General features: G+C 33.9%; 1 protein-coding gene across 1 annotated transcript; it reads right to left on the reverse strand.

Moving 5' to 3' along the window:
• Positions 1–11,832: 11,832 nt before the first annotated feature.
• Positions 11,833–56,030, reverse strand: LOC106109508 (homeobox protein caupolican). The gene is made up of 5 exons (XM_013291029.1): positions 55,745–56,030; positions 34,577–34,921; positions 30,652–30,761; positions 13,488–13,786; positions 11,833–13,410 (listed from the first exon to the last, which is right to left on the reverse strand). The coding sequence occupies exons 1-5, from the start codon at positions 55,784–55,786 to the stop codon at positions 12,899–12,901; spliced, it is 1,308 nt and encodes a 435-aa protein (XP_013146483.1). The 5' UTR covers positions 55,787–56,030; the 3' UTR covers positions 11,833–12,898.
• Between the last annotated feature and the right edge of the window lie 16,059 nt (positions 56,031–72,089).

The following is a 72,089-nucleotide window of genomic DNA, read 5'->3' on the forward strand; positions in this document are numbered from 1 at the left end:
TTCCACGAAGCATAAGGTAATTCTGAAATAATATTAAAACAAAACCCACAACTTAACGTCCTGTCAATAAGTTTTTTCAGAAAATTTTAACAACTAATTAAATTTTATCGTAGACGTAATAATAAAACATATAGACTTTTATACATCCGAGAGACATCTTATAGGTGGATATTAATATGAACATCCCAAGTCATCCCAATAGTAATAAGACATTAATTTTGTGTATTTTTGCATAAATTTTTATAAAAAAAGACAAAATAATGGCAACATTTTTCAATTCCCAACCTTAAATATCGTTCGATTATTGATTTATACGTATTGCTGCAATAGTGAAGAAAGTTACGTAGCGAAACCAAAAATCATCGAGGCATTAAAACAAACAAGTGAGGTTCGTTAGCGCGAAACCCTACATGAAACAATATAAGTTGGAAATTTTAATTGTCCAAGCATCGGCCTTACGTAATGCTAGTTACACACGAAGGCAACACAGTGGAGCCATGCAGGACAGGGCAGTGTTCTACTGAATACACTTAGTATTAAAACTGTACAGCTTTCATAGAAAGAGTCGCATTCGATTCAAGATTCCATAGTACAACCGTGAAATGTGTCAAAATATATACGTGCTTAACGTATTTAATGTTATTTTCACTTGCATAATAGGTTGTTCAGTCCTGGCGTAATCCTTCAATCACTGGCTCATCGTTCTGCCTTCGTGTGAAACTAGCGTAAGTTAAACAATCGCTGGTTCGAATTCAGCCGGGAGACGAGAGGGAACAACAAGAGCGGAGCCATCAATTCCAATAACTCGAAACGATATTCGAAACCGCACTGCGCCGCGGTGTGACTGATTTCTGAAATATTTCAACACTAGCCTTCCACCTTCGACACTCATTTATATTCATTCTGAATCGATTTAGTGTTCTTTTTACCCGACTGAGTGAGGGAGAGTAATGTTTATCGCGTATTTTGTATGTGAATGGGTTTGTTTGTATGTCAATTAATTTGTGACCTCTTATAGCTTAAAGTGTTGAACGGATTTTGATGAGTGATGCGTGAGTCATTTGACCATTTGATTTTAAAAAATCTTTTGTGTAAAGGCAGTGGTAATAATTTTAATATTTCGATAAATACAGCTTAATTGGGTTCGCTAATAGCACAATTGAAGTGTGTGAGATTTAATTTATAATATTTTGAAGTACTACCAAAGTACGCATTCTACGTCTACGTCTAGGCAGCGAAAACCCACGGTTATATAAATCTATGTTTACGTAACAACTTCAAAATAACAATTAAATTATATTCATAAGAGAACAACAAACGAACTCAATGAATATAGAAGGCGGTAATGCTAGTTTCACACTAGGGTAGAAAAGTACGACAGAGCAGTAAACAGTGCAGTACTGCTATTATTTGCAAGGCGAGGCAGAATAGTACCGTTTTAACAGTAAGTATTCTGCCCTTGTGGGAAACTAACTTAAGAGATTAGCTCCTGCCACCTGTCCGTTCACACCGAAGCTTCGCAATTTTTCGGTATTGCCGATGCAAAGTTTCTCGTTAATATGTAAATTAAGAGTTATCTGGTCCGAGGATGCGGCGATTTAGGGTCACTTTCGTATAACGGTGCGTTTTCATTGGTTGAAAGTATGTTTGTTCATACGGTTTTATTGAAACCGTGCGAAGGGGATTAGCGCTAACTGGAAATGATATGTTTTATGCTATTTGCGTCATCATACTCGTTTTCAATTTGGTTTTCGTTTTCAATTAAGAATTAATTTCGTAAATATGAATAAAATAAAATTTACTAAGTATAGTTTTATCACGGTAACATCTATGGAATGACTAAGAATGCTATTTTAAATTATGGCTGTCTTCTTTAACTTCTCGTTTTTGATTAGAGCGTGCGCATAACTGGAACAAAACTATCGCACTACTGTTGTGCGATTGTCGATTGTTTTGCAGCCAATTCAACTGTTTGGTAGCACTAATCGAATAGTCTGCCCACCTCTTTAATCTCATAGGTATCAAAGCGAGATTAAACAGTTGTGCGATAGTTTAGTTTCAGGTGTGCGTCTTAGTAGTCAATAATTCTTGTTCGGGATGACTTCAAGACACATTTTTTTTTTTGTAATAATTTGTAATTAATACTCGATTGACATAAATTATTTGACACTTTTAGTGGTATCGTAGTAAGTGTAGTGTGTACAACTTTGTTGAAATACTAGCTTTCGCCCGCGACTCTGTTCGCGTGGAATTAAAAAAAACAAAAGTGAGTAGTCTATGTGTCCTACCAGACTATCCTCTACATCCATACCAAATTTCATCAAAATCCGTTCAGCCTTTTAGGCTAAAAACTCTAACAAACATCCATCTAAACTTTCGCATTTATAATATTAGTAAGAAGTAATATTGAGAAATACATGTAAAGTTATATGTTAAGTAGTGACAATGTGTATTCGTTCTGAGAATACCGCAACGTTGCTCCGGCTGCACGGGAATTAGACTTCACGCTCTGATTCTAGTCAGACCAGTTTAGCGATTTAGCATAATTATTATATTTTATTATTGTTCTGTTTGTTTAACGCGATACACATACATTAACATACGATTATATGTGAAATTCGTTGCCCGTACAGAAGTTAAATTCTTTAATACTATCAAACCATTTAATGTATTTAAGTAGACTGTAAATTACAGCATTAAGTTCTTTAAAAATATTAATAGGACAAAAGTTGTAACAGCGGTGGAACCCGCTTTAACATCTTCGCACGCATAGGTCGGCTCGCCGGTGACATACCACGACAACACAGAAGACAGTCGTAAAATGGGAGCAATTCCTCGTTTCGTCTGATGAGTGTGGCGCCAGAAGCCCAATTTTGGTCCCTTTCCCTTCCCCCTTTTACTTATAAAAAAAGGATGGGAAGGGATCGTGGATTTCACAGTGGAGGAGAGTATAGGAAAGGAAAACATCATCTTTATGTGCGTCTCCTCCGTCGATTAACGGTAGGCAATGCATCCTCTCTTGCAGATGTCTATAGGCAGCCGTCTCTTCGTCATTTTGGATTCAGGTGGCCGTTTGCTCGTTTGCCATCTTATGATATAAAAAAAGTTATTTTAATAGGTCCTCGGATACCGAAGCTTACTTTAATCATACAGGATATCATAATATTTTATACTATCTGTATGTTATTTAATTAAAACAGTATTCATTGTTAGATGTTCTACTGTTGTAGTTATTGTGGGAAACTATCTATATGCGTTGTTAATTTTACTATTCTATGAAGATTATTAAATTTAAGAGCTGCTGAAATATTTTAACAATGCAACCATTCGGTGTTAAATACGTATCTAATTAACAGACTACAAATATTTAAGGTTTCATTAGTGGGTTTTTCTTACTTTTGATTTTTTTATTACCGCAGTGTATGTGTGAATGGTCTGACATTAAACTCTGGTACGTTGGTTTGTTTCCAGTTGCTTGTAATAAATTGTTGATTCTCAATTTTATCTGACGTATTAGAAGGGGTTGGATATAAAAGTACAAATTAGATAACGTATTAGACAATAACATTTACTTATATTTAAGATTATATGTTTATAAATAATTCTGTTATGTTTGTTAGGATCACGTGTATAGTACGCAGAAAAGCCTTATCATTTTATTTATATAGAGGAGCTGTCGACCGCAAACTTCGTTAGCGCAAATTTGGACCACTCGTTACGCCATTTTAACATTCGGAATAAAAAAAGTAGCCTATAATAAGCCCGCCTATGTCAGCTACCCTTAAGTGAAAGTCCGGTCGAAAACGGCCCAGCCGTTTTGGAGGTTCACCGACCACAAATGCGGCTTGCGGACAGAAAGACATGTAAACAGACAAAAAAAATGGGATTATAGTTATCAGCAATGCAAATACATCATCTTCTCGATATGTGGATTTTTTCTTTTGATATTACAAACAGACACTCCGATTTTATTACATGTATAGAATAGCTTAAAGGGTACACTGTTCTGTAGGACTGAGAACAATTACCGCTTGACCACAAGGCCCAATTAATATCCATGCGTGCTGAAGGAGATTTGTCACAGACACTTATGAGGATTCTCGTACGACTCGAGCGTGACATGTGCGGACTACGTCTACGACTCCTGCACTTTATTAAGCAAAAATGATAGTACAGATAAACGTACGAATATACTATTAAGCTGGTAATCTCTTTAAGTACTATAAATAACTCGCTGTTCCGTGCAGCTTCATCCGGATGCAATTATAAAAACTTTATTTTATTGTTTACATTTGTCAAATTATCAATAACAAATGTCAAAATTACATGACATGACAAAACTTGGCAATCTTGCTTCTCTGATGTTCGCAGCAACTTATGGTCTCTTTCCCACATTAGGGTTTTTATCCAAAATACCCCCTTAGTTTAATGGCGAGAAAATATATAGCCTAAAGCGTGACGTAAGTGTAGGGCATTACATTAAAGAAAGAATTATTCAAAAATTTGCTGTGATTGCTGACATCTTAGGCAACAAAGAAGTGTGTGTTTACGCTTTATTATAATAGTATACATAGATAATAAATAATAGATATAGTATAGATTATCAATTGGATTATGATGTAACAATAGACCAGACTTAGTAACTGTCTTAGAAAGTAGTTTATATTATTAATATTATAAATCAATGTTTGTATGTTTTAAAAATATCATTAAAATGTGTAACAAGACATGAATGAAGTGAATGAATTTAGCGATCGTCTTCTAATTGTTTTAATTATTTATGTACAAATTAAGACGTATCTGAAGGTTGATCGCGAAGAAAACATAATACTGTGGTTTTAATTCATGAGCGACTGAATCAACCATTGGGAACATCATCAGCGCTGATTGAAGTCCCGCATTAATTATATTACAAATGAATATAACAAAAAAATGTCCAACAATTGTTTATTTGAAATTCCAATAAAATAACATTTAGTCGGTATGACAAAACAAACTCTGAGCAGGATTGTTGACGGAATACTAATATGGCTTAAAGAAGAAATAAAGAATCGCATAATGTTGTGTCGTATTTGTAATATGGACATCGATAAATCATAGGGAATCGACCACAATCGTTCCGATGACATGGTATGCCCACAAAAAATAATACAAGCCATCATTCAGATGCCCCGTAGAATTGGGTGGGAGCTTAGCTCAGCTGTAGGGTTGTAATTTAAAATTATATTCACGTAATCATTATTTGTTTAAATCTCGATTTTGTAATCAATTACTATTCTCTTGCACTAAAAATATTACTTACCATTGGCAAAATAACGTAATAATTTTTTTTATTATTTTTATAGCAAATTAAAAATATAATGAGTCATTTAATAAATATCTCGATGATTAAAAACAAATCTATTTCAAATGAGAATTTGGTATTATACAAAGATCTTCACTGTTTAATTAAGATGTAAATGAACATCGCAGGTAATGAAAGCATATAAAATTTGCAATTGTTTGCTTTATGAAGTGTCAAAGGTTACGAATTAAAGAAGCTGACAATTCATCCATACATGATTTTGCCAACCATAACCGATCACGATTCGGACTCTAACAAAACGCGAATTTATATCGAATGTTTATATGAATTTCGTCCCTAATTTATTTATCTATTGTCATCAAATTTCTGTCTAAAGATCCGATGTTATCTAAACAAGAGATATAGTTTTAATAATTCTATGGAATCCAATCAATGTTGTGGACTCTTTTAATTATTTTATGAATACTTCTACTAAATCACCGACATTAACTATTTTAGGATTCAACGTGTCAATTTGCATGACAATTAGTTTTGCGATTTATTTAGCATAATTTTTCTTTTAATTTGAACTATCAAAGGCGACTAAAATTTGGTACACATATTATAATAGCCACGTGGGAGAATAGTTTAATGTATTTAAAAATATGCATACATTCCCTGACGGCCCCGACTCATTGTTTGTCTCCAAAGCAAGAGCAAAACAGCAACCAAGATGGAGATGTCCAATATTTTAGATGGCATAGCAGTCGCCGCTACGAAATCGGAATTCCATCCTCAAGGATTCTCGACATCAGCAGATTGAAAAATCATCTGTAAATCGATATAACCAAAGCTGCAATTTCTCTGTTCGATCTGTCGCACGGTGAGACTGTATCGCAGACTCTCGTACAACGCTTTAGTAACCAGGTATGCAATAGATAACAATGTTTTATGCTAATCCTATAAACAGAAACATAACTTACAAATTTTCGAGAGCCTTCGTGACGTGATGTTGGATGACAAAGCTAGAGTTTACATGCCGATGTCTGTGCATACGAAATTATAAGCAATCAACTACATGATTGTAATATTGACTTTTGCCCGTCATCGGCTATTAAGATTTCTTTGTTATAGAAACATGTTGGACTATTTACACAACACGTTGCTCAGAAAGGCTTTGTAAAAATAACTTGGAGTTTTTTCCTTTTCGGTGTCGGTCAGCATATATCGCTCTCACGGGTGTTGAATGAAATCCTCAAGTCACTTAGTGCGATGCGACGTTAGAATTTGCTTTTATACATGAAGCGTCTCGATAGCTTTATTATGATGTGAACGGCGTTATAGATTGGGAAGATGCAACAATGTGAGCGTCTCGAGGTGACAATGACGCGTAATTGCCGGCCGAGGGTTTGTAATTGAAATGTGTATTTGAGTACCTCCGACTTAGTCATCGTCTAAAAATGTTGATTGCCCTTACTGCACTCGATGGGTATTTTATAACAATGTCATCAGTTGATAACGGATCTGTATACAAATATTGGATATCGACATGAGTCTTAAGGATTTTGATTTAATTTTTTTTTGTTTTGTTTATATATCTTTAAGGTATTTTAAACAAGCAATGGTCGATGTTATATACTGGTACGTAAGTAATAAAGATCAGCGGTTACAATGGCGCACAATCTCGACCTTTTCATCGTATTCTGCAATCCTTTAGTAAATGTCTGAAATTCTTAAACGACAAAGAAACATTATGGTTACAAGATGTAACTAAAGTATGTAAAGGCTTCCAAGGCTAATTCGATTGTGTTAAGAAAGAGTTGAACATACGATACGACGAATAAGATTTTTGTTTCGTGATTTTTTTCTTTCTTTAAATTAATCTGTACAATGTAACTTGTTTAATTTGAATATAAATTGTTTTTCTATTTAGACACACGTGTCGGGATGTTTATCGAAATTATAAACAGTAGTGATTAAAATGTTGCACTGTATACACATTTAAGGTGTTCATAAACAAATTTAAATTGCCATACTTAAGTGATAATGGGTATATTACACATTTCTTAGAATGGAGAACTAAACGGTCACTATGAGAATAGTTCCACGTATAGATGAAGACAAAATAATGAGATGAGACGACCTATTAAAAATTGCGTCTTGCATGCCTAAAGGAAAGTCCCTCTCCTGCCCTTTTGCTGTAATTACTAGAAGACATACGGCAAGAAAATTGTGTTTAAATTTAATTTGATGATGAATTAAATATAAATATGATGATTGACTATTCAAATTGTGTACCTACGCTTGCCAAGAACTGTCTATTTCTATTCCACAATTTTAACGTAAAGTTTATTCAGCCGTAAACACAAGGTGCTTTTAAGAATGAATATCGTCTATTTAGTCCAGTCGATGAAAATCACAAATCACTCATTGGCCGACGTAACTATGTTATAACAGGACGGATGAAAGTAATTGAGTATTTCTCATGAATTCCAATATAATACCATCGTGCGTCCTTTCGACGCTGTCTCAGCCTGCTTCACACGATTTGTTTATTTATATTGTAGTCGCCTTTCATCTAGTATACGTGAGTAAATAATAAATGTACGATATATCACGGCCCGGTGTGCTGACCTCACACCGGACACGGTCACATCAAAGTGTTCACTGTCAATGATTTATGTGTATTTGTTAGACTTTGGCCCAATTACGGCGATGAAAATTTTGTGCATTCCCATTATATGGAGTTTGCGGCTAAGCTCCCTTTGATGTCTAATTAGCTGTTTGTGATGAGCTGGATATACGCAGGTTCGCTATTGATTGATTTATTTGACCGTACACAAGTGGGAGAGGTTGAATGCGTCCAATAATGTCGTAATTAACGTCGACTAGCGCTGCAAGCATTTGCAACTTGTTTCTTGTTAGAAAGCATATATTTCTAGAATTCTAAACCACAATCATTTCATATTTCTGGGTATAGTGGAGTAATGCGCACGAGATGAGGCAAGCTTTAACTAAGAATGGACAGGGATGGACTAGTGATTCATAGACACAGGAAGAGAATTTCGATAACGACTGATATAGATAAATAGATCTGAAGGATGTAGAACCGGTGGATAAAGCTATGCCGGTGATGATTTCTACTTTTTATAATAAGGTGGGCAAACGAGCAAATAAGTACCTAAATTCGCTGTGATAGTAAAAAGAGACTACTGTCAATATTCGACAAAACAGATACGTTGTATCTCTAATCGACTTAGGATGTGACACAATATAAGAGGATAATAAGTATGTCTCTTCCTCTGTCAAGAAGTTTTAGTCAATTTTTATTTTTAGTTTGTTCAATTGGATTGTTCAATGTATTCCATTTAGAGAGTTCGTGAGACGATGTCAAAGGTTAAATAGCAATTAATAAACGTCGGCGTCAATGCGTCAAACAATGCGAATTGTTCCAATCACGACAGTAACTAAATATAACATTACAACTTCACTGCGCTTACACATGTAATAACAAATATTCTCATCCTTTTTATTCTGTTAGAGAAATCAGAGCACCAGAAGAGGTAGACCTAGTGACATGATCAAGAAGGGAGTGACGACTAAGATCACGAATGTTAGAGTTATTTGGAGGACGAAAACCCAGTACGCCGACCCTACGGGAGTAGAAAAGTAGGAGGTAGGATGATGGTAATGAAATCAGAGAGTACATTATATAATACACGTGTGACGGCAGTGAAAGCGCACGATGTTGATGTATTATTTTGTTGAGAGTATCATTATAATTGCGCCATCTACATACAATATGTACCAATATTTATGAACGTAGTCGAGATAGATACGAGACGATTGGGTGGTCCGACCAAAGGGCATATTCCATGAACTATCATTCTTTACTTCGTTTATAAAGTTCTAATTAGTAGTTACACAACAATTTCCATGTTACAAATGTCGTGGCATATGTTAGTTAAGCATTCTGAAGATACCAATGTAATATTTAGGTCGCAGAATGGAACTTTCAAAATGTTAGTTGCTAGCTGTCGCCAGCGACTTCCTCTGCGCTTACCCTACATCTGTGGCAAATTTCATCGAGATTCGTTCGGCAGTCTAGGCTACAAGCTCTTACAAATATCCATCCAAATTTGAAAAAAGGTGAGATTTCGGAAGAATGTTTGGATTCCTATCTCACTTTTTAGTAGCTTAGTAATAGTTTAAAAAAAATTCAAAAACATTTAACATCAACATATTGTAAATTTTAATTAACGATTCCAAAAATAAAATTTCCAAAACGTGAATTAATGACTTTATTTCAATTTGCTATCTGACTTCGTAAATATTAATTTTGGTTGATTTTGCATAAATATGTTGCTCTTTAAACATTTTTTAACAATATAGCACCCAATAAATATTATTTTTTTTTGAAACACTATTATGTATGGGTCTTTAAGTCTATTACAATGATAATTGTTATGGATTTTGTTTAAGAATTTGTCAAAATTTGGTATTTCTTGAATACCTATATAACATGTGTTTTAAATCTGTATATTAGCGTATACAGGATAACTTACGTTTGTTTAAAATTTGTTTTTATGCATTGTAATTAGATACGGAACCAAGTTATCCCTGCCTATTTCTTCTTATTTCAATAAAGTTTAACTAAGTTTTGGATGACTAGTCACTAAAATAATATACCCACGAAGACCACAAGCAGCATTCTGATTGAAACAATTCCTGCCGCCGAGTTCCGTCATCCGACGACACGACAGACCACCAGGTATTCCACACTACCTGAAAAGCTGGCAATTATTAAGCCAAGCCAAGCCACAGGTGACGTAGTTGTACGATGACAAGTATGTAGCTATGACAACTAAGTGTTTTTAACTTTTAAAGGTATGGGGAGTAAATAAAAGTAATTATTAATTTCTGTATTAAATTTTATTGCATCTATTCACACACCTTCCATGAGAACGGTTAAAAGACGTCTGAAGCCAACAAATACAATTATCAAAACAAGGCTTTACTAATTAAGTAACTTCGAATGTAAACCTACGGATTGTATCCATCAGCAAAGTATCGAGACGACACAAACAAGGACGTCTACGAGCGTATGTAACAATTAAAAATGAACATTTCGTCTATCAGTAATGATTATACCTAACACACGGTGCTACTTTGTTTTAAATCCTTTTAAATCGATTAAATAAAGAATTAGCTAAAACTCCGCTTCGACATCGATTGTTTTTGAGTTCATTCGTTGTTTACATTGTCAATACGGATTTTAACATCTTTGATCCATTATATAATTATTTATTTACATGAAATTGTTTCTCTAATACAGAAAACTTATTGCGTTTACTTCTCTTAAATATTTATCGTTAAATGTATTTTACTTACAACAGTGAAGTATGTATTTACAAAACTATAGACTCAATTTTGGACTTTCAGTCTCTACAATATGGGTAAAATATTTTACATTGATTTTAAAACATATGAAGTCCAATAACTATAAGTACATATAATTATTTAATACAAGTATACAAGGCCATTGAACCTCTTTGCAGAAATACGTAACTAAATAAGTTCTCTTCAAACTATGTGCAGACGGCCCGCTCTGATATTTGATCGAATTAAGATATTATTTTGTTAATATACAGACAGATGTGTTTTTTCTTATATTTTATATGTTATAATTTTTATATCTAAATAACATTATAAACTAATTTTGTCTATATCATGACGTGAGATCAGCAAGCGCAAATGAAACTTTATTAGCAATGCATATGTCACATATTCCCTTTCTCCTGTTAGAGCATGTTAATAAACGTACAATATTTGCCATTCTACAAAAAACGCCACATTCATTTATGATTAAAATATTTTTAAAATAAATTTTCATTTGAATCTTTTTAGAATTTGAGAGTAAATAAAAAAAATGAGTCACCATGAAATTAAAACATCGTTTTATTTTTATTAAAATTAAAATTAAAATATGGTTGATTTTAAAATCTTAATTCAAACAAAGTATTTAACTAAAAAGGACGATATTTTGCATTAAAATGTGTGTATTATTAAAATCTTATGAGTTTAAATTTTGAGTATTTGTTATAGGCAATTCGTCGTTGCAAGTGACCTAGTTCATGGAATATTTTTTCTTAATTACTTAGGTAATTATATGAACGTTATTGTTTTGTTTTTGCGTAAAATGCACATTATAATAGCTGCTAATTAGTTTACGTCACTTCGTATTATATAAATATGGAATTTTCATCCGTTAACAATCAAAGATCATGTTTTAAAAGTTCTGCTAGCGTGGACCAATAGTTATTTTGTTCTACATTAAATATAGATATTGAAAAAAAAAACGCAGAAAATTAAGATAAAAGTATAATAACTAAAAAAATCCGTGCCCAGGAAATACCGAGTTACTTTTTTTAAATAAATATTACGATATAACGAGATTATCATCAGGTAATTTTGTTATAATTTATCACATCCCATAGTATTTTAAATAGAAAAAAAAAACTATTGCTTTTTTCGTTATTTATTTATGGATAAAAACCTTTTAATTTTGACTTGGAAATTAATGAAACTATATCTTTTATTTAGTAAAACTTTACTTACTAAAACGTCACGTACGTTACGTACTAAAACTAACGTCATATTTTAAAGGAATACTAAATAAGGAACGTAATTAATGGTTTTTTGGTTTATTTAAAAAGAAGATCTCTAAGATACTTAATATATCTAATTATTCCATTACTGGAGTATATTTTTTTTAAATTCACTCATACATTTAATATACTACTTTTACTGTACTTAATATCTGTGATTACAAATGCGATAGCAATAATTAGGTATATTGTTTTGTAAATTTATTTCAAAGAAACTTGTAGAGACTGATGGCCGTCTGACTGTCTTGACAAATTCCCAGACAAATGTGTACATACAAAATTTCTTGCTAGTTCAAAATAATGCTTTACATTATAGGTAATGTTTAAATTAGACAATCATAGTCTTTTGACTAGAAATTAATCAAACAGATATTCAACTTCAAGATAGAATCTGGTGAGTGGCGGTATGTTACAATTTAAACATAAAATTATTTATTATTATTACTGACCTCGTATCAATAAATATTATAATTCGAAGGTTATATATTTTAATAGAACAATAGAAAAAAAATGGACGTAATTAGGCACTAAATATAAAGGAGAACATTTCGAAAATAATTTACACTCTACATAATTACCAAATTAATAGTCTAGAACGTTACCGTTCGCCTAAAGAAACATAACACATATTAATACCTATTTTTCACTTTCATTTAACCACCTCCAATAATAACTAGAGCAACATGTCGCAAGGTCCAACTTGTATTAGCACCTAATATTGTCGGTCGGTCGGCGCGGCACGGCGCGGCGCGGCGCCGACGTCGGTTGCGAGTTGTCAACCTCACGCTTGTGTCCACTATCACAAATCTAAGCTTCTCTACCGGTGCATAAATTAATTATTATCACGTATATATACGTATGTATACATATTTATATAATCATTATTTACAGAGGATGGCCCTCGCAATTATTGTCGGTGCGCCAGCGGCGGGCGAAGGGCTGGCGGTCAGGCGCGGGACGGGGGCGGCGGCTCGGCTAGCGAGGAAGTGGACGAGGAGGACGGGGAGGGAGCGGGGGGCGCGGGGGCCGGAGCCGCCATCGCCAGCGAGCGCGAGTACTCCAGCAGCGCCACGTCTGTAGGATGTGCGGGGGGATATAGACCTCGGTACAGTTCAGGCCTACTGTAAGGATGAGCGAGGCGAGCGGCGGCTGCCGCGGCGGATTGATAGAATACCGATGCCGACGGCGGTGGCGCTGGAGTCTCCCCATCCTTACTCGCCATATCAGCGAGAGACCAAATTCTCGGCTTAGCTGAAGCTGAAGTGCTGCCGGGTGGAGCGCGTGAAGGTAAATGTTGGTAAGCGGGATGAATAGGCCTTTCATATGGCTCTGGTGACTCTGGCCCGCTATCAGCACGTGATTCTGACCATTCTGATTCTGTTCGCTGTCCTAATAAGTCCAACCTCTGTTGCGGCCTCTCCCCGTCTTCACTAGAGCCGGTGCCTGAGTCTTTACCATCTAGAACAAAGTAAAATACAGATAAGTAAATACGTGATGAAAGAATTTAGACAATTAATTACTGTTCTAGTACGTACCTAGTGCATCTTTTCCGTCGTTACTCTTGTGGTCATCATCATCATTGTTGTTATCATCATCATCGACCCTGTTCCTGGGCTCCCAGGTCATTTTGTTTTCTTTCTTGAGGCGACGACGCGCGTTCGCGAACCACGTGGACACTTGTGTGAGCGTCATCTTTGTTATAATCGCCAGCATTATCTTCTCACCCTTGGTTGGGTACGGGTTCTTCTTGTGCTCATTAAGCCAGGCTTTCAACGTACTTGTCGTTTCACGGGTTGCATTTTTTCTCCTCGCACCATTTAGATCCATTCCGTACCTGGTAAAGAAATAAATGATTAGAAACAATCAAATTCGTTTCACCTACTTTGTTAAGAGTTCATTGATAATGAAAACAACATGAATCGTAATGTAATATGCATGGTTTTGTTTTATTACACGATTCAATTATGCGTAACTTCGAATTGAAAATTTATGATGACTAATACAATTACGAAAAGTGGAATTGTCTGCACAATGATGCAACTAAAGTATACTGTTAGCATTTAGAGATGGACACAACAAAGCGTAAAGTAAAGTGTGATTTGGGAGAGATTTCAGATAAAGTGAACCGTGGCCGCCCCTTTCCCCGGCTTTCCTCCTCCCGCTTATGCGATCGCCGGGCCAATGAAAACGGTAGCATAATAATTGAAATCGAGATAAACCATCCGTTGCCGCGCCGGCGTTAAGCCGTAGCTTATCTCAGACGCAGCTATACGCATTTGTTGGCGGACCACGCACCGTTATTCCAATTGTCCTATCTTTATTACGATGCAGCCCCCGTATCGCAATTGTATTAAACCAGATACGCGTTAGGGCGTTTGTATTATTGTAATTATTACTTCGCTTTTCAATTTAACAGATATAACAACGCCCTCCTGGTTCATTGTTTATAACACTACAGTGTAACTAGGTGACATCTATGAAGGCATTTTTTAAAATATAATCGAATATGAAACGAAAACGAGATGGATTATATATTACTATCGTATTTTTACTTTTGATTGTGCATTATAACCTTATAAAAATATTTAATATATAACTTGTAGTCACATTTGTTAGAAAAGTTTTATTAAATAAAGCAGTAAATTATATTTGCTGTAAAAATAAAGAGATGTTATTGAATGAAGTTAATAAAACGAGCACAACTGTTTTGTCGTTTCAAATTTTAAAAAGTTCTCAGTTCCACGCCGCGCCGCGAACACTGCCGAGAACATATGCCGCCAGTGCAAAACTGTTAGTAACTGCGAGGGTGGAAAATGGGGATGAGTAGTATAGGAAATTAATAAAACTGTCACTTAAATCGCAGAAGTGACGGCTCGATCCCCTTATCTCAGACAGAGTTATCCAATAATATATCTTAGTTGCAAGACAGCAGAGTACTTTTTACACTGACGCCTATATAGAATGAACTCGATCTCTATTGTTAAGTCCGTTGTTGACTTAATTCTTCTCGCCCTCAATTGAATAAGATTCTCGTAAATAAATATGAAATGAAATTCATTTTATTCCGAGAACGTTTGTTTGTGAACTCGCCTAATTATTTCGTATAACATTTATTTGCAATATCGTGCGGTATTAATTAAAGAATTTAAATAAATGTGTTGGATCTATGGTGCGACTTGTGTATGGAACGTTTAAATGCGACATAAATTTAATGACGTTCTCAAGCGAGTGAGCGCTATGAATGAACTAACATCCATAGAATTCAAGTGACAATACGAAAGTGGAGCGACGTCGGGCTTAGGCGTATTCCGCAAACAAAAAAAGCTTCATTTATCCACGGCGTGCCACTTTCACGGCATCCGAGCTCGCGGGGATGGCTGCGCGGCGCGCTTTTTTTTATTATTTTGCAAGCCCGGGCGCGCGCCCCCGGAGGCTGCGGCTACCCACCCCCGGCTGACACCCCCGCCTTCAATTAAATCCCTATCTCTCCCGCCACCTCATGCTTCCTACTTAAACTCATAAAAATGAGATAAACACAAAAATATTGCTCGTACCCAACAGTTTTTATTAAAGTTAACTATGCTGTTCCGCTTAATTGGGCCGGGATGTTGCGAATAATCATTTCGACAGGCCCTTGTAGTGGTTTAAAAGGATTTCGCTTCAGATTTTCGTTTATATTTTGTCGTTTGTTCTTGATATATGATACGTTATGTAATCTGCGTACATGTTTCGGTTACTTATTAACTCTATAGTCAAACGGTTATCTATAAATTGAAAAAAGTTATGTATTCTTACAAACATTATTTTTCAATCAACAATCCTGTTTGAGTTGTGATAGGATTTGTACGTCTTTACTTTCATAGTCCAATAACGGTATTTCAAATGTATTTACAAGGGCGTTAAATACGGCCGTTGGCAAAGGTAGGTGTTATAAAAACGTTCGTACTTAGCGGGCATGAATCGAGAGTCATAATAATGAAATAAAGGCAAAAGAATGAGCCGCAACGGTCAGGGCGTTTGTTGTTAATATCCCAGAACGAGCGGGACGATCCGTGCGCCGGCCTGAAAAATAAATCAAAAACCCCAAACGTGCCTCGTTTTATTTTTAATATCGCACGTTTTTTGTTTTCGATGATACTGCAAAAAGTCACTCGTTGTTCTGGTACTTTAAAAAAGAACGTGCAACAGTTACCGATAGCCGATTAAACGTAACATAATATTGCATCTAAAAAACTTTTAGACGTATTTTTAGGAGGTTTTCCGAAGTCTTTTTTAGTAACAATAAAAATTGATGTGTACTTGAATAGTTTACACGTTAAATTATTTTGGCATATGCAAACTTTATATTTCTACTGTTTAAACCTTTACGGCAATATCTTCTTCAGGTAAAACTTCCTTAGACTTAAATTGAGTTTTCATTCAGTGAACTATTTTGTAAACTCATTTGGATAACATATTTTTTACATAACAGAAGAAATGTTGTTATATTCATTGTTGTTTAAATTTGTTAAATTAATTGTTTTATTAAATTACCTAAAAGGTATTTAAAAACTTAATAAAAATAGTTAAGTAATGTTTAATTGTTTTATGAAACTATGTAAAATCTTTAACTAAAGTTAATGACTGCATTTTGTATCATCGATTCTTTTATCTAACTAATACGTTATAAAATATCAATATGATCTAGAAACAATATTGAAACATCAGCCTGCTTCAAGGAGATAAGCAGAGTCCCTAGGGCGAGTACAAAAGGGGCAGCGTTCATGCAAGTAACGTTTGCGAAACAATGTAATTAAATTAAACACCCTATATGCGTTACTCAACGATAGGTTTAGTCCTCCACTCTGTAAGTAATATGGTCACGTGCCGGCAGTGGGAAGATTAGGTTAGTTGTGTATTAAAATATACCCAATTAATTTATCAAAGAATGAAGAGATTTATATTGTAAAATGACATTCATATTTATTACTTGCTGAAATGCAAAATGTCAGGAAAAACCAGTTAAATTTTGGGTAGAATCTAAAGTGTAATACATAAAAAGTTTGAATGCTTACAAATTTTTATGAAGTGCAATTGCAAATGTTACCAACTTGAGTTTAATATTGACATTTAGATAAGTTCGTAACATTAGATTTTAAATAAACACACTCTGTATAGTAAAATAGTGTTTGAAACAATGTTAACCATTTAGCATAAACGGAACAGAAATGAACACGTTCATGAAACTGTATACCTTTAAGTACAAGTGCCGAACGTCGACACGTAGACAAGAGACAGCTAAACTGCCATCCACGTATTATGTTACTCTAACATTTTGAAATCACCAATGACATCGACGGCACCCATACAAGAATAGACGGCGAGTCTCTGTGAGGTAATAGGTGAACAACTTTTCTTCACACTTCATCAGTTTTATTAAACAGATGATCCTATGAAATAGAAAACGACACTTAATCTTCGGTGACAGTTTTGTGTAAAAATTATTCGAGGATTGTGTTCTATAATGTAAGTATCCCCTTTCCTATGAACTAAATAGTGGAATGTATTCAAAAGGTAAATTTAACATTAAAGGTATTAGGTTATAGCGTGAAGGAACTATAATTCGTCTACTAACAGTTGCTCAAATACTTCATACCACATTCAAACAATTTAGTTAATAAGTAAAATTTTTCGGTTTATAAAAATGTAGTTCGTTAACATAATGAAACATTGAAAAGCTTAACACATATAAAGGGGCTTGAATGGCATACAAACATCGCCTTTCATGCTACAAATAAATTACTGTGTTCGTAAAAAATGGTATCAGATTAAGCTAATTATTCGTGGTCGTAATATAGAAATGGGCGCACGCAAAGCCCAATCTCGGGTATGGGCGAAGTTTTAAAAGGTAGTATACAGTTGGTGAATATTGGTGGGTAGATACGGTGGCCGGGGGCGCGGCACGCCAAAAACACATTACGAGCCGCCAACGCGCTATTACAGGCAACCGCACGAGTCCGCGTTAGCCCTATACGATACCCGCTTGTACATGCTATCCAGCGACTAATTGCCCGGGCCCATGCATAAAAACCCCTGACAGGGACAACTGCGTCGAGGGAAGCCTACGTAATACCCTAAAACGTAAACGATCGGACGCGGACCTCTGTTATAATTGGGAGTGCGAGATATTTTTGATGAAGCATGTACATAAAAGTCGGAATCGTTAGGTAACGAGGTATAAAGGGCGTGTTATCTACGTGCTTGGGCGGCGCATGTCACGTGACAAACGAAGCGTAAACACCACCGCTGCCCTGTCAACGCCATCTTTGTTTTTGTTCAAGGGGTGGCTTAATAAAACTTTTTCTGTATCACATTATACACATCATTTGCTAGTAACACCTGCCACCAAAATTTCCAAGACATGCTAAACATATATTTCTAGCTTTATCCCTCGACTCCGTATGCGTGAAATAAAAAAAAAAACAAAAGTAAGTAGCCTAGCCTATCAAGGTCCGTTCAGCAATTTAGGCTACAAACTCTAACAAACAACAATCCATCCATGTAAATTTTTGCATTTATAACGTTAGTAAGATTTAAGCATTCACTGATTTAGGGTTATGACGTTTTATTGGCGTTTATAAGCATTTCAGGGATATAGGGTAAATTTTAAAACAAGAATGTAGGACAATCAATACCGAACGTTGCAATAGGTCGGGGAAAGTTCTGTTTGTAGTTGCAAGGACAGGATATGCATTAATAATTCGATATGTGAAAATAGCTTATGGGACATCTATACTAATTTTAGATTCTACTACAGCGGAAAGCTATTTCTATCTACAATTGCATTCTTCGCAGATTAACTAAAAACCAGAGATGTTTTTACAAAGATTTATTTTAGTACTTTCTCAGGTCGTACTAGACAAGTTTGCGACTTCTAAAAACACAATGTGCCGCTTCGAGTCGTCGCGTTTACTTCTTACGGAAGACAATAGGTCAACTGGAGTATTCATTTTTTTTTATACACTCTAATTAAGTCACTGTCTCTTCATATAGTGCGACCTATTTATCTGACCTGCAGGGCATAAGACAAACTAAATTAAAGTAGCTACTTAGCAATAATATTATAACAATTTATAGCCTTGTCATACTGTAGTTGTTAAAATTGTTTTGTATGTATTTCTTTATATGTAAGTAGGTGTAACATATTTTATGAACTAACCGCGATAGCAGCGCCTCTCTCACTGGGCCAGATAAGTGTGTCACATTATACCTACTTGTATACTTGGAATATGACATCAATTATTATTGTTCAGTTTATCTGTGGCAAATTATTTTTCTGTTTCACTTGCTGTTTGACCTCTTACATTACGTCCCTGATAACGTTGGGTGGCATCTTTATATGTGTGCGTAACAGAAATTACATTAATTAAAATATAACAACGTCTTTGATTTGTTACTTGACAGTATTTATGAATGCCTGTAAACATGGCAAGTATGTATTATCACTTTTTAATTATGTTTGTCCATGAACGCCTCGTTGATTGTCCTCGGCAATTTAGTTGGAAGTTTCCAATTATCGAAATTTGTTCTTAAAATAAAGTTGTTACTAAATTCATGTAAATTTTGCGTTCATTTAAGAATTTAATATGAAGTACATTGTTTTCTAAATACCTTTATAATAATTTTCACTTACTTTTGACTAAGGTTGTCAAAGCCTAAGAAATGTATTAAAACAATAGATACAACAATAGATTTATTTTACGTATATGATGAATAAAAGGAATATAGATATAAAATAGTACTTTACTGTAAAAAGGTCAGCGTAAAAACCACAAAGAACAATCATAAATTCCCCAATGACGAACATTTCACTGTTCCCTTAATTACTCGTACATATTTGTATAATCTACGAGTATACTATTATAATAAAGCGTCAACACACATTTCTTTGTTGCCTAAGATGGCAGCAATTACAGCATATTTTTGAATAATTATTTTTTTAATTAAAGGCCCTACACTTACGTCACGCTTTAGGCTATACACTTTCACGCCATTAAACTTAGGGTGTAAATATTTTGGATAAAAATCCTAATGTGGGTAAGAGACCATAAGTTGCTGCCAACATCAAGGAAGCATAATAGCCAAGGTTTGTCATCATGTCATGTCATTTTGACATTTGCAATTGATAATTTAACACATGTGAACAATAAAAAAAAAAACATAATTATATGTGGATTAAGTCGCACGGGAACAGCTAGTAATTATGAATTGTAGAAAAAAATCTATGGGAAATATTCATAAACTGAGAATAACGTAGCAAATTAGAATTATCTAAACCGATAATGATTTCAATCAATCAGGATTTATTAATTATAACGCGATAATATTAATTTACGTGTTGTTACATTATGTTCTACATAACTGTACCTACTTTTAACACTTAGTTGATAAATGCATTTGCATTATGTTTCTCGTGGTTGTAATAAAACTTTTTTGATAAGGGATTTTCATTACGGATCGTCATAACAGGGTTATACTTGGTATAATATAAAATGTTATTGATGTAAACGACTTCAACATTTTATTACATTTCTTTAACAAGACTATATGGTTCAAAATACTTTTATTGTTATATGAGAATGCATTAATTTCTGAATGAAATTGGTATTGAGTTATACGACTTTGTTTTTCTTATTGAATTTACATGACGATCACATCAAATGTAAAAGCGAGTTTATTTTAGATTTAAAATCGTTAACTAATATATAAAAGCGAAAGTTAAGATGGATGGATGTTTGTTAGAGTTTGCTGCCTAAACGGGTGTACGAATCTGGATATAATTTTGCATAGATGTAGAGGATAGTCTGGAAGAACACATAGACAACTCGCTTTTGTTTTTTTTTTAATTCCACGCGGACGGAGTCGCGGGCGAAAGTTAATTTTTAATGTAATAATACCACTTAGAGATAATTACAATTTGTTAAACTTATTTAAATACCGCTTCAAGTTTAAGCACCAATATCGAAACACGATCCTAAATGTTCCAATTTGTTAACGGGCCTCTGTAGGTTTATCGAGGTATAATTCTCACGGGGGAGATGTCGATCGACATTTGCTATTCCGAAGAAAAGAGTTACAACTTGAGAGATCTCTAAGGAGGTATAACATTTTCCTATGAGTCGATTTATTCGCCAGTCAATAAGTAAAGTGTAACATGTTAGTTGTTTGTCGCTGCGTCGGGTGCGTTGGCGCCGACCAAGCGACGATACGTAGTCTGGACCTCACAAGAAGTCATATGTAGAGCGTATAAACTAGTGAAAACTAAGTGTCTTCACCGGTTATCGCAAGGGTCAAGTCTCGATTTATTGCCTACATATTATTGATATCAATATGAACATTGAATTTTATGCGGTTGTGAGGCATTGTTTCGCAACCGTTACAAAACTGGGCCCCTATTGTGCAAGCGTTCGATATTTTAACGTATGCTATTGACGCGTGAATAAGATTATTTCGTGTCAGTTCACAGCCAAGTTAATTAATACTCATGTGACGTAACATCAAATAATTGGAACAAACGATACAAATTAGTACTTTAATTATCACACTCTCAATTACATAAAATTGAATGTGTTATTAATTTTGTATCGGAATAAATAATAGCAGATAGCTTGAGCTTTAAGAATCCTGTAATTTAGAATTTTTTTCGAAATACCTGACTAGAATTCTCCTAAATTATGTATCCAATAAACATAGTTATTAAGATGGAGTAAATATATGATTGGCATTCAAAGAGAAATAACATATGAATATTATCGTATCTCTTATTTCAATGTTTTAAGTAAACATAAATATTTCTTTTAGTTCTTATCAATGACTTTTTGGTTAAGTAAAAGATATTCTTGCAAGAAGATAGTAACATTTTATTTGCAGAATTACGTTATGCAATATGAGACCCGGATTTAAATGCTTTTGAGTACTGAAAAATGGTGATAATTTTATGTATTGTCAAAACATATTTCTCTTACATCTATACATTTGCGCTTAAAAAGTTACAGATATAATAAAAATCAGTAGTTTCAGTAATATAAAAGAAATTATAGTTACTAACAAACAAACATTTCATCTTCATTATTAGGTACTTCCTGATATAGGGCATGTCGCAAGAGATCGTTTAAAAATTAAGGACAAGTTATATTGATAAGAGTTTTCTTTGAATTAACTTATAACAAGATGACTTCATAATTATTACTAACTTCTCTTCACTTACAAATAAAAAAATAGGTTTTCTATAATACTGACAGCAATTAAAAAGAATTTTAGAAGACATACTACTCGTAAGTCATGTTGGAAGTCCTAAAGCATGCCCCGCGTAGTTATAAATCTTATAAAATAATACGTTATTTACTTTTAATATCTCTTTGGTTACACTATAAGAATTAATTTGATATTAATTTGAAGTCATACTGCTTTTGGAATTCTGATAAAAATACTTAATAGTAAATGAATAATATTGTTTTACTCAATTTTAATATAAATTAAATAACAACTAGCTTTTGCCTGCGGCTCCGTCCGCGTGGAATTATAAAATCTAAAGTGAATAGACTATGTGTCCTTTCAGACTATCATATACATCTATGCTAAATTTCATAGAAATCCGTACAGCCGTTTAGGCTATAACCTCTTACAAACATCCATCCATCTAAACCTTTACAATGTTAGTAAGATTACACAATAAAACCTTTGCACAGTGACACAGACGGAAAGCGACATCGTATCTAACGTGTGTATAGTGACAATGAATTTGACATTAATATTCAACAAGCTTAATATAAATACTTATAATTTGAAATATTCTATTACATCGCGAAGGGATTTTAAACCGTAAACTGATTGTTATGAGGTTGCCAATACATTAAATCAGTAATAAAATTTTACATAGAATAATCCCAATAAAATATTATCACAGTATTAATTAGCCCTAATTTGATAATTCAACACCTGCCACCTTATGACCGTTTTATCTTTTTAACGTGCGCTTAAAAGTATTTCAAAAAGCTAAAGCACTTAAAGTTTGATAAGTTATACGAATAGGAAGGTAATGGCATGTGTTAAGTAATTGTGTAACCTTCTTACGATTTAATTCACTTGTAAAATTGTTTAATTATTTTTTTAGTAAAATAACAGTAACATAATAGCGTTTCTCGACACATTTGTTTATTGCTTTTCATTCTTAATATAAAAAATTACATTAAGCTTTCTTGTAGATTTTGTTATGGCAACATTAAAAAATTAGGCGATACTCATATATCGACCTTAAGTAAACAGTGGTATCAAAATTAAAACCCTAAACGTGAAGTGTAAAGTTCGAACATGACTCGTGGCGACTGCATTTCGCCTCGTGGTAGTCGCTGACCGATAGGAAAAAGGAAAGAGGAAGCGACCAATGCGCCTAGAATGAAATTAGCTCGTCGGTCAATTACTCCGAACCGAGAGTCGCTTACTAATGGCACACGCGGCGCTGCCTGCATACGACACCGCTCATTTATATGCGAACGCGCGTACTCTTTATTGTTCCATAGATTGGTAATACACGGGAGGACTGGCACTTTGTGCTGTAAATCGTTGTCTGTACACGTATCCTCGATTAACTGTGTGCTGTGACTATAGGCGGAGCGGGCAGGGTGTCAGTACAAGCCGCTTGCGCGAGTGTGGACGAGTGACATCATGTCCGGACCGGCGCGGCCACACAGAGCACGCGGGGTACGTGCTGGCAGGCCCTTATTGTGCCACCACGTTCCATCATATTCCAGATGACGCATCACTGAACAGTCCAACCTCAGGCATTTTACACGAAGACCACGTTGTATAGAAATGTTTACGGAAATCTTATGCTAGACTTGACTTCTACAAAGAACAACAATTAGAGTATGGATTAAAATCGAGTGTCAATTCTTTATTGCGAAATTAAGTAGAATCTTTACTATTTTTTGTTTAGGTTAAATCTTTTCTTTTTAATATGAAATATTAACTTTGGATAGAAACTTTAGTGGTTTCGTTTTAATATTATTGACTACAACTAAAACTGATCAAACTTTTTAGGGTAGGTAACTTGTAATGATATCTAAAGGTATTTAGTTTAAAATTCGTTAAAAGTAATAAAAGAACTTGATTGAAATTAACCGTGGAATTGTTTATCTCTTGAAGTATAATTTACATATCTTCGATTGTTGTCATTTTAGCGAATCATTTCACATATTAGCGTGAATTGGCAATAAAACAAAATGCATCTTTTTAACATTGCCATAAACGAGAGTCGATTGGATAATTAACTATTTGGTCAAACAAATACCGACGGGCGCCATCTTATTGGGAAGTTATAACCATTAAGAGGATACAATCGCAATTTCTTCCTGTCGTAAATAAACTTCGGCGGGCATGAGTAATCGTTACTTTGTGTGCACAATATCGAATCGGGTGGGGGCCAAATAGATTGCTACGTGAGTCGCATCCTTACCGATTTAGTCTTACCAAGAGTTACAAGAGAGTCTCTAACGTCACAAAATTGATCGACTTTCGCTCTTAATCCGACGCATTTTGGTGCACATTGGGGTGTCACGATGACTCGATTCGTGGCCGCCGTTTCTTCGAATTTCGTTTTGGACGTTATGTATGGTGTAGTTGAATTTTCCGTTTGTAATTATGTCGGCGGAGAGCGGAAGCGTCGCCGATGGTTGGGACACAAGTCACGCGGCGGCGACGCGGCGGCTGACCACTGCGGCTAACGGAACCCGCCCGCTATGGCTCGTGGCGCGACCATCTCACTGGGGACTCCATTTTTCGACGCGTTATTACATTATTAGGGACCAACCGTCGCAATGTACTCTGGTATTCTATCTGTGAATATTCTTTTTTAATAGCAATCGATGTCTGCATTTTGAATTATGTTGGTGCCGAAGTTTTGTATGTGACCTAAATGTTTAAAACGCTGAAGATTTTGAATGAAGAAATTGATGACATCCTTTCGGTGGACATCGATTTAATTAATTTTTTTGTCATAAGTTGTCTTTGAAATATAATGTTTAAAAAGTTTTGAATATTAAAAAACGAAAAAATACGCAATTAAAATACAATACGTAATTGTTGTTTAGTTCTATTTTTATAAACGTTCTAATATGTTTTGATATAAGCAGAATTTGTTTCAGTTCTCACTAATACAAACTGATTTATATTATAAATTCTACCTTCAACTGATATTGGAGCATATAATAAATTTCAAGGAAAAGGTATCAAATAAGTCAGCGTGTCCGAAATTCAATATCAGATCTAGAATATGAAATTTGACTAAGTCGCGAGTGTACATAACCTTATTGTTACAATCATTGAAAATTAACGATAACTTCAAACGTATGTAAAACATGTTTCTAAATGAGTTCGCACTGCCGAAAACATTCACATAAACATCTTATCTCTCTTTCTCACAGAGATACTGAAAGAACAAAGTCAATGAATCGGTCTGCGGTGAAAATATCTAAGACTTACGTCATCCAATGTGTTCTATAAAAAGTTTGACATAACCTACTATAGCTCCCTAGAGAACGAAATATTTGAATATGGATTCTAACTTTAAAAAAGTTATATCTTCCTGTGACCGTTTCCTTAGGGAAGTATAGATCTGACAGCTCGTTTTTGCTTTGTTCCTGTTACAAGTTTTTATTCCTTTCGACAGAAGTTACTTGGAAACCGACGCAATTGAAACGCAAGTTTGTTTCTGAGGTTTCTTATGTTAAAGTTTAGAAAAGCATCTATGAAATAATTAAAAGTCTTATTAATCAAACTAATGTTATAAATGCGAAAGTTTGGATTAATGGATGGATGTTTTTTAGAGTTTGTAGTGTAAACGGCTGAACGGATTTTGAAGAAATTTGGTATGTAGAGGATAGTTTGGAAGAACACATAGGCTACTCACTTTTGTTTTCATTGGTTCCAAGCGGGAGTAGTCGCGGGCGAAAGCTAGTATATACATAAAGCCATCTAGAGATTATAAAGTTTGACATTGTCAAATATGAGTACATTATCTTGTTTCTATCCGATAGAATATAAACAGGCAACTTTGTATTTTATTGCAATTGTTAAATAAAATTTACCTAACCGTATTCATTATCTAAATATCAACAGAAAACATTTTTTTGATAAATACGTTAAAAACTCTTATATTGAAAATATCTGTATTGTATTCTAAGAGCAGGCGCACATCTCTGATTAAACTGTCACAAAACTGTCGTGTGATTGTCGTTTGTCGATTGTTTCGCAGCTAATTCAACTGTTTAGTTTTGTGGAGGTCCACATAAGTTCATAGGAATCAAAGCACGACTAAACAACTGTTTATACACACAACTGTGTGATAGTTTGAATCAAGGATGTGCGCACACTCTTAATGTAGTGTCGCTCATATATGAAAATTAATAGCATATTTATATCACTTTTTACTTTGGTCTTTTTCTCTGTCTTTTTATTAAAATTTCTATTTACTACTTTTTATATGTTGGATACTAATAAATGAAGATATAATACTATTTTAAAAATCTTCAATCTATTAATTAAAAAAAATTAAAATTAGGTTAATACAAGAGTTCGTATAACAACATAATTACGTTGAAAAACAAATACCTAATTAAAATTAGATTTCTTGAGAGTCGACTAATAGTACTATGATCGGCGTTGATAAGAACCGGTACCGAACGTTGTATAATAATATTCAAACTTTACTGAGGCTCGTGGTTAATTCCGAGCGCATGTTATCGTAGAAAAACCTTTTGCGGGTGAAGAACGCAGATATGTTAAGCCGCGCCGAAAACATTTTTGTAATGACTAAAATAATTGCGCAGAACTTTTGGAATTCCAAGCCTACGGTAAGTTTGAATTGCATTATACTACTAACGTACATGTAAAGGTGGAATCAACGAACCTGTCAAGAAATCAAGATCTTAGCATTCAATGATCGCTGTTCGGATATCGTGCAACAACACGCGTTCATATACGTGGCTTTATTTACAACTTCACAATGTTCTTCGTATAATATTCTACATATGATCTTCCGTATGTTTCGCTCACGACTCCGTCCGCGTGGATTTAAAAACAACAAAAGTAAGTAGCCTGTGTGTTCTTCCAGACTATCCTCTACGTCTATGCCAAATTTCATTGAAATCCGTTCAACCGTTTAGGCTACAAACTCTAACAAACATCCATCCATCTAAACTTTCGCATTTATAATATTAGTTAGATTAGATAGATAGTGTATATTAGAGAATGTTTGAGAATAGCCACAGTGGTAGAGAAATTAAGGAATAAAAGAATAACATGGAGTAGTGTGGAGGTACACCGGTGGAGGTAGACCTAGAAAGATATGGATAGATTGCGTGTAAGGCAACATGATCAAAAAGGGAGTGATGACTGAGAAGTCGGATGATAGAGTTATTTGGAGGACGAAAACTCCTTGAAGATAGGTAGGGGAGATGATGACGATAACGACCAATTGCATGACATAGGAATAGGGATGGATGATAACCGAAGCATATTAAATAGGATATTTTATATATAGTTACAGATTATATCAACTCATCAAAATATGTTGTGACGGCGGCGTTAAAAATTAATTTTTACGATATTATTTATAACATTCTATTTTGTTCTCGTTTGAATAAAATGAAAATTCATGCGGAATAAATTAACAAGTTCATTAAACGATATCAAAGTTGTACAGATAAAGTTATTAAAAATATACAAGTTGATGTTAGAAATGAGAGCTGAAATAGGAATAACTTATTTCATATTTTATAGATGAATTTATTCATTACTTTATGACGTCTGTGTAATTGTGAATAGAATTTAATGTCGTCGTATATAAACTTAATGCCTTGTATATGTTAAGTTAGACGTTTAATTTTGTACCATACAAAATATTCAAATTGCTTAAATAATTAATAACATAAATTAAAACTCAACAAAATACTAGTATTGTCAATCTATCTATCTATTATAATAAAGCGTAAACACACACTTCTTTGTTGCCTAAGATGTCAGCAATTACAGCATATTGTTGAATAATGTTTTTTTTAATAAACAGCCCTACACTTATTTCACGCTTTAGGCTATATATTTTGGCGCCATTAAACTTAGGGGGTAAACATTTTGGATAAAAACCCTACTGTGGGAAAGAGACCATAAGTTGCTGCCAACATCAAGGAAGTAAGATAACCATGGTTTGTCATCATGTCATGTCATTTTGACATTTGACAAATGTAAATAATAATTTGAAATTTTCATAATTTCATGCAGATGAAGCCGCACGGGAACAGCTAGTGATAGATACAAAGAAATGTTATTTATTATTGGAATGCAAAGGACAATAATTAAGTATGGTAATATTATATTTCTACGTAATATTTTCCATGTTTTAGGAGATTTAATCATGGTATATATTCTTTCGTAGTTCCATAAATCAAAAAATATTGTGTAGTGGTAACATCTAATTTTAATTGCTTAGTTACCCCACATTGTATTTGTATTGAATTTAATTAAAGCATTACGATATGTTATTCGCAATCGTCAATTAGCGTTTCTATAATTGCGTGTAGTGACCGGCGACGCGTAAACCTAACTGCTGTTAATCATGTTTTTGTACGGATTAACAAAAAGATAACATGACAACAATGTACAAAAATCGTGTAACCTAATATTAATTGAAGCGAAAATCGTTATAATTGTAAAATAACGTCGGCGCTTGGAAAAAACCCCGACAGAGACGTGTGAACGTAAGTGTGACGGCCGATAGATTTTCCATTCACGCGTAGTTCAAGAAAAGCACATTTAAGTAATCATTCCCTATAGTTGATGCTATGTTTAACAAAAAAGCGCCCCAGTATACACGGCGTGAAACAAATAATTGACATAAAAAAGGCTGGAAAAACATGTTAGTGTTTAGTCGGCTCGCATGTGTTGAGACGCTTTAGCCATGATACCGTAAATGCTAGACCGTTTTTTTTGCTTCGACGCCGTTAATATCTAAAAAGCATAATAACTTTATACTTCGTAATGATTACTTATAACTTGCATTATGTTCGTATTAAGAAATTAGAAGATAAAATATGGTAGAGAACGTCCTTAAAATGTATTTACATTTTGTTTATAATTAAATTTAGTCTAAAAATTATATCCGTAATAGCTTTGTTTTCCTTATAAAATTATCATTTTGATAACCACCGTTTTACAGATATTTGACAGAATTCATAAGTTATCTACTGTAGTTGAAAGAATCTTAAAATAGGAAAAGAACACACTACGGGTTTCTCTTCTAATTTTTCTTTTCGTTTATCATTACTTGGTTAATGTTACTTTTATATTGAAAGTGATGTTTTTCTTTGTTTATTGACTTGTTCTTTTCAATATTTGTGAATGCAAAGAACCCGCATTTGTTTCGTTATTATCTACCTTTTTCGAATCTTGAACAATTATTTACCATTGATTGAAATTTAATAAAATGCTTACCTTTGAAATGTCCGGCGCATTAGTAAGCTTTGAATAAATTGAATATTATAATTATTTTATTAATAAATAAATAATAACATATAAAAAAATCAATTTCTACTCAGGCGTACGTTTAAAGTATTATTAATATTTATTTTTATTTGAGACGAGTTCGGGCCGAGAAGATAATGTTTCGAAAATGTTGATCGATAGTGATTGCGCATTAGGCGTCGACGCCATGTTAGCGACATGTTCGTTTTGCCGACAAACACCGATACAGTGTCGATAATCTGATACAATATTCATATCTAATAAACTCATGTTCTGTAACCTTTACAATTTACCGCTATCGCCTTACATAAGAGTGTTGTCTATATCAAATCTACCTACATGTGTGTGAACGTTGATAATGTTTCCTTTGCGTTTATGAACGACTTTATGCAATAATGAATTCAACAAAATTATATTGAACTTTATTATAAACAAATTCAACGAAGCGCAGCTGCGATGTTGCATAATTCGGTCCGTTATAGTGACATGCTCGTCTTCCTTAACGTTCACTGCGCGCAGTTGATGGACTGCACTCCATTGGCATTGTAAAATGTTTTTACTTCTTTTGTAGATTTGCACGTCTAAAACGAACGTCGATATTGCCGGCGCGGCGTCGGGACTTGTCCATTAAAAACGCCGAGAGTCCAATACCGTACGGGCCTGCCGCTTCAGTAACTCGCTCAAAAATTAATTATGCCAAGCTCTAAACTCTCGAGCGCTGTCAGTGGGAGCTACGGATTGGGAATACCCGTGAGCAACGTTAATATTGAATAAAGTGGACAGCTATCCGAGAGTGCAACGGTATTGTACGCGTGCTATTAGTAGCGCTAATAATTCATGGAACCGCCGCGCAGTCTTTTGTCATTCGCACTTCGGCACCTCGTTAAATATTTACAACTATCTTTTCATTCCCGCATGCGTCCGTTTAGCTCTTTTATTCCCACTTATCAATTCTGAAATAATTTTATGTTAATAAAATTCCGCCGACTACACATGTTGACAAAAACAAGTTAGATTATACTTTTTATTGTTCTAGAATCGAATTATTTTTTGTTTATACGTTCGTTTCGTGATGTTTTATACGCGGTCGTTGAAGTAACGGATATTTTAAAACACTTTGTAGTTGAAATGATAATAAAAACTCACCCGTTGAAAGGGTATCCAGCAAATGCCGCATCGTAGGGGTGATAAACTGTGGGATACGGCCAGCTGGCAGCACTCGCAGCTAAGTTCTCCTTCAACTCGATTCCTGCAGCCTGTAGATGGAAGAAAACTATGTCAAATATATTGAGAATAAACAAAAATGTTGACTACCTAAACATGAATATGAAACAGTAAACGACAAAGTGAGGTTACGATAATGTATACAGCTTGTGTATTATCTGGTAATTAGATCACAAGAGGTCAAACACAGTATGTGGCACAATCGTGACTTTAACAAACATTCTCTCTCTTTAATATTCAAAACGTTACCGTGCTTCATAACCCTTTTCAATTAGACGTTCACTTGTCAGCGAATAAAGCAAATAATCTCAGTAAATTAGTTTATTAAATCTGCTTTCACATTTCCAGTAGCTTTAAAATAATCCATTATGAGCTCGCTCTAGTCGGATTGATTTCTTGATCGATCGCTCCGATCCTTTCGTCTTAACTATTATTATTTAATGGCTATAGATATCTGACTCACGCATCAATCATCTTTCAGAGGAGAAATGCCTGTGTTTTTTAGTGTCTTGTTATTGATACGTCTCGACATAATTATATTAATGCAGACTGGTGCGGTGGGGAGCTTTGACTGCTTTTTACTATCGCTCTTTATAACATATTTGTTTATAGATTGTGCATGAAGTGTGTTCGTTCTGTGTTTTATAAAATAATCAAACAAATAAGTACTTCGATATAAATCTTATCGTACTGTCGTCGTCCTTTGTTCTACATAGAAAATTATTTAGATAGTAATCAGCCGAAGCTATTGCATGAACGGTAGGTAACTATTCAATTGTTTTATTAACTGTTGCGCTGGTAATGAATGCAATAACGTATAAAGTTATTATTAGTCTGCTTTTATATGGTAAAATGCAACCGGACATTGGCGGACGAATCAAAAATTTATAGCGATACATTAAAAATACCTCAGGGGCGACTCCTAAAGCGGTCATCCAGGATAAATCTATCAAAAGATTTTGTTGTCCCAACAACTTCATTGGTGGCCGAATCGAAAATCCGATAATAAATTTTACTCAAGTACGACAGCGTAATCCAGTCGCGCTGTCCTCTTTGTTGCTGCGACCTTTTTGATATAATTCCAGTTTTCTGTTATTTCAAATGATCGTACTAAGCTGTGACGCGAATCTGTTATTCGGATTTATTGTTAGGGGACGCGATATTTGACCGTTTGCCGCGGAGAAGCACACATAGATTTGCTAATTTCAAACTCTTATTGCATTCTATAAGTTTACAACGTTCATTGAGTTTTAACGACATGAAATAAATCGAGAAGCTAAGTAATTTTTAAGTACTTATAGTGTCTTAACTACTCCGTTAGTTGTAAATTGCAGGTAAAATAAAAACAGAAGTAATCGTTAAGGGAATCAAACATAAATAGAGCAATGTTTGAAAGCAAACAGAAATTACCATTCGACTTTAATACTACAAGCGTATGTAATGATATATTGACAACTAACTAAAGAAAATGTTCTTGTAAGAAAATAATAAGAAATAAAATATATAATCTTTATTAATATCAACATCGGTGGTTTAATGGAACCGTGCCGTAATTCAATCTGCATTAATTATATCAGCTAGGTATATTTTTATGTTAGAAACATGTTTATAATCCGATCAATGTTGCGGAGAGCACGCTAGCATGAGTCGGTCGATATTCATGTAAATATCAAGAGATATTGTTGATTGTCACAATCATTTACTTAGTGTTTTTTTGTAACTAGCTTTCGCCCGCGGCTCCGTCCGCGTGGAATTGAAAAAAAAAAGTTAGTAGCCATGTGTTCGTCCAGATTATCCTCTATATCTATAATATACCTAATTTCATCGAAATCCGTTCAGCCGTTTAGGCTATAAATTCAAACAAACATCCATCCATCCATTCATCTAAACTTTCGATTTTTTTTATATTTTTAGTAATATCAACAGGTATTTATGGTACATAAAATTTATTTTAAAACAGTTAATTTCTATAGGAATTTTGATGAGATTGATATAAGTGATTGTGAGACCGGAATAAGTGTAAATTATTACATTTTTATAATGATTGTTTTGAATATTTCTAGTATTGGGAAATAAATCTATACCTTTAGCATATATTAAAATGGGAGTGTCTGTTTGTAATATCAAATGTCCAAAATGTGGTCCAAATTTGCGCTAACGAAGTTTGCGGATGATAGCTCGTCTTTGTACAAATTTACCAAACTATGAATAGAACAGCCGTTTGAATAAAACAATCATTATTTTTATATTCACACATGAATTTGTCAAAATGTCGTTATATCAAAACGTTTTCATAATATACGGGCATCTCACCACAAATCTATTAAGAGCCGTTAGTGATACTGAGATTTATTTTCGGGTCGCTTCATTAGAACTATAAATTATATTTTTTTTCAATACGTTACGTTACAGTCTACATCCTGCGATGGTGCCACATGTGTGGAGCGGACGGATTGGAATCAAAACAAATGTTTTCAAAGAGTATTTTCTACGCTAGAATTTTATTTGCGACTGACAAAAATATTGATTTTGTAAAATTATTGCGTACGATATTATTAATAAAAAGTAATGACGCGCCGAAGATATCTTCTAAGATTTAAGTCGGAAATAAGTTGTGAGAAAAAAAAAGTTGAAGGAATAAAAAACGAAGGACCAGGATTCTCCATTCATAGACACGGCTCGGTTTAACACTTTCGCCACCGATGATATACGATCATATCTACATGAATGATTGAATCATCTGCCGAGACACGTTCACGGCCCCACCTTTTAACACCTTCCTCCAAAGTTTTACTACACGTCATATATTACGATCCGTGGCTACTTTTATGTTGTTATGATCATTATCATTCAAAGTCACCCACACGCGGTCGGAGCGGCGCGGCGGTAACTCTTAATCCACAACTCTGTTTTATAACTTTATGCCTAGAGGACTTTCGTACAATTTTATTACATAAAAATGGTATTGAGTAAAGAAGCTATGCTTTGTTAGACCTGTTACATGTATATTGGCAATAAAAAAAATGATGCTCGTAAATTGTAAATGAATAACTACTGTTTGTACTTTGTTAAAGGCCAGCTATATAAAAATGTTAATCTCTAAGAAAGAAATTGTTAAACGCATTAAGTTATTAAGCCGCAGCGAGGTAGGAAACAACCTTTTTTCGAGATGATATACAGGTGAACATACGTCATCGGATTACGAATTTAATTTATACGTATTCTTTGTGCAGTAAAGCTTATTGTTGCGACTACTTAAAGTTGTGAATGATTCTTATAGCTGCCTCTGTAGCGTACTATTTTGACATCGGGTCCTAATTATTTTAAGGTAATACTTTTTATGATGGGACCGGAGAATAAAAAATAAACAGTAAGCTTCTCAACTGAGAATTCATAATCCGTTCCATTTAATAACCGACTCGTCTTGGACCGGTGTCACATTAACTGTAATAGATCTAATTAGTTAGTAGCCTGTCATTTGTGCGATTAAGTTGTTAATACTATCATTGTATATGATTGTAAATATTAATTCTGTGATGACAACTCTATATTGATGTAAGTTCTGTTTAACGATTGTACAATTGTTGTATTATTGTTATTGTTTTATGTAATGTAGGGAGTATTCATAACTAGTTTTTACAAATTATTGGTTATTTAACCAGTATTATTCTTGAATGTTATAGTCCTTTTATTGTAGTACTTAAATATATACATTTTATTAATGATTTTACTTAAAGCTGGAATGTCAAAGTCAATATCCGTAGGGTTCAAGTAATAAAAGTAAACCGTATCATATAACATATGTAATTGATGTACATATAAACCGTGTAGCGGTGTTTGTACTTACAGTGTTAGTGTAGAACGGCGGCTGGTCAGCGGAGAGTGCGGGGAAGTATGCGGCCATACCGGCGGCGGTGGCGGCTGTCGCTGCGGCGGCCTCCGAGTAGGGCGCGCTGTACATCGACAACGGTACCCCCGAAGCTAGCCTCTGATAGTTGAGGAACTCGTACTGGCACGAGCACACTGTTTGTCCTGTGATAGGGTCTTGAAATATAGGGCGGCCGGTGTCGCAGCATCGCGGCGCGGCGGCGGGCGAGCTCGGCCGCGCTGCGCCCCCCGCACCGCCCGCGCCCCCGCCGCTCACCCCCGCCCGCGCCGGCGGCGGACTGTTGGAGGCTGTCGATATGGTGCTCTGTAAGTTGTAAATTTTGAAATGCCTTTATGGCGCGTTTAACCATTCGCAGTTGCAGACATCTGAGAAATAGGAGGCCTCCGAACGCACAGCACACAATCGCAAGGCAAAGCAGTATAAATATGTAGTACGGATTCAGTAAAGCGTCGAGTTATAAATGAACTTTTAACGAGTCGAAGGGGTAGACCATGGGCGTATCCTAAGCCTCGTCAGCGTTGATGATCCGTACGCAAATCGGTCACGCACCGAAACCCTTTTGATGCATATGAAGGAATTAGATTATGCATCAGTGCAATAATGGGATGCGACTCGGGATTGTCGAACGCCGACAATAGGGATCGGGGTTGGCATATTGTTGTTATAATAGATTTATTCGCCGGACTACCTGAATGGATGTCGCGGTCGCAAAATAAACATCCGTCTAATATCTAAACACAAAGCAACAGTCGAGACCCGGGCACGTATGTCCTTCTTAATTGAGCTTGGCAAGAATTCATACGTTTATATAAATAACTTTCTAAATATTTGTCATTGGAATGAAAAATGGTCTTCAACGGACTAACAATTGTTGTATTCTCAATAGGATTAGAAACCGAGAAATGCCAGTCGACCGCTTATGATACAACTCTGACAGGCAGTTGAAAGGGAATAAGAATTAAAACTTTTGTGTCCTTACCTTGTTATTATAGGATATTACCGGAAGAGATATGTTATTTTCGATTATAAATCTTTTATATTAATCCGCAGTGACGTTAAACTCTAATAACTGTTGAAAAGCTTTTAGTTAACGAGTTTGTTTAGTAAATTGTGAGATAATTTGAATATGAGACGTTTTAACCTTTTGTAAGGTAAATAGTGTGCGGTATGTACGTAAGCGTGGTGAAGTCACGACGAGCTGTGACCCGCCCGTTAGAGATATGGCTTCGGTGTCAACCTTAACAAGCACACAGCGCGCCATGTTACCCGCTACTAGAAAATTTCGATCTACTGTACCGCGCCTCGCTTCGCTACTAAAACATTTATTGTGCCGAGGGAATTATTGAGGTAATCCTGAAGCCGTTAAACGCCGAGACCCCGCAAGTCTACAATACCCTGCATAGTTATTAATTATTAATTAAACTTGCGCTACGTATAGATATATGATTATTAATAGTAACAGGTAATATGTGAATCAATACTAGTAATAAAATTAAAATGATTCAATCAGACGTAATTTATATACTGCCGCCATTGACAATAATTTACAAACCTATAAAACTACATAACATACAAACATAACTTAGGTTTTTTTTTAACTTGCATACAGAATGTTTAGTAATCATGACAAGATAATTACATACTTCCGTCTTAGCTTAGTTTGGTTTTTCTTTTTCATTTAATTTGAAGACGTGGAGAGTAAATTTGGTTGTTCACTTTAGCAAATTGCAGATTATAAAGTTCGTTTTACAAAATTATACCTTGATCTTTTTAAAAAAAAATTGATTAGTTCCTCTCTCTCTTCTATTAGTTATTTTCTTTTTTGATAATTTTGGATTCCTTATCGAATTTTTTCTTTGATTTTTTTTGTTAAAATCTCTTTACTATTGTAATGTATTTTTTATTTCATAACTTAGTAAAAGCATTTTTAAAGTCAGCAAATTGCGAACATTCTGTTGGTAATTATAGAATTATACATAAACAATGTTACTGGGTGGATATAAATGAAGTGTTTATGACAATTACAATATATTATTCCCACAAAAAACTTCAGTTACGTTCAAATAGATCACCCAAAGTACTCAATAAGATATCTAACTATTATTGTGTATCAACATATTTCATTTAATAGTTTTAAAACAAACGCAGAGTCACAAGATTCGATGGAAGTCGACGTCTTGGATGCTTTAGTTTCATTACCTATCAAATACCCGCTGGGAAATACAGCTTCTGAGTTTAATGTAAATTGGTGTTTCATGTTCTGCGCAATACAGACGTTTATAACAAGTGACAGTCACTGCATAATATAGACGTTTACAGAGCGCAAAATGAATTTAAACTATCTAGTGAGATTGTGAGCTTTGTGTTATCATTAAGTAGGTACTAAAGTTTGCGGACACCGCACTACTTCCGACTTCACCCGGCCTGCTACCGTCTCAGATATATTATTCTGCTATTTAATTAACAATTATCTTAGTTATTTTTACTTCAGCGATTGATGATTTCTAGTAATTGTATTTTAAAGTAAGAATTTATAGCATTAATGAAAAGCTAGTATCGAATTTAGTATTTAACTTAACAGGTGGCGCTAGTAGTAGCTTAATGCAACCATATTCTTTTTGTATTTCATTTTATATGTAATATCATATTTATGTAATATCATATTTATGTCTATTAAAAAGTTTTAAACGACTCGAATCGTTATATATTAGAGAGCATTTATAATGACCTAGAAAATGGATAAGTATGAGAGCAATCGATGAATCTAAGAGGGCATCTGAAGCACGTACTTGCAAATATTGATATCTAGAATACTTATATCTATTGGAAATTAGCCTCTTTATAGCTAATTATATTACTTTGAACTGAGCGACTTTAGAGTGCCTCCTCAATGTACAATGCATAACAAAAATCAATGAATCGTTCACAAATGAGAACGCGGAAATGAACACAAACAAGTATAATATAACGAAGTGATATGAAGATGACATAAATGTTGTAGTACTTTGATCGGCTAACTAACCTACTGCAACAATAAAACGTGTGTGTTTACGAGATGCGATAAATGAATGATATCTCAGTAAATACCTAAAAGTGGAATAGATTATTAGATGCACGAGTTTATCAAATAGTACATACGTTACATTTGTAGCAAAACGTTTCCGATAACGTCGACACTTTGTTAGTGGGTGCGTGTCACACACATTTATCAACACTACGACTTGGGGAACAAAACGCCAGCGCAACTATTGCTTACGCACTTACATATATGTGCTTATTAGATAAAACGCACGGAAAAAACTCGTCGTCATATCCTTTTCAAATATCGGACGGCTCAGGATTAAAGTGCCGCTGCACCTTATCTCGCGCAGACATCTTTTAAAAAACAAACACGAGAAGTATTCTCTTTTTGTCGTCTTTTTTTATCGTAACCCGCAGGATGTGTTAGCGTCGTTAAGCCCTTTTAAGTGTTAAACCATGTAACTGAATATTCGAGCGTATAAGGACCCGATCTATTTGTTAAATAATGTAAAAAAGTTAATCTTAGAGAAATCGGACCCAATGACATGAATTTCGTTAAAGACATCAGCCGGGCAAAAAACATCGTTGACATGTTAGCCAGTTCGTAACCGTGGGTGAAGCCGGCCTCGGCCAGGTAACGTCGAGCTTTTTTATCAAAGTCGGCCCTTTAGCAGACATCATTAAAGTATTAAATTTACGATAAGGCTACCCCTATTACCGAAATAATTCGGTATTTCTTGCTAATGTGGATAAGGCCGAGCGATAAGCGAATACGACTCCGCGAATCGGAATGTCCAAGCCTACGCGAACTGTGCAAAATATACCGACCGTAGTTCACAAACGATATTTACACGTCAATACGCTATTGATCTGTTGTTAAAACGCAGACGATTCAATAAAATTAGATATTAATTGACGCTGTACAAACAGATCAGATCGAATACGATTTTCTCGTACTATAGTATAGTAGTCTAGATGGACTGTCAGCAGATGCAGTAATTGCTTAGAATGCTGCCTAAGCTCTGGTCGGATTCGAAGCGTACATGCTCCCTGAATAGTTGGAGTGCCATTGTTCACGTCTAATCCCTTTCACGCAGTCGGCTAAAGAAAAAGCATTACAATATAACAGATGCGTTGATAAGACGGAGGAGTCACGCCGAGCTGCCCTCGTACATTCCATTCCGCGAGTGAAATGTAATGCGAATTATTTCGATCATGTACATTTTTCCTTCGGTTTAACACCGGCTTAATTGCGTTGATTAAAATCGATAATAATAAAATAATTTGTTTAACAGTGGCTGTCGTCCCGCGGTTCGTACCTTGTGCGAGATTGTCCCGATAGGCTGTGATTCGTTTGCCGCTCTTGATTTATTAATTCGACTATTTGTTTAAAAAAATACCTCTTACTATACGCTTCGATTATTTTTTTTAACGTTGTTATTAAGATAAATGTATTTTAATTTAGTTTCTTTTTATGTGAGTGTTCTTTGGTAGGTTAGTCAATCGATTAAATTAATGCACAGTCGTTGATTGTAGCGTTTTTTTTTATTTTGCTCTTTTATGTTGTACAAGTGTTGAAAGATATAGTTAGTTTAAAGAGTAATTTATTTTATATTTACTTTTATTGAAGATAAAATTTAAATTGAAATTAATATTTTGATATGTTTATTATGTTTTTAAACATATAATATTTATGTGCTTATTAAGTAAGCAAGCATATTGTATCTCTATGTTCCCTGTTATTTTCCTTTTAAAAGTGTTCGGTTACGATATTTTTATACCATTGTCTTAAATTACATTCTATCCCAAAGTGACATCTAATAGTTCAACGCCATTGTTTAGGTGATATCTTGAAATGAGAAAACGTTTAGAGAGATTGAGAAAAAAGTGTCACGTATCAAGAGACCGCATCTCAATGTGAATGGACACTTTAAGATAAATTTTATCTTAGAAATCTTTCACTTTTATTTCTTAAGCATTTGGACTATACCCAAAGGTACATTGTTTTATTGGTAAAAATAATATAAAGGAATTAGACTATCCATCAAAGTTTTCGCATATATCATTGTAGTAAAATTTCTGTATCATAATAGCAAGACAATTGACTAAGTGAGGCGTTCGGAATTATCGCATGTAATAATCCTGACCGTTTACGTCCTAAGTTATTAGTCAACCAGCGACTATCAGGAGTGAATTAAGCTATCACTTAACTTAAAATACTTCAAACTACTTAATTTAATGCAGTTACTAATTAATTATTAAAATGATTTCTCAATATTAACAATTAATATTAATTGCTTGCAAAACTCTTTTAAAGTTACCCCTGGCACGTAATATTCGATCAGTTAATAAAGGCAAAACAAAGTAATTAATACATTGATGAGATTGCATAATTAATAACAGCTTTCGCCCGCGACTCCGTCCGCGTGGAATTAAAAAAAAAACAAAAGTGAGTAGCCTATGTGTTCTTCCAGACTATCCTCTACATCCATACCAAATTTCATCGAAATCCGTTCAGTCGTTCCATCCATCTAAACTATCTCATTTATAATATTATCATGAAGTATGATTACGCTCTCGCCCTTTACCTACATAACATATTATAGCGATAGTTAATTGAAAATTTCAAGTCAATAACCGTTATTTCTTTAAAGTATTAATTGTACGTGCAACTAAACTGCACAATTCAGACAGTGAAACTAATAATTTCTAACGTTCTTTTGCCGATTTTATATTTTTACGAGTTAAGTTATTATAATTATTCTTCTACAGTTGTTCCTACTAGATATATAGTTGAACATCGTTCCATTATTACAACACTAGCTTTCGCCAGCGACTCCGTCCGCGTGGAATTAAAAACAAAAGTGAGTAGTCTGTGTGTTCAGTCGTTTAGGCTACAAACTCTAACAAACATCCATCTAAACTTTCGCATATGTAATATTAGTTAGACTATTACTTTAAAAAAACAGAATCTATTAAATAACAATGTCAAGATATGATTCAAACAGTTTTAAACTTCGGGTATTGATTAAATATTCCCACTAATAAAGTGAACGACCTTCGACCGTTAGTATAGTGCGTGATGGGCAAACACCTTTCCCCGAGGCTTTGTATTTGAACGCGTATCCTTTCATAAACTTATTTACATAAAATTGTGACTTTAATTGGACGATTACATGGTGGATCGGGTTGATGTTTTCTGTCTATTCCGGCCGCATCCTGCCAGAGATATCCGAAGAGATAAGACGCTACCCGGCCCACCCTTGAAATGCACAAAGCCTTTAAGAAATTCACACCTTCCCTAATTAAGGCGGAATTAGGGAAGAATAAATATTGGTGGGGAACCGGTTTATTCTAATATCCCGCTGAATAATGTAAAGATAAATACGTAATAATGGTGTATAATGCTAATGAATTCACGTTAATAATATCATAAACAACGCTTTTTTTAGACAACTAGGGTGGAGGAGTTGTAAAAAAAAATTAAACCGCTAGGTAATTATATTTAAAAATATAGCTGTTAAATTGTTAATGCATAATAGAATTACTAATTGCTTCTAATAAAGTTTACAGACTTGTAGTTAAATGTTTTTCAAGGTCGCCGGTCTTTTGCAGTTACACTTTTTTGCTATGGTAATACTGAGCAGGTGTTACTTGGACTTGGCGAACGAAATAGACCTTGGTGTATATACAATTGTATACGCGGTAATCCTTGTCCTATAATTGCGTGTTTTTTTATATAAATAGCAGATGAGACTAATTAAATTTATTACTGCAAACTCGCTATACGTATTTCATCGTCTTTTTGTTACAAGTTTCGGACACGGTCTGTGGAGAAAAAAAATTATGAACAGTGTTGCCAATTTATAGTAGAGTCTTATCGGATCTCGATCAAGCAAGTGGGCAAGACGAGTGTTGTATATTTTTTTCTAAGCTAAGATATACAAGTATTTTAATTACAGAATTGTTTTATGTTCATAGCACTAGTTGACGTAAATCGATATTTGAACTCCAGCCATTTTTGTTTATCCACGGCATTATCGATTAATCGATTAATATTATGTAATTAAATAATTAAACCAATCGAAAACCACTTATTGTTTAGACAGTGATCGAATACATTTCGTAGTTTCGAATCGATCTCAAGAATCGAAAGACTTTAACCAAGGCTTGACATGATATTGCTATTGATAATGTTAGGGGACAGCTACTATCAACTTTAGTGCTTCGACATAAGACTGGAAATCGCATACCTTACTATCATGTGTGATCACGATATGCAATGCGAAGCTATGTAGGTATCTGTAGAATTATAAAAGCTCCAATACAGTTATTGGTTAACCACTTAAAACCTTGTTGTACATAATATTCTCCCTTGTGTCAAAATCGAAATTGGATTGAACAAGTTATTAACAATAAGGTCGTATTAGTTCAATGCGATAGTCTAAGTCAAAGGTGACTTATGTCAACTAATACTCGTTTTTCAAAGGAGCTTATATAGACCAATTGGTCAGCCCGGAAGTCTTGTGGTAAAAGCCGTTAATAACCTAAAAGAGCCTAATACCATAAAAGTGTTGACAACTTCCATTTAAAAATTATTCACTCATAATTTGGAGGAAATATCTATGTGTTTTTCAATGTACTGCATATTATCATACTAATAATATTACATACTAATATTATAAATGAGAAAGTTTAGATGGATGGATGGATGTTTGTTAGAGTTTATAACCTAAACGACTGAACGGATTTTTTATGAAATTTGGTATAGATGTAGAGGATAGTCTGGAAGAGCACAAGGCTACTCACTTTTGTAAAACAAAATTTACGCGGACGGATTCGCGGGTAAAAACTGGTATTAATATAAATGAGCCTAATTAAATTTAATAAATGTAAATTTACTGTCGGTAATGACAAATTTTCATAAAACGATATATCAAATTTGTTAACGTCGATTAATAGGAAAGAACTTGAAGTGTAAGAAGATATTCAGAGCCAAGACGGATTCCTCATCTTGTGAAGGTATTCATATCCGAAGTTTGTAGTTTTAACAGGAATCAGTATATATGCTATAAGACCTTATAGCGTATTATGACGTGTTTTATTGCGGGTTGAAATCTTAACGCTGGCCCGAATAGCTATTATGAATTTTTAAACGGCAATTCGGACACGTACAGTTTCCGTCTCGGCCCTCGACCGAGACCGTGTTATTATTGTGTACCATTCAAACAGCTCATTCATAAAATTGCAAGTTTTCGAAACGACCGCCGACACACTTCAGTGAACCAAGAAATGTACCCGAAATCTTTTTAGCCCTTTTCTCAATCTGTTTGAACAAATCAATTTAATTTTATGACAAGTTTATATTACAGAAACTTTTTTTTTTTTATTTTAACCATGAGATTCGTTTATATTGTAGCGAATTTATTACTAAATTTAATAAAGAAAGGAATGATAGTTTAAAATTAACGTTACTGTTGATGATTAAAAACGTTATTTCAACTAGGTTTGAAAAAAAAAAATAAAAAGTCACTGGAATCATATTCGCAAATAACGAGCTTAAACTTTAAACGAAGCTCATGGTATTTTAAAAGTTCTGCAAAGTTCATAGGGAATTATTGAACCTATATTCGACGTGACTTTGTTGCAAAAACTGCATTAATTAGCGAGTTACTATTTGTGCGCTGTTGGATTTTAAAAATATACCTTTCGGTCCCAGTGGGAAAGTGAATAAAAACAAACTTTATTAATTATGAAAGCGAACGACAGTTTTGAACTAGTTATTTTGTATTTGTTTTAATTATGATATTGGCAAGTAATTCTTCATATAAAACATAGGTAAAAAGAGATTCATTATCTATTTGCTTACTTAAGTCGCGGGCAACAGCTAGTATTAATAACCATGATTGAATGTTTGTATGTTTGTTATCACGCAAAGGTATAAATCTGAATGTATTTTGATAAAATTGAATGTAGTAGTTGTATCGCGTACTATACTATTTTTTCCAATCCGCGCGGACAGAGTCGCCGGCGTTAGCTTGTATATGATCAATCGAACACATATGTCCAAAAATGACACAGTATATTGCAACCCACGGTAGCTAAGACATTGGCAAATTATTTTCAGGCGAGGGAATCTTATTCCACATGGTTGCATAAAGGTATCCGAGAATTTATCCAAGGCCCGCTTTTACTCGGTACTCGCATCATTCTAAACGCATTATTGTATTGGAAATGCAGGGCTTCGTAACGTTTCTGTGTAATTGAGGCACACTGCGTGTGTACAAAAATCCTGGAAATACTTCTTTTAAGCTATCATTAGTAGTGATTTTATTCCACTCAGAGCTAAGCTCTAAAACCACTCTAAAGCGTTCTTTTTAAAGATACGATTGAAATAATTTATTTAGAAATTCAATGCTTTTTATTATAATAAATAAAAACATGTGTCAGTCATATTTAGGATTTAAAATATCAAAAAATAAATAAACAGTTTATTTTAATCTTCCATATTAAATTCCCAAAGCATGTGAAAACTAGTAAAATAGAGATCACAGAATTTCCAAATAGTTTCTTGATAATTCCAAAAATAAACGTTCAATCATAGTAAGCTTGGAGCTGAGCGCATGCATATCGCTAATGAAGTTGTTTCAGAGTGTTCGCCGCAATTTATGGAGCTCCCTTAACGTATTAAACATGTGCTAGTGCTTTGGGCAGCGGCCTAATAATAACTGGGCTATTATACAGCTTAATACCCCTGTGACGCGGCCGCAAACATTCCTACATCCACTAACACAAAATTAGGTTGACATTAATGCACTCTTGACATCTGAAATGTATGCGGTAATTTAAGATACTTACGAGTAACGAATATAAATGCAAAAGTTTGAATGTTATGGATGATTGTTATAACGTAACTTAAGTACTGAGCAGATCTGTGTGATATTTAAAAGAGATAACAGTCTAAAAAGTGGTTAAGGTTAGTTTTTAATCCAATAAAGAAAGCAGTAAATATAATAATTGTAAATGTATAGAATTTGTGACAACATGTATTGAAATAATTATTAAAATTATTACCCATTTTACCCAAACGACTGGCTGGAAAAGAATCACCGTTTAAGATGATACTAAAATGTAATTACTGTGAAATGCTATTTCAGAAATACCTGTATTAAACATTATACTAAATCTATATCTTATCGTAGAGATTAAGACAAGACAGATACTGTACCAGCAGTGGAAACTCACTTTTATAATAGTAGCTTTGGCCATCGGAAACAAAAAAAACGTGGTCTTTGTTCTTTCAGACTATGCTCTATATCTGTGCCAAAATTTATCGAGACTTGTTCAGCAGTTTAGGCTACAAACTCTAATAAACATCCATCCATCTAAACATTTACATTTAATATTGAGTAAGATAAATAAATTCAAAATTTCGCGTAGAACTTTAAATGTCCTATAGGAATTTGATTTGTCGTTTAGTGCAGCCGCTATTAAAGCAGTGGCGATTCAAAACATCCCGTGCGGTTCCCGATCGAACCTTTATTGCTCGCTCCCTGTCGTTAATCACTAATCGTCGAGTGAAATACCAAAATAACTCCATTTCTATACGGCGACTTCGCATCAATTCTCACATTTAGTTCTATTCATTAAAACGGTGGCAAGGAAGCCATGAAATTTGGAATGAAGTGGAAAGCCACAACACTATAGTCACCAAAATGGTACATTTTAAACAATAAAATATAAAATTGAAATATACGAAAAGTATTTTACAATCACTAAAATGTTTGCCGCAAATGAACTGTTTGAAAATCAATATTGTCTAATGTACATTGTTATGCTCTTAAATTTATGTGTAATACTAAACATTTGATTAAGAAACAGTTTGATTGAAACCTACTTCTCTACATAACATTGGTTTTAAAATATAGAGAGAACTGGAAGCAGGAATGTGTAATGTAATAAAGCAGACGTTTTACTATTGTGCAAGGAAACAGGGCAGTTCCGCTGACAAGTTGGTGAAGTCAACGCGTCAACTAATAGCATGTTAACACTCCATACATCGTCCGACCGTGGGCGACACCCACTAATTGTCATACATGTGTATTTCCAGTTCACATAATAACATCTCTCGGGACTACTGTCACCTGATTAGGAATACTAACGAAAGATCTGTGGACGCGACGCCCTTTCTTATGGCCTCGGCGTTGATAATGTTACGATTTCTTTTTTGGCATGTCGTATTTCGACTTTAGTCTGGCAGTCGAAGTATTTAAATCACAAATGTCACCGTTCATCAAGGTTAAAGGCTCTTCGGAGTTAAAATGCAATACGGTAATATGAATAATTGCGTCCGATACGAATTTAATTGTGAGATATTTTTTGTGATCGGTAGGCGTGAAATGTTACAAGGTAAATGTAGCTCTTTGTGTGTGTTGAAAGGGTACAAATTGCCGTGTTATATCTGGTACATATTCTTGTGTATTTTGTCTCTGTCGGTGCGAGCGCTCGCACAAATCCGGTTATCTTGGATCGGCCACTACAATCCGATGCCACCGTAACGAGATAACATGGTCTTACGTACAGTGTGAACACACTCCCTTTAATTCGGAGAAATTAATTGAAGTTTCCGAGAATCAGTAGCGACTAAACTATCTGATTAGGGAGAGCCGCAAAACCGCTTACCTCCTCTCGATGTTGATAAATTTCTGATAGTCGATATAACTTGTCCGTAATTACTGTATCGTTTTAATTTTAATTCAAAGTTTGCTTTCTAAGTACTTCAATGATCTGTATCGGCAGTATTTAAGAAAGGTTAATGGAACGATTTAATGTTAACGGATATTATTTTATAATAACTATATCATTACTTACGAAAGAGCTTCAAAGTATCTAATAAAATTAAACTAATGATTATATTACAGTACATTGTCCATGATAAAAGTAATTTTCTTTGCTTATTTTTATTTTAATTTTATATAATTTGTATAACCTATGATTCAAAGGGTGACTATTGAACAAAAAAACACACTAACAAATAACACAATGTTAAAGAGATGAAAACAGAGACAGTGAAAACAAAATATTGAAAATAAATTGTAGAGTATCTACAATTTTGCCAACTTATTAATTACTAGTTTTGTATAGGGACTCCGTCCGCGTGGAATAAAAAAAGTTTATGTGTTTTTCCTGACTATCATCTACAACTGAACGAAATTAAATCGAGAAACGTCCAGGAGTTCAGCAGAAACGCCTATCAATTGACTTTTGCATTTATTTGCAGACGAATATGTAAAGAATCAGGATCCTTTAGTTACAATAACAACAAAGTACTAAGTTCAATAAATATATGGGTGGTCTAATAAGTAAGGAATGTGTAACAAAGGGTCATTTAATACTTTATTTATTACATTGAGACACGACCCTAATAGGAAATAATGCATTCGACTCAATGCCAGTCATGACATTTCAATAAACTTATGTCCAATTAGACAGTATTGTGATATCTTATTTCCAATAAGATTTTAACTGGACATTATCACAAAAGAACGAAATGTTCAACGCTAAAGTAATAATTATACTAAGCATCTAAATATGATTATAAATGTTTACATATAGTCGGATGTATGGATGAAAGAAAGATTGTTATAAATCCAAAGCAACTAAGTGGATCTAGATGAAATTTTGCACAGAGATCCACAGTCAGTAAAAGTTTATACGCTAATTACTAAGTATTGTTTAGTTCCGCGCAGACAAAGCAATAATATGAGCAATATGAAATTTACAATTGTTATAAAACTGCGCATTATTCTAAATTCGAAGTTAATATTCTCTCCAACATTGCGAACATCATGAAAGATTTGAAACCAAAAAGCACAAGTCTATTATGAGTTTCAAAATATTATTTTACTTCAACATGCGCGGTCAGCGTATCATCGAGAACAATAGGCAGCCGTACGTTTACTTAATTACGGCCGTTTTATTTTTAAAATGAAAAAGTTAGCATCGAACGTTAAATTACAGAAGAACAAAAAGGGAACAATAAGTCCATATGGTCGAATGCAAAATGAAAAGCAAATATTGCTCATAATATTACTGTGGGTTTCCACTGCCGGAACATCTATAGTAAAACATATAATTATTTTTTCTTTAGAGTTCAAGAGAATAATAGAAAAAGTATAGATAAATTGTATGAAAGGCGATATACGTAAGAAGAAAGTGAGACGAGATATGCGGCTGATAGGGTTGTATGGAACAGCGTAGATGCTGACCCTCCGTAGCGTGAAAGCATGAAGATGAACTCTGTTCTCAAAGAGAATGTGGTAACAACCGTTTAAGTACAAATGACTATCTCACCCAAAGTCTGATAGTGTGTTCGACCAAAACGTCGCTTTTGGATACCGAGCAAACAAAGTTAGTAGAGCCCTCCTATACGGTGCACGAAGTTAACGTACCGACACAAACATTGACTAGTCAATTACTTGGAGACCACTCAGCCCGCAAGAGGCGACTCAACTTTATGTGATACACAATTATATCTATTTGAAATGGTGTCTACACTTGTATGTTCAGTTATTTTTTTTATTTGTGTAATAGTTGTGTCAGTGCGTTTTACTCTTTTACCTCTGTGTTTCACAACGGACGGATCACCTTTGTGGAGGCTGAGAACCTCGATAGCCGTTTATGCCCAATTTATGCTCCGCAATTTCCAATGGATCTCATGTAACTGAAAAATTTTCTTAAGACGATTGACTGATTTTTAGTTCGTCAGACCTTTTGTTTTATATTTCTTGTTAATTTTTTCTGACATAACGTAGGTTGAGCAACGACCTTCTTAATTAGCAGTTCTTATGAAAGTTTAAGAAGTATTTTCGCGCTCCTTTGTTAACTTATTAAGCTTTTTACGAACAATGTTGTAACCTTTCGAAGTTTTCGATTGAAAACCTTTATTATTTGCCATTTATATAGAAACAATACTAGGCTAAATTTAACCGAACTTAATTGTTCTTTGGAATTGCAATTGAAAGATTTGATTGACGAAATAATGCAAACTTTTAGTTTGATTGAAATGAAAGTCGCGACATTTTGCCGAATAAGCTTTGGAACAATGTGTAGTTATGTGATTTCTGTAAAAATTTATTAATTATGTTTTATAGACGTATTAACTGTTTCGGCATTAATAATTTGATCTACGAAAGTTTTTACACGATAACGTTTTAATTTATTTACTAATTGTAATAGGTGAGTATAGTTTTTTTCTTACTTTTATATTTATAAAAGTAAATCGTGTACGAGAGGAATTATTCACTTTAAACCGAAGTTATTTGAAAATAAGCATATATTTTTAATCGAAAAAAAAAAATAGTTTGTAAATATATTAAAAAAAGGAGATTACATTGGCTATTACTAAAAAAAATACTAAAAATATATATTTACGATTGAAATATTTGAAACAATAATCTTTCGATCCATTCACGAAATATAAATGTGGAACACAACACTCGTAACAACATCGATATCCATACGACCTGAATAAGGCAACCTTGTCGCCCTTTGTTCCACATCGTTTAACATAATGAAAATACTTAAGAATCGGCTATACAAAACCTCGGTCGAAATTAAAATGTTACCTCCGCAGCGTTAACGATTCAATTTCAACAAAAACATGATTAATGTGAACAATCTCTTAATCGATTTTGAAGCTTAAACATAACCAAAGGACTTAATATTATATCCTTATATTTGTTGGTAATTTTTATAAAGATAATTAACAAATCAGGGCCAAGACACACGACAGAAAGCCGTCGTTATTAAATGTTATAAGCGACTTTTTAGCGTCGACTGCATTAGTTAATGTATGACCTGATATCTTTCCTATTATTATAAAGCGTAAACATACACTTCTTTGTTTCCTAAGATGCCAGCAATTACAGCATATTTTTAAATAATTATTTTTTAATAAAAAACCCTACATTTACGTCACGCTTTAGGCTATATATTTTTACGCCATTAAACTTAGAGGGTAAATATTTTGGATAAAAACCCTAATGTGGGAAAGAGACCATAAGTTGCTGACAACATCAAGAAAGAAAGAGATTGCTAAGGTTTGTCATGTCATGTCATTTTGACATTTGCTATTGATAATTTTACAAATGTAAACAATAAAATAAAATTTTCACGCGGATGAAGCCGCACGGAAACAGCTAGTAATCTTATAACGCTTGTTGAACCAGTCGATAATGACTGTTTTAAGCAGTCCGTATATGTCAAACTCTACACGAACTTATCAGTGATGAAGTAAACAAATTTTGGATACGATACAATTTATTTTAATTCTAATTTTGTCCTATGACAATATTCCTCAAGTCCTGTTCCCTACGTCTGCATTCTCATAAGACGCGGAATTGCTTCCACTTCTCTCCTGTCTTTGTCGTGGCATAGTATTGAATTGCGCTATTCGTGTCATGTTAAAACGGACTCTACCATTGTCTAAATAGAAGCGTTTATTCTAATTCAAACCAATTTATTCTATTGATTTCCAATATAATTAAACTGTTCTTTCAAATTCGATTGTTGTCTAAATTCTCAAACAACTTAAGTAACACCATGTCATGGTCAGAGAAGTCGAACGATTTGTTATCTTTGCGCTAGGATAAGAAGTAACATTTACCGTACAAGTATCAGATAAGATTTGCAATATGAAAATATTGTTTTGTAATACGTGTAAATTTTCCCTGTAACTTTATTGATGTTATTCGTCTCTAATGTGTAGTTGAAAGTTTGTTTTAAACTGATATAGTGTTGCAATGGAGACCTTTAGTTAGAGAGAACATGTTTAGAAATATGTTGTCAATTAGTTTTGGATAAAAAGATGGAAATTATAATTTTTCTTGAAATATTAAGTACATACCTATTAAAATTGAGATTTTAAGTTATTTTATATTCAAACTGATATTTTCATTCTTTAAGTACTGAAAGTATATGTAATTATAACATAGAAGGCGTTAAAAACTTAATACAGTTACAATCACAAACTTTAAAAGTCGTTTACTTAATCTTAATTTGTATATAATTATTGTGGAAATGAGAGCAATAACGATGTGATTTTCTTATTTAAATGCCTTATTATAGCGCTTTTAATTTAATTATAAAGCCTCGTGGCACAGAATTAACAGTAACTTTTGCTAGTTTTGTTTAAATTGTCTCAACAAAAACTTTATTTAATATGTATCTAATAGTAGTACACGTCTCGGATATTATAATATAAAATATTTAACAATCATTTTCCTTGTTGGAAGTTAAAAAATTAATTCTTAGTGGTGAACAACAGCCACAAGATGGCGCTGTTATGAAAATCCTTTTCGTAAAACTACCCTATGTCATGTGCAAGATCACGTTGTAAAATTTTTGACTTTGTAGTAAAATTTATTAAGAAAACATGTCAAATTTCTCGACATCATAAACAATTAGGTATTTTTTGGATTATGAGTTAAAAATAATTTTATATATTTACCATAAGTGTTACAGCACGGTCCACTTGAAATAAAATGGCAGAGAACCAGTTTATTTGGCAAGTAAAATGATGCCACTAGGGTCTTAGTGAACAGTCTGCGTTAAAGCGTACGCGGCATAAACGTTTACAGCCCATTCTTGTACTTAATTGCTATTTAAATAAAAACACCATGAACGCAATGGGACTTGAATGGTGTCGGAGAAAAAACCCCGTCGGAATTCCGATTAAGCGTACATTTAAGACTGAACTTTATGCTCGCCTCAATTGTTTTATTATGTTCGTTAATCCTTGTTGCGGAGTTGAAAGGTACGTGTATTTAATAAAATAAAAGTTTAATAATGATGGTTTCTGTAAAAAACTTTTACGGAACCTTTAAAACCTGTTACAAAATATTACACTATATTTAACACAATAAAGGGAAACAATCAATAAATTGATCTATTGCGTATATTTATGATATAACTAGTTTTCGCCCGTGACTCCATCAAAGTGGAATTAAAAACAAAATTGAGTAGCCTATGTGTTCTTCCAGACAATCATCTACATTTCTACCAAATTTAATCGGAATTCGTTCGGTTGTTTCCAAACTCTAACAAACATCCATCTAAACTTTCGCGTTTATAATTTTGTTATGATTCTATTATTAAGCTATTATCTAAAACATCAGTTAAACATCTTGATTATTATTTAATAAGATATTTTCAAATAAGGTTCTTTTATTTAAAATTCATCGCAATCTTGTTTATGAATAAGACAAATATTAAGTTGCAAGAAAAATTTAAATATTAAACACGAGCGAAGCTTATTTAATAATATCAAAATAAAACATCCTGTATAACAAAGATTTTAATACATTGTTCTATAAGTTTTGTTTATCTATAGAGAAAATAAATAATAATATTTTAAGAATTGTTATGCTTCAAAAGTTCCTTAGTATGTTGTATTTAAACGTTTGATAACATTTGATCAACAAACGGTAAATTATTATCCGTTCCCTTACTGTAAGAACATCTATACATATAATAAAATTGTCTGTTTGTAATATCAAAAGAAAACTTCCAGATTTCGGGAAGATGATGTAATTGCGATGTTGATAACGAAAATCGCATTTAATTTTTTTTTGACTGTATTATTGTCTGTCCGTATGTTCCGGGTAATCTCCGAAATTTCGATCAGACTTTCACTGAAGGGTAGCTGACATAGACGGGCATATTATAAGCTACATTTTTATCTTAATATTGCGTGGACGTCGCGGGCAATAGCTAGTTCGTAGAATAAAAGTTACGTTGAATCATTATTTTGTTATGGTATAATTCTAGGAGTTTTATTAAACTGAAATTAAGATTTACATAGTATTATGTCTATTAGACAAAACAAAATAAAAACAACTACAAATCCTAACACAATTTCAAAGCTGCATTATACAAAGTAAAGGGATTTATTTTATATTAGTTCTCATATTAAACAACTGTATTTCATTCTGTAACTAGCTTTCGGCCGCGACTCCGTCCGCGTGGAATTAAAAAATACAAATATGAGTGTGTGTCCTTTCAGACTAACCTCTACATCTATGCAAAATTTCATCGAGATCCGTTAAGCCGTTTAGGCTACAAATTCTAGCAAACATCCATTTATCCATCCATGTTTAATTTCGCATTTATGATAATAGTAAGAAGTAAGATTAGTAAGATTATTTTTTTTAAATGTATTACAGAATCGAGTAAAGCTTTTTATTTTTAAAATAAAAGCATTAGATGTGGATAAACTAAGTGAACTATTAAATTCCACACATACTCCGGACAAAGTAAAGAAGCAGTTGGATGCGGACATAGCTTGGATATAAGAAATAATGAGTATAATTCCCAAGGGGGAGGGATTTCTCCCCTCTCCCTCACCACATGGTGGCATCTTATCAACGAGATAGCAAAAGTGGATCGCAAACGTCACGCACGAGGCCCCGACCGAATCGTTCCATAATATTATCTTTATTAACGTCTACTTACTTAGGATTCACTATTTTAATATAGCGCGTCGAATCCAATAGACAGATAAAACCCACCAACAATATTAAACACCCATGAAATTTAATAAACCGTTATCGGATAACAAATATCATTGACAGCGAACCTAATAATTGAACTACTATGCATTCAAGAGATAATTAGGAGGACAATACTTAAATAATGAATACAAATAGAGTTCGTCGAGCAACATGCGTCTTCTCAGAATATTCCGACGACAAACAACTTGAATAAACGTATGAGAAAAAAACAGCTCGATCGAGGCATTAAATTGAGCTTACATAGCGGGTGCCTAGCCTTCAGAGTGCGGCCTCTTTATATTAAAACTTTGCGGTGTCTCAAATAGCGCTTGTTTATTCAGTACATAATTATATCTAGGCTATTAATTACAGTGCGGTATTGCCAACTCTCGTCGCAATCGTCAGTAATTGTGAGGCTTTCGTATTCGTTACTTTAATAGGCGCAATAAAATGATATGGTCTCGGTAAATAAATAAAATGTCTTGTAGAAAACATTTACGACTGAGTGACTTTAAATGATGCGTTTACTATTCGACTTTTACATTATTCATTTTCAAAAACTTCAAAAAATGTACATGAGGACAAGGTAATTTGGGATACATACATCTGATTGCTTTAATGTAAGTAATTCGTAAGTAATGAAAAACGAATTTATATATTAATGAATAATAAATAAGTTATGTCAATAAGTTAAATGTGTTTAAAATTCCTTTATAAAAAAATTTGTCTTGCTTACCACTAATTAACATATAATATACCGAATTGGTTCGTATTAGCTTCGTATCTAATACTCAAAGATTGTTGTAGAAAAATTTGTAATTACCATGAAGTTGAATTTTGACAAGCATTACTATGTCGAATTTTAACCTTATCACAGAGAATAATATATCGCGTGTATAATTAACGAGGGTTTGAGATCTTAAGGAAACAATAGCTAGACAGACGGTACAAATCAAATTCAAATATAGAACAAACACAAATTAATACGTTTAATTTATAATGACATTTAAAAAATAAATAAACGGTTTTTTTTGAATATAGAATGCGGGAATATTATTTGGGTGTCGGCCAAGCGGTAATGTGTGGAAATAACAATTCAACAGGTACGAGTATACGTTCCAAAAATTATCTGACGTGTTCGATGATTTCGAAGACAGTGATATTTGCTATTAATCATGCAGTAATTTTTGATCGTGAGATATAATAGACATTTAGTGGTCGTAAAATATTTTTTTTTATTAAAAATATTCCAACGTTCGCACGAAAATCTAGTCAAGTTTTGTTTTGGATTATAATTTGATCGTTTTAGACAACAAATAATAAAGTATTCGTCTTTACTAAACGAGTAGAATGATAAATTTAAATTACTTACTAAAATAGCAAAGTAATCTAAGTTATCAACAATTTAGACAATTCTAAAACAATGTTTAACCCATTATCTTATGTCTTAAAAGGAATTCATGCACTTTCTTCAAAAGTATTAACTTTATATTTACTACTATTTTATACTTTAAAAGGCGTAGATTTTCAATTTGATTGGTTTCTTTTCTAAGTTAAAAATACATTAAAACCAACAAACAACATAAGTCCCATTTCTTTCATCTTTTATTATAGATAAGTAGTTGCAAAACTTTAGACAAATTTATTATTTCTCTAACAGTTTTTATATTTTCATTGTACTACATATTAAATAGTTAAGTTATATCGTAACTTAAAATAATTTTAAGTTAAATATCATATGAGTATCAGTATATCGCATTGTAAAGTATAAGTTTACACCACGGCTTAATATGAACACGCCTCAAATTACTGAAACACCGTATAAGTAATACTTGATCATGTTAAAGTTCAGATAACTTTAAGTTAAACGAACACGAAACATGTTTCTTGTTGGAAACTGTTTTTTCTAATATCACGGATTATTTCTGCATGAAAAAAAGATTGTTAATAATTTATTGGTTATAAATATGTTTAAATTTAATATGAAAACATTTAGTTGTATTTTAAGTTAGAACCAATAAGTTTTGTACCAATCAGAATCGGAATGATGATGGACATTTATTTTGTTGCATAAAGTAGGAAAAAAAAAATTACGTTTGTGCAAGAATGTGCACAAATAGCTACATCTTTATTAGAATTTAAATCGATATGTGTATTAATTTCAAAACAAAATTAATTTTATCTTGCTTCCCCGTAGCACGTAAATTTAAGGAAATTAAAAAAATACATTTGTTAGAAGATGCTAAATGTATTTTAAAATTAAAAATTTAGAACTTCAAAGCGTTAAATAACCAACCTAATTGAAATCTAAAACATTGTTTAATTTTGAATTTAACCAAACAACATCGTTGAGTGAACGGTTAACGTTTAAACTTTGAATAACTTTCGAACAACTTTACTAGAATCCGTAACCACATAAATATGCCACGAGCGCATTGAAATAATATGAAATATTAAAAGAAATTAAAACATATCGCAAGCCTGTATAATAAATAAGACAATATTTTGTTATAAAACAGTAAAATAACAATTAGTAAAATGTTCCTGACATTACCTGGTTGGGGGGCGATCCACGGAAAGCGAACTGGGACGTCATTTTTCACAGTTTTAAATAAGTGTGTAATAATCACTGGAGTCAATGATCACTGTCCGCACGGCACGACACTTCACAGTTTCATGTTGTCCGCGCGGAGCGAGTAGCGTGTAGCGTGCAGCGTGCGGCGCGGAGTACGGCGCGGCGGCGGGATCGATGGCGCGGGGCCCGGTTGCCGGCGGAGCTTGGAGCGGAGCGGAGCGGCCGCGGAGAGCAGCGGGCGCGTCGTCGCGCGCGCGCCGCCAGTGGGTAATGCGGTAGCGGCCCGCCAGGTGATAGTAATTGGCGCCGCCGTCCCTCTCGCGCCTCACCCGTCCCTCTCGCCCTCGTCTCTCTTTGTGTGCGTTTGCGTTTCCACGTCGCCGTTTGACCCCGCGCGCTGCCGACGCTCTCGATTTTTGCGCTGCGGTGGGTGGTGCCCGCGAGCGGCCGCCCGCCCGCTCGCCCGCTCCCGCTCGCCGCCGCCCGGTGGTGGGGAGTCTCCGGGTGGGGAGATGCACTCCTTTCTTTTTTTTCAAAAGCTTCTCTTTCTTTTCTCGTGTTTTTTATGCTGCCGCCGCTATGGAGCGGTCTCTTTTATTTCGCTTTATACGCTGTATATATATATTGTGATAATTAACAGTGAGGACGAGGCGCACGACGAGCGAGTTTGCCGTAGTTGACTTAATGATAGCTTTGCATGTCATTAAAGGTAACCACGACATTTGTAATCTTTAGTTTTTTTTTATATTTCTGCCGCTGTAACACGTCGCCGCGTAGAGTTCGAGACTGTTGAAACTCAGTGGCGTTCTGTTACAATACCGCTCGTTGTTATAAGTCACTCTGCTGTACTACTAGTAGCAACATATGTACAATCTCTTGTATAAGTTACAATCCGTTGTTATCTTGCGTGACTAAGAGAGCAACAAGGCTTTGTTTAACTTTTTACGGAATCTAGCACAAAAGTAATTGATGTATTACGTTACTTATGGTTGCATGCATAGAGTGTGATGTCTTTTGTTTTAAAGATAAATCATTTTTTTTTTATGAAACCTACTGCTGTTTAAAAATCACTGATCAATTTCTTACTATAAAAGAGTTTGTGTGAATGTTAACTAGGATATTTTATCGAGTACATTATTTACTTAAGAGATGCCCCATTTATCAACTCTGCGAGCAAAGACTGAACTCACATTAACAGTTTAAATTAAGAGGACTTTAACGTTACGTGTAGAATATTAAACTAATCTATTGAAACGGAAAATCAGGTCAAAGACAGAGAAATTCAGGAATGTACTTTATTCAAAATGTTATATTGTAATGTCATTGATTTGTTTATAAATTTACATCTCTTAACATCAGTGATGCTAAGAGAAGCACTATTCTAGGTAGATATTGTCAAGTCTGTTAATACTTTGAGTTGATCAACTAAATTTACCCTGAATTTGAAGGCAAGATCCATGTCAGATCAAGATTCTATTTTAATCACCAAGCTATGGTGTTGTTCATATTTTATTCATGAAAACGCTTAATAGTGATAGAGCTACAGCAACTCTGGGTGTGTTAGAAATGCTCGAAAATTTATTTCTTGATAGTCAAAAAGATAGTGCAATTACTAAATTTCTATCAACACATTTAGAAGCTATATATTTTTTCAAATGCATGTCTTCAATACATCTAAAATTACCACATTTATTTGGTATTACTTTAACCTAGAGGGTACCTATAGTAGTTGTCCAGAAGTCTTCATCGTGAAGCCGAAACTTTGCAACTTAATACTCAGTTAGCGATCCAATAAGAAATACCTTCAACTTAATTCTCATCTACTAACAAAGTTATAAACTATATTCACTTATTTTTTATTATGTCTAATTAATAGTATTAATCTTTGATATATGTATTAATTTATTCGAAAGTCCTTACTTTTCGTTTAAAAGATGGTTAAGAATGTTTTTAATTTCTTATTTTATTTCCAAACCATTATCAAAATTAACTTGTTGAAATATTTTAATTCCTTTCATTAAATTCACCGATGTCACAAACTTTATATAAAGACCGAAATACTACTAAAGAATTCTCTTAATGTAGAGATCGCTACACTTAAGAAATAAACTATAAACATATTTTAATGTTCGATTAAGTTCTGTTTTTACCTAAAATTTATTATTATCATAACCTTCAAATTTATGTTTATTATTAGCTTACTTTTGAATATTATACTTTACTTATAAGCTTATGTTAGGAGTACTCGTAACTGACGAGTATGCATCTGCAAATGTGTGGTTATAGGTAGGTAGAAGAAGCGAGAAGGGTTTACCAGAATTCAATACATCGTACTGATTTTAATATACGAGTATTTGTAAGGTAATTTCATCAAAAGAAATTGGATTTTTTGTCTGGATTGTGTTAGTTTTGTAGACTTATGTTTCTGCGTCTGCTACAATTAGGTAACTGTTATATTAATAATAACTATTATTTAGTAATTTAAATACAACCTGATCAATTATAAACCTGTATTTTTTTAGTAAGGTAGAAGCAGGGTTGGAAGCTATGAGATGTTTCCAATTGAGGACAAGAGTTAGGCGCTCCGTTCTTCTGGTACTATCCAACAATTAAACAACAACGAAACAAACCCGAACGTGTACGGGGGAATAAAGCGCAACGCTACCCGGATCGATCTGTTCCCCTCTTCTTTCTTATCGCGCGCGAATATTTCACACTGAACGCAAAAAACTCACACAGATATAAAATATTCAAACGGTATAACATAAAATAAATTATCTTAGGTGTGGTGTGCTTGTGTGAGTTTCGAGTTTACCCCCCTGCCCCGCTCGCCCCCCGCCAGGGCGGGCTCAGAGGGGCGACCAATTGGGTTGCGCGGCGCGCAGTTCTCTGTCACTCGGCGCGCAAACTCCGCGGCCGATGCACGCTCCGCTACACTCTTCTTCTTCCGCCTCCGCCATTATTGTGACCACAGGCCCTCGTTTCTATTATATCAATAATAATCGCACAAAACTGACAAAAGTAGTCAATTTCTTTTGGGTCACTATCGTAGTAGTGTATGAAAATGTAAATAATGAAAAAACAATATCATATTGCACACTTTTTTTTGTAGAGTTTAAATGCAACTTTTTTTATTATATTGCCACTGAAATCATAAATCCCAAACAAAGAAGTTATCTTCTTCATTTATCAAAACAGTAATATACAAAATTAAATGCTTAAACCTAATACATTAGAAGAAGTACAGGAGTACTGAAAGAAAGAATAACATAGGGCTCACGATAGTTTAATGAAGGGATTCGAACCCACGATCGCAAGATCGATAGCCCATCGTTTGTACTACCATTGGGCTCTTAAAAACAAAGATTAAAAAAAAATAGTATAGGCTAAGTCGACTTGTGGGAAATTAAAATGCTACATATCACTACCTTCAACCATATTGGTTAATTGTAAAAAGAACGCACAAGCAGATATTGAATCACTAAGGTGGTAAGTACTGCAATGTCATCTCTAACACTAAGTTACTCTAGATAATTCAGGTATATTTCAAATTCTTATACTTTTTGCTGCATTGAAACACTGGACTAGGACTGACAGTAATCTTATTTAGGAATTATTGAACAATTATCATTAATGTAAGGTGTACCGTAACCAACAGTAGGTTTCCAAAGCAAAATATCAAAAAAACAAAAAGTTAAAAAAAAGAAATAAAGAAGAGCACAAAAGTATTGTACAGGTTCTTTTGTTATAACGAGTATGTATACTATACAATTTGAAGCTATTAACGTATACACTATAGTAGAATTGCTTTATAATAAATGGCTTAAGTTCTGGAATCGATTAATATTTACAAGCATATTAAAATCCAATTTTAAATGTAACCGAACCTAATATTATATAGTTAAAGGCAGTAATAGTAAATACAAGGCAATTGTTAATGTCTACTGCTTAAAGATAAGAATGTATGTTAGCGATGTGCCATATTGACTGATAATATTATCAATAATTAGGCACTTCATATTAGAAACTCAACAGCGGCAAAGTTTAAAAGCTATTCAAGATTTCGCCTTAAAAATTATTAGAAATGAAACAGAATTACTGCACTCATACGCAATTAATTGCGGAATACTAAAGCGTTCTTACAGTTAATACAAACATTATCATGTTAAATAATCTTGAGATCTAAAAGTAAACCAATACGACTTAGGGTCCTTCAAGAAGCGAGCTTATCATTTCCTCAAAGGCCGGCAACGCATCTGTAATTCCTCTGGTGTTGCGGATGTCCATGGGCGTCGTTGACCACCTTGGTGTACACGCCGCTCGTTTGCCCCCTTTTACTATAAAAAAAAATGATAATGACATCGTAAGATAACAACATAATTGTAACCACCATATTTTTTTAAGAGAAGAAAGCGTTACGCATCCCAGGTACCTTGGAGAAAGACACAGGGTATGTGGGACTCTCTCCACATCCCTGCCCAAATGGATAGGAACGTGGAGCCTACCCACTAACCCCCCTATGGTTCACTCGACCTCACCGTTCACAGGGGCATGGGCACATGTTAGTATTCATCGAACACCCCTATGGTGATGGTTGTGAAAGTCCTCAACGAGTAATAATCACAACCACCATAATACAAGTAGAAGGGAAAACGGATTGGAAAAGAAATATGAGTAAGACTAAGAACAATTTTCAAGAGATAAAGGTGAAAGTAAGCGTCTTGTTATATCAGAAGTTCAAGAGGTTAGGAAAAGAGAGGGAAGACTAAAAATTGATCCGTTGTCAAGAACGAACATAATTTTTATGTAATAAAGTTAAAAAAAAGTCTGGTGAGCATGTGTCGAAGACATTGTTCTCTTCCTATTTCTAACATTTTGGTGGTTCATCTAATGACCTATCTAGTTATTTTCTTAAAATATGTAACACTGGATTTCGCACACGATTTCGTCTGTATGTAATTAAAAAAAACAAAAGTGAGTAGCCTAAGTATTTTTCCAGACTATCATCTACATCTGTACCAAATTTCATCGTAATCCGTTAAGTCGTTTAGGCTACAAACTCTAACAAACACCCATCTATCTAAACTTTCGCATTTATAACATTAGTAATATTACTCGTATCGACATATGGTACTGATATACATATATATATTTAACAGCTAATCAATGACCATCGTCACTAAAAATTATTTATGTGTATAATTTCGCAAACAGACACAAATTTTAAATAAGTTTATGAAAGTGATTTAATTCAACGAGCTACAAATACGAGCTACATTTTTACGCTATAATTGAATAACAAGACGATTAAGAATGTATTGTACAGAATGACAAAGTTAATTACTATTAGTTTATGTTAACAATGAAACCTTATTTCCATATATTTAAACTGAGTTTGTTGCTACATTACTTGAACATTGTAGTGGAAAATTTTGTTGGCTTTTATTCAAAATATTCTCAATCTTTACTAATATAATAAAGTGTAAACACACAATACTTCGTGGTGAAGAATGTCAGCAATCTTATTAATATTATAAATGTGAAAGTTTGGATGGATGGATGTTTGTTAGAGTTTTTAGCTGAAACGGCTGAACGGATCTCGATGAAATTTGGCATAAACGTAAAAGGTAGTCTGGAAGAACACATAGGCTACTGACTTTTGTTTTTTCTACTTCCACGCAAACGAAATCGAAATCTAGTTTAAGCATTTTTTTGAATATTTTTAATGCTATTAAACTTAGGGGGTAAAAAAATAAATTGGAAAAACCCTTCAAGTGGAAAAGAGGCCATAAACTACAATCAGCCAACATTAAGGAAGCAAGGCTTTTATGTAACGTTAGTTTTGACATTTGCAATTGAAAATTTGTCAAATGTAAACAATAAAACAAAGTTTTTACAATTTCACGTGGATGAAGCCGCACGGGAACGGCTAGTACTCGTAGTTAAGAAAGGCATTTTTTTTAGTCATATACGTAAATTAATTAAATAATACAGATATGGGATTTCGATTGTTTCTTACATCGACATTAGTAATTCAAGATTAGCCTTCACTATTGAATCAACTCCAGTAGAGGTTGCTTTATCGGAATAAATGGGTATTTCAATCAATCAATCAATCAATTAGTTACGCTGGCCTTGGCGTAAGTGACTACAGGGGAGAGCCACTGATGGGCTTTCACGTGCCCCGTGTAACCCATCTCGGTCGTGAATATACAATCACATTCTCTCAGGACTGGAGTTTAAATACTAACGCAGACGCGTTTTAAAATAGAATTATCTTTGACTGCCGTACGTTGCAATTCTTAGATCAAAAGTAGAATAACAGTAACATCAAATATGATTTTTTGTAAAAAAATATTAAACATTTTTATTTTATTTGGGATATAAATTATTTGCAAGGATAGGACCACAAGCTCTCAATTAATTTGGTTGTCTATCAACTTGTCACATGGGGTCAATAATTAACTTACTCATGTTGAAGAGTCTCAGTCGTAAAAGAGACAATATGGTAGATTTAGTCATGATCATCATCAGCCTTCTTTGTCCACTGCTATATAAGTATTTCTTTTGGAAGGCTACTTGCTTAATCACTTAATTCTAAGGATTTTAATAAATACATAGGTTTTAATTTACTTATCTACTGTATTATCTTTAAAATATTTTATTTAATATTATAATGAAGTTGTGGTTTGCATTTAATTTAACAAGTTTGTTATTTTAAGTAATATTTTAAAGGGGCCATTCAAAATTGATAAGTTAACATTTGCTTCAAGGATTTTAGTGTTAATTACATTATTATTTGCAATGTTCAACGGTTTAACGCAATTGCTATAATAAGATAATGCATAAAAACCTGTGTGAATTTATAATACATTTAATTGCGATTATGTAGATAAGGACGAGGTTAATAACAATTGTTTGAGTTTTAATTTAATAGGAAATGTAATTAAAATTTAGATAGGGATTGGTAAGAAATATCCTTGTGGTGAATAAAGGAAATATGTCTAAATATACTCTTCAACATTAAAGCAATAATCATACTTCATACTAATATTATAAATGTGAAAGTTTAGATGGATGGATGTTTGTTAGAGTTTATAACCTAAACTGCTGAACAGATCTCTATGAAATTTGGTATAGATGTAGAGGATAGTCTGGAAGAACACATAGGCTACTCACATTTGTTTTTTAATTCTACGCGGACGGTGTAGCGGGCAAAAGCTAGTTTACCATAATAATATTTAATTTACGTAAGAAGGTGTTCTATATTCAAACCCTTGAGGTATAGACAAACGCTTCGGCGTCTTAAAAGACATTCGTAAAGAGATAAAAAAGCTGCCAATATTTGCTCACATCAAATGAGTTTCTCGGGTCGAAGTTTATTAGCGTCTCTGCATATGGGCGACAATGCGCATTTCAATATCGCACTAAAAGCGTCGATCTACATACGTCCTACCGAGCAGACCCTAAAAGTGATTTATACCGAGACCCTATTCGATTGAAGTAGATTACAAATAATGAATAAAATTGCATACGGAATGAGTAAATCGAGACCGTCCGTGAGCATGGATGTTTGCACGGCGCGGCTGTGTGCACACTGCCTTATTGCCGGTAAGTAGCTACTATAACTGTTCCATACGATACGCCAACGTGTGTATAGGACCCCGCGTCACTGCCGCTTTTGATCTATACCCAAGCTCGTTGCTTACTTTGCACATATTAAAGCTGATTTTGCTTAGTTGGTATTGGTTGATATCGATGAATTGCTAGTTACATTTTCAAAGTGGCTACAACTAGATACGTTAACGATTATATATGATGTTTCAACCGCCTACTGGTTAAATTAAGATGCGTAGAAATCTAAACTGAAATAGTTTCTAAATTTTACTATTATTATAAATGTGAAAGTTTAGATTGATGGATGGATGGATGTTTGTTAGAGTTTGTAGCCTAAACGGCTGAAGAGATCTCGATGAAATTTGGCATAGATGTAGAGGATAGTCTGGAAGAACACATAGGCTACTTGGTTTTTTTTTTAATTTCGCGCGGACGGAGGACGGAGTCGCAAGCGAAGGCTTGTTATTAATAATTTACTTAGAGAAGTCTAAGTAAATTATTAATAATTGAATACTATTTATTATTAATAGTACAATCCTAGGAAACTTGTGGGAAAAAATTACTGACGCCAATACTAAAGTTTCTTTATGCTTACCACAAATAATAATTTAGTTTAGAAATTAGGATAAACGCCATCTAGTTAACTTTGACTATGTAACTCTAGTTAGGATTAAAGTATGAACTTTCCGTTTTATTATAATTGGTTGATTTCTTAAGTCCCTTTATGTCATTTAATTCATGACCTTAAACAGAAAGAAATTCTATAAACACTAAACAGTGGTAAATAACAATTAAAATAAATGAATCTCAAAGATCCCTAAAAGTTAATATACGGATGTACAGCGAATCGTTGGAATAAGGTAAATATTTTTCTCTGTTGCGGGGGAGGACAAGTTGCAAAAACAGTTTAAGACGAAAAAGAGTAGCGAAAACCAGAAATGAATCTGGGCGGGCGGGAATCCTCCCGGCCCCGGTGGGAGGGCGCGGGAACTACACTGGAAGTTTTCCATAGACTAATGCATCGGCTACAAGGATCTTTATAAAATTATTTTTATTTTAAGCATCGACTCTCTCTTCCATTTTTCATTTATTTTTGTTTTTTCTCGAAAATAACATAATAAAAATATATCATTCATAGTAAGTATTCTAGTTAGTTAAATGTGCATAAATAAAAAATGTGGTTCGAAAAATGCTCAAATTGTTTTGTAAAAATCGATATGAAAATGCATATTCAAGTACTTATTATATGTTTGTTAATAACACCTTGATTTTGCCGTGTCTATGAGATTGGTTTGCGATTATTTGCCTCGCTCACCAAGTGTACTGTTTGTGGATACGGTGGCACGGGTTAACAGAATAGAGGGATGGTCATTTAGTGGAAGGTAGCCCCCTCTCGTGTCTGCAGCGTAGACTGATTAAACGATCCGCTGTCTGTCTCTCACTTGTTTTGCTTCCACTATACCGCTGCACTTTTAGAGGTATTTAATTGTTTCTTCGCTAAACATTTGCTGCTAGTATTTTTTTAGAGTCCGTTCTAGAATGTTCCTTTTAATTTTCACTTTTGAATTCGCTACTATTTCCACGATTTTTGTACATGTTTTTAAACTTTATTTGTATCAATTGTGTAAATGTATGAGGAATTAAATAAAAGGTGAAGCGCCAAGGGTCAGACAGTCCATAAATACAAATTTGGCATCGTAATGCCACAATAAGAACATTTTTCGTCATTTAATTTGGGTTAAGAATGTAAATAATGTTTTGACGATCTTTTGGACTGCGAAAGAATAAATTAGATATTATTAAAACAGCATTTGTGTCTACAATTACTAAGTTAATAGAATACTGGTTCCGGTGTGTTCCTTGGTGATCCCGGAACCTTCGACAATGTCACTAGGCACACCGAGGTGTGTCAAATCCTACATAACCCTGCCTACCCTCAGTGGGCAAGGTATCTTTTGAAGTTTTCCCCCGATACCAAAAGTAGAGGTCAATAGAATACTAAGCCCCATGAACATTGGTACTATCTGAAAACAGAGGTCGCATTTCGTTAAGGTTCAGAAAATGTTATAAAACGTACTTAATTGTCCTTATTTTTGGTTTAGTGGAATTATAATCGACCCTTTAATATAATCTTTATTTATTGCTCAACTAAAGAAATGTTTTTAGTATATCTATGTTTTATGTATGCGTAAATTTGTATGTACGTCAATGCCTTTGTGACCTAGGCCGGCTGAAATGAATTGTATTTGACTAATTTTATAATCTACTAGCTTACGCCCGCGACTTCGTTCGCGTGGAATTAAAAAAAACAAAAGTGAGTAGCCTATGTGTTCTTCCAGACTATACTCTACATCTGTACCAAATTTCATCGAAATCCGTTCAGGCGTTAAGGCTACAAACGCTAACAAACATCCATCCATCCATCCATCCATCCATCTAAACTTTCGCATTTATAATATTAGTATGATTTTATATACGGTAGAGATCCCTGTTCTGGATAAAAATCATCTTACAAATAGTCATAACAATCATCTCTATAATTAAGATTATGAAAGAAGCTTCGAAAAGGCATCTTAAGAGAGTTTTTAACTTTGTGTTTACTTCTGTCTGATAGGACATATTAGTATATTTTACGTAAACATATAATAAATATTCTCGGATTATACGAAACCAATTAATATTACGAAGTACACTACAATAACTATGAATAACAAAAAAAACACTACGTCAAACACAAAAAACATCCCTGACAATTTATTGCCGCTTTTAGCAAAAGGTTTTGTTGTTTACAAGACGCCTTTTATTTAAATCTTTATTTACGATTTCTCATTCACCATCATAAAGATAAGATGGATATAGACCTAAGATGGCAGATTAAAAAAACACTGAAAACGATCTTTTTGTTCCCATACTTTTATTGCTACATTATCTGACTATAAAAAGTAAAAATAACTCTTAAAGCTTATTTTAAATGAGAAAGACAGGCAAAATGATTGATCCTGAAAATTAAAGAAAATATAAAAAAAATACAAAACAATATAACAGTTCACAAATACGTTTCAAATTATTTAAACATTAAATTTTTAAGTTTAATTATATATCCTTGGCTCCTTTACAAGGTTAATTCCCTGTATTAAAGGGTCAAATGACTTCCCTTACTATATAGATACAATTTCTGAAATGCACAATAAATTTTTTCTACAAGCCGAGAAATCGAATCAATACAAAGCGGTTCAAGGTCATAGATTTTTCTTTATCAAAATAATTGAATCAGCCCCTCATTGCTATTTTAACAGTGGTAGAGCCCGCTTTAACATCTTCGCACAAATGGGTCGGCTCTCCCGGTGTAATACAACGACCACAGAAAACAGGCGTGAAGTGGAAGCAATTCCGCGTTTCGTGTGCTGAGTGTGGTGCCGGAGGCCTAGTTTTTGTCCCTTTCCCTTTCCACTTCTTAATAGGAAAGGATGGGAAGGAAAAGTGTATTTATCGGCGGAGGAGACGCATAGGAAGGGGAAATGTCCTCTTTATGTGCGTCTCCTCCATCAATGAAGGGTAGGAAACGCATCTGCAATTGCGGATGTTTATGGGCAGCGGTCGCTTTCCATTTCAGTGGATTCAGGTGGCCGCTTGCTCGTTTGCCACCTAATGTTATAAAAAAAAATGGAAATAGAAAGTAAACAAAAGTTCTAATTCGGGTGTTGTGACAGTGTAAACAATAATTTTACGATAGTTATACGTGTGAAAGTAAAATAGATGTCATACAATTAAAATTTATGTAAGAAACGTAAACAAAAGTGTTCTACATCTTACTAATATTATAAATGCGAAAGTTTAGATGGATGGATGGATGGATAGATAGATGGATGAATAGATGGATGGATGGATGGATGTTTGTTAGCGTTTGTAGCCTAAACGGCTGAACGGATCTCTCTGAAATTTGGCGCAGGTTTAGAGCATAGTCTGGAAGAACACATAGGCTACTTTTTATCCCGGGAATAGTTACGTTTACCGTGGGATTCATTAATTTAGTTTTTTAATGTTTACTCGATCATTCTGCAACGGTTCAACATATCTTATTGAAATTTGGCACAGATATAAAATAAAGTGTGGAGTACACATGGGATTAACTACATCCCCGAGACATTTCTCGGGGATGAAGTTTATCCGGACGTTTCCGGTTCCCGAGGGATACGTAACTTTTGGTAATTTATATAGTTTGTATGTTTTCTAATACTACGCGGACGAAGTCGCGGACAAGAGCTCGTATTGACTAATTAGAAAAGATTTAACACAAGATAGCTAAATTGCGATCTAAAAGTGAGGCCACATGAGAATTACTGATTGGTGCCTTTGGAGTATTCCGCTAAATCCCGCAAAGTACATTAATTAAAACCTTTTCTGCGAGGCGAAATTATAATCATATTGTTTATAACATCATTTAGTTTAAAAAATTTTGGACACACTTAAACAGTAAATATTTGTAAGGTATTACTTTTAACTGTCTATAAAGAATCTATAAAGTCTACAGAAAGATTTGATCTGAAGAAAGAAACCTTTTCTCATAACTTCCTACGGTTGGTACACACGTTTTGAACATACGTTCGCAGTGGAAACTCACTGTTAAGTTAACAAGCTCTAATTAGTATACACTTTTTAACAAATCTTTAAACAAGCCACCTTTCAGTGTCAACAATCGTAAACAATGTCAAGTATTTAATTAGCCCCGACATTACACTTTTAGAATCACGTAACATTTAAGGTCACTCCTGTTAATTAAATCAGTACTTACGTATTAGAATTACTGATTCAGAATGACAATCGAAATACATGAATAACAAGACTTCCTTTAGCATTAATGAACCATTATTGTGGTAAAATTTGTAACATAGGAATTTTACTACGGTATTTTTTTATATCATAAGGTGGCAAACGAGCAAGCGGACACCTGAATCCGCCAAATTGGCGAAGCGACCGCTGGCCATAGACATTCGCGATTGGAGATGCGTTGTTACCCTTTATCAAAGGAGGAGGAGAAGCACATCCATATGTGCGTCACCTCCTGCTTATACCTCGATAGGTATAAGCAGAACTATCTGTTTTATGTTGGAAAAATTGTGATTTCAATTACAGGAAGGAAACGAGGGCAGAGGCCAATATTTCTGAAGCTAAAACTTTAAAGAGGAATACGAAAGAAGAAGTTAGTTTTAAATAAAGCATGTATGTGAGTAACTTCACGCAAACAAACTGTGTTTTAACAAGCTTCTAACTTAACTCGTTAGTTCGCGAAACTAGTGCTACATACGCTTGGTATGCTTTTCTATACTGAAAACTGATTGTTGTAAAACTAGGTAAAATTTTATATTATGTATGTTTTTTACTAAAGCTTATATTTAAAAAATATTGCGAAAAGGTGTTTATTATCTAAAATTCTGGATATTTCTTTTTTTACTTTCCATTCTTTCCTTTGACATTTCCAGCTTTGTGTTGTTCATGGGAAGGGAAGATGAAAAGAAAACAAAGTGTTAAGATTGAATTTGAAGTGTTAAAATTGATTCAAAGGAAGAGGAAAACCGAAGAAAGTACGGATGGATTCTGAGAAAGAGAATATGCTTAAGAAGGGAGTGGATTCAGATATGACGGTTGATAGAAATGTAGGAAAAAGCAGCACGTACTGTGCCGATCCACCATAAGGGATAAGGGCAAGTTGATAATGAAAGGTTAGGCGGGAAAGGTGAGAGACAAAGTCTAAATTTCTTCCGGCACATACTTATTAAGCAAGAAGCAATAACACAAAAAATGTTTGTTTATTATGAGGTAGTGGAGCTGATCCAAAACATTCTACGATAGTATTAAGACAAGAGATAAGAAGCACGATTAAACAATTAAGAAGATGGCAGTACATATTTTATTTAAAACAGCGAAATTCTACAGCAACTTATGGACTGCAATCATTAATCGTCACACTTACGATACAACAAACATCTTGATTAAATATGTATTATATTTCAAAGAGAATTAGAGAAACGGTAATTTTGTAGAAGTACGTCAGTGTATCTATTTTATACTCTATTAATGTAGTAACATTGAAGGTCTGCTGTAAGCACCATCTCTAGGAGAGACCGCGCATCCAACTTTTAAACGTCATCCGACTTCACAATCTTATCTCGGAATACAGTCAGTTGTTCCCAACCTCTGGTTTATTGGTCGTCGTTTGTTATCAAGATAAGTTATCTTTAAGAGGCCAATTAAATTTGAAAACAAAGGTATCATAATAAGGCGCCAAGGCATACGGCGGCAGAGGTGGATATCGCGGGGTAAGACGCTGGGGGGCGGGGGGCAGTAAGGCAATATTGCGTAGGCGCTGCCTGAGTCGCCGTCGCTCAAAGGATTCAAAAGCCAATACCATAAAGAATCGGCTACCTTAATTTTTTTAATGCATTTGAAGTGGCTCTCTTTGTATACGAATGTTTCCGAACAATAATAATTGGTTTTAATTGTTCATTTAATTAAGTAAGTAATTAAAGTTTTATTGTGTTACATTGTTAGAATTAAATTTTATGGCTTTTTAATGGAATACGTTTATATAGTATTTACGTGCAGAAAGATAATAATTGTTGCCTCCAACTAAATAGACTAACGATCTGGTGAAGTGAAAAATGATTCATTAATTTTATTATTTCTCATACCTACTGAAAAAACTGAGAATATTTATTTCAAATCTTAACTTTAAACAGAAGCCGACTCCATACTTCAGCAATATCCGCTCTGAGCTTCAATCTTCACACTTTATTGCTCTTATTTCTTCCAATGGTAGACACAAAGAAGTGTGTTTATAGCTAATGATACTTAGGTGTGTATTTTAACACAAAACCCAAACCTACAAAAGGTTAGGGTAAAAAATACGCTACACCGTAATATAAGACAGACTGAGATGGTCAGTGGCACTAGTGATTTGTGGACCTTGTTACAATGCAGTAAGACTGTTTTTTGTGCATACAAAGGACCATTTGAAAGTAGTAGCCGAACTACGCCGTCGTGGTCCACGGCGGTGGCGCCTATTTTTTGTTAATATTTTTTACTCACATATTAAACCGAGTTGCCAGTAATAAAATGGCAACAGTAAGAAATTTAACAGCCACTTTCGGCGAGAATCTTCGACATTATAATGGCCGGAATACGTGGGAATATTCGAGAACATTCCCAATATAAAGTTTTCGATTTGTATTTTTCAGTCTAACGAAGACTAGCAATAATAATTAGTTTAAAACTACAACTAAACTGTCTTTTCAAATATTTCTGATTATGAAAGGGGCAGATTTTCTTCTTTACTTTAACCTAAAATGTTTATCGTGTCCGTATTCTGTGATAATCAAAATTTTAAATTTTAAAATGTAACCTTATTTTTTTTTACTTTAACAACAAAAAATTTCAAATCGTTCAACAGTACACAAATTATGCTAAAGTAAACCGAAAACTTTATATGCCTAATTAAATTTTTAGCTGGCAGTCATTTGTTACTCCCCAAAGGGTTACTAAGAACATAATACGAGTATACTTTTAATTTTACAATTCGGTTCTGAAACTCATTTATTGAAAAACACGACAGCCATATTTCCTTTAAAACTCTTTTAAACAGCTTGAACTTTTTCATTGATACCAAGATATTGATCGTAGATTGGTTTTTATCTTACTACCGAAAAAAATAACATAGAAAATATCTCTAGCGCTATCTATTTAATTAGACATGTATAGGCTTAAATTAGACGAGATTTTGTGATGTCGCTTTAACCCACCATCTCTTATCTAGCCGTATTTAAATTTTTGAAATTAATTATTCGTAAATTCTTCATAAAAAAATCCAAACCGAAATCAGAGAAAAATACTTAAATGTACGGACAAATAAGGTCAAACTGAAAGCGTAACCCGTAAGCAAATCATATGTTATACTGGCTTTCAATCGCGAATTTGCGTGGGATTAAAAAAAAGGAGCCTATATGTTCTTCTATCTAGCTCTGCGTCTATGCCAAATTTTATTGAGATTCGTTTAATAATTTAAGCTACAAACTATAGCAAACATTCACCCATCTAAAATTTCAAATTTATAAACTAAACTAGCTGTTGCTCGCGACTTCATCCGCATTGAATTAAAAAAATATAGCCTATGTTACTCACAGGTAAATTAGCTTTCTTATGGTGAAAGAATTTTTAATATCGGCCAAGTAGCTTTTGAGTTATTTCAGTACATGCAAAAATACAAAAATACAAATCTTTCGTCTTTATAATATCAGTATATAGATATATATAAAGATAAAGTAAGATAATTTTGTTATTTAACAAATATCTATTTTTTTCTATACATTTGTATTTAAATGCATATAATACGAGTATAGTATTTATTATTATAATATTAACTATTACTCGTAGATTATCTTAACTTTGGGATGGTAATTCTTTAATTAATTTGGCTGCGAAAACCATAAAACAAATCAATATGACAATTTACTTGAAATGTGATGCAAAAAACACTAGAATGAAATTAGAGAAACAAGTCAAACTTCAGGGCTGACTTACTTTTTCTTGTCACGCGAAGGAAACGACACCCGAATATAATGTCAGTGGAAAATGAGGGTAGTTATGAATAGAAATGTAAATTATCGCATCGTTTGTGGAATAAAGTCTGTTATAGCCAAGTTCTGCCGGTTCG

Source organism: Papilio polytes, unplaced genomic scaffold (genome assembly GCF_000836215.1).
Source record: "Papilio polytes unplaced genomic scaffold, Ppol_1.0 DF821288.1, whole genome shotgun sequence".
NCBI classification, from domain to species: Eukaryota; Metazoa; Arthropoda; class Insecta; order Lepidoptera; family Papilionidae; genus Papilio; species Papilio polytes.

Excerpts from the sequence above, each read along its gene's own strand:
- LOC106109508 (XM_013291029.1), bottom strand. The coding sequence starts at position 55,786 with ATGACGTCCCAGTTCGCTTTCCGTGGATCGCCCCCCAACCAG. Across the intron at positions 30,762-34,576 it reads CGCCGTTCTACACTAACACT|GCTGCAGGAATCGAGTTGAA; the intron begins GTAAGTACAAAC and ends TTCCATCTACAG. Across the intron at positions 13,787-30,651 it reads GCTGGATACCCTTTCAACGG|GTACGGAATGGATCTAAATG; the intron begins GTGAGTTTTTAT and ends TTTCTTTACCAG.